We start from the raw sequence: 72,089 nt of genomic DNA on the forward strand, positions 1-72,089 counted from the left end.
TAATTAGATTGAAACTTAATAGCTCATATTTGTAGTTTTATATTCAATATATAGAGTAGCAATATTAGAAGAAAATACTTAAGGATTTTTATGAGATTTAAGAAGAATAATACCGTCATGTATGAGAAATATATGCTAATAATCCAATTATATATATATATATATATATTATTAGCACTAATATATTGAAAATTTGGGGTGAATATTGTAGCATGAGCTGCAGCCAGAGAAAACCCTGGGCTAGATCCGCCAGTGGTAGTTTTATGTGGGGAAATGAGCATCATTGAAATTTTAGACCATGGGATTGAATAGTTTTATAGTAAAATGATGGAAGTAATCAACTGTCGAAAGAAATTGCGTTGATCATTGAATTTGGGATATTATTGTGACTTATGAGTAACGAGCAATTTAAGTTTTTATGTCTGCTAGTTTGGTTACATGGATAGACTGTCTCTGATTTGAACTCATACTTAGTTTGAGTATATGTTGATGCAGGACGGTCATAAGGCCAGTGTATGCGTTTTTGTTGAGGAAGATGAAGACAGTGGTTGGAATGGTGGTTTCCAATAAAATGCAAAAGTCAGTGGTTGTGGTGGTGGATAGGCTGGGATCATTTCTGATTTTAAGTTTAATCACTTCATCACGTTCAATTGGAAACTTCATACCCTTTGAGGAAACGTAAGCATTGGATTGTTGCTAATTTCCTCACCAAAGCACACATCTATCATCCTCCTTCACCAACGACTTTAGCTGAAGCTCCAGTTCAGTTTAATTCATAAGGTTTTGCTTCCATAACTGCTTTAATATTTTATTGTTTGAACAATAAATCATCCCAATTTCTTTTTCTCCTTCGGTCACTGATGTGTTAGTGCATTTGTGTCAGAGTCCATGGACCACTTGGTGTAACTATTGATATACTCATTTTCCAATTCCAGATTATAAGCTGGATTCCCACTGATAATGTCTTTAAGATGGTTTTCTGACTGTATACCTAAGATCAGAAAGAACTTACTTCTTGTCAAAACTTTATAAAACCTAGTTATATGTAGCTATGGTGCATTATCCGAGTGCTTTTACTTGAAGAGCTAATTCAATGCTTACGTACATGACATCACCACTTCTCGGAGAGGTGGGCCACCACTAGTTTTCTGTCTTTTCTGTTTGTCTTGTTCTGCACTTCTTTAAACTATTGGCTTTTAATGTCATTTCCAAACCCAAGTTTCCTAACGTAAATAGGCAAATGACTCCAGTGTAACTCATATTATATATTATGTCTTAGTTCTTACCACAAATTGCTACAGTTGATAAAAATGTAACTGAACATGTGCAAACTTGTAACTGATCAAACTGTTCAGCTCCTTGTAAAAATTGTATCTAAAATTGTCATTCACTTTCATTCTTTTTGGTAGGTGAAGCTTTATGTGTGGTATCTAAGAGTTTCAGGTTAGGTTTAGCCAAAGCTAATTCTGTTAGTTCTTGAATAGTGTGTTTGTATGAGTGAATGCACCTTTTCTAGTCTCGGCCTAATTGAGTGAATATATATATCTCCAATTATGTACTGAACTATACCATCAGAATCTTTGGATAAATCTATAATCAAATTAATGCTTTGTTATAATATCCATGTTGAATGTTAGTTCAGTCATTGAGATATGTGTTCGTGAGAAAGTTTTTGGTTGATTTGGTTCGTATCGTTAAATGTCTAGATATAGGAAAGTTTTAATTGATTTTTTACTAATATGGAATCTAGATATATATACATAATCATAAGTTTATATATTTTCGTGGATGCTCATATTTCCTTTATAATTGAAGGGAACAAGTGCATCGTTAATTGTCTTACTAATTGCATTTTTATGCATTTTGGAACTTTTATTCATTTGGGAACTCCTTGTTTATACTAACTCACCATGTGACAGTATGTTTGCCGCCACGTGCAATTTGTAACATCACGTGCCACCATCATGTCAGTTCCACCTGCTCTTTTAAGGCTTCTCTTGCATATATATTGTGTTGGCATCAACTTTTCATCACATTTGATCTCCTAGACTCATACTGTGTTACTTTCCATATCTTATTCTTTCACTATTTGAGACTTCTCTTGACCCCCATTCCTATGGATTTTCCAACAACTTCTAAGTCTAAAAAAGTACGGCGTGAAAAACCACCCCCATGTCTCTACAGGGGCATACGATTGAGAGCTTGGGGTAAATAGGTTTCAAAAATGAGAGTTTCAAAGTTTGGAGGAAGGATATGGTTGGGATCTTATGATGCTCCTGACAAGGCAGCACCAGCCTATGATGCAGCTCTATTTTGCATTTATGGTGAATGTGGGCGATTCAATTTTCTAAGTGATAAAAGGCCAGGGTTTCTTGCAGGCTCTACAATTTCCTGGTCCAAGTTTGATTTTCATCAGATTGCCATGAATATTGGTTCATCTTATGTACCAGAGTCTACGTCGGTGTTAGCCACCATATGACATGAGCAAGTCCCAAGTATTTCATATCAAACTTGGAATTCAACATGTCTTTAGTGGACTTGATCATCATATCGTTGTTCCCAACGATAAGCATATCATCCACATAAACACATAGTATGACATATCCATTTTCAGTGTCGTTGACATATACACATTTATCACCTTTATTTATTCTGAACCCACTTGTGATCATGGCATTATCAAATTTCTCATGTCATTGTTTTGGTGCTTGTTTTAAGTCATATAATGAATTAACCAGTTTGCACACCTTCTTACTCTGAGAAGGAGTAGAGAAACCTTCCGATTGTTCCATGTAGATTTCTTCTTCTACATCTCCATTTAGGAATGCCGTCTTTACATCCATTTGGTGTACTTCAAGTTTGCGCACCGCTCCAATTGCAAGTACCATCCGCATTGAGGTTATTCTCGTCATAAGAGAATAAGTGACAAAATAATCAAAACCCTCATTTTTCCTATAGCCTTCAATGACAAGTCTAGCCTTGTATTTGTCTATTGGCCCATCAGCTTTTAATTTCTTTTTGAAAATCAACTTGGAAGTAAAAGGTTTACAACCAAGTGGCAAATCTACTAATTCCCAAGTGGGATTTTGCATGATGGAGTCAATCTCACTTTTAATTGCTTCTTTCCACAGAGGACCATCATAGAGCTTATTGCCTCTTTGAAGGTACGGGGATCACTTTCAACCATGTATGATAGGAAGTCAGGTCCATAGGATTTTGCGGTCCTTGCCATTTTATTTCGTCTAGGTTCAACCTCAACCTCAGACTCAGATTCGGACTCCGACTCAAATTCTTGATCTTGAGCATCATCAGTTTAAGCTTGGTTGTCTTTACGTGCTCGTTTAGAAGAATTAGATTCCTCTCTAGACTTCTGTGGAAATACATTTTCAAAGAAATATGCATTTCTCGATTCCATTATTGTATCCTTATAGATTTCAGGAATATTCAAATTGTGGACTAGGAATCGATAAGCCGAACTGTTATGTGCATAACCAATAAAGATGCAATCAACCGTTTTAGGCCCATTCTTCACCTTTTCAGGTTTGTGAATTTTCCCTTTTGCCAAACATCCCCATACTCTTAAGTATTTGTAGGATGACTTTCTCCATTTCCATAACTCGTATGAAGTTTTCTCTTCTTTCTTTTTGGGCTCCTTATTTAAAAGGTAATTTTCCGTGAGAATCACGTCTCCCCACATGTTGGGTGTCATCCCAGAACTGAGTAGCATAGCATTCATCATATCTTTTAAAGTATGATTTTTGTGTTCTGCTACACCATTGAATTGTAGTGAGTATGAAGCAGTTTTCTGATGTATAATCTCATTCTGAGCACAAATATCAGCAAATGGCAATTCATACTCACTTTCTCGGTCACTTCTTAGTGCCTTTATTTTCATGTTGAGTTGGTTTTCAACCTCAATTTTATAGAGAACGAATTTCTCTATAGCCTTACTTTTGTTTTTTAACTTTTGTTTTTTAGCAAATACACATAGTAATCTTTTGTGCTATCATCTATGAAGGTAATAAAGTATTTATTATTCCCTCTAGATCACGTTGATTTTAAATCACACACATCTGTATGAATCGGATTAAGGGGTTCACTGTTTCTTTCAACACTTTGGAAAAATGATATAGTCAGTTTTGTCTCTACACAAGTTCACACTTATGCATGTGAATTGACATATATTATATTCTTCACTGCCATAAATTAGGCAGACTCATCCATATAGGTGAAAAAGCTAGCTTTATTTCTTTGACAATTGTCATTTTAAACAATCCACCACCCATGGCTATATATCAATTTCAAACAAAACACATTTGTCAACACTGAGTTTTATACTCATAAAGACTTTATGAACATACATCAATTTATTCGATAATTTTAGTTCTATTCTACATATCAATCCAAAAACTTGGCTTAGTCATACCATAGCTCTAAGTCCTTTAGTCCCCAGTCATAATCATTGACTTCTTCCATGCTACCCTTTGATATCATGCAACAAAGGTTCATGTTAGTAACCTCCTGAGTGACGGCTTCAATCAGGTTTGCCTCATTTCTCTTGTTTCTCTTTGGTTTGTTGCAGTTAACAAACTTGTGACCAGTCTTGTCACAGTTTTAGCACTTGCCTTCATACCTTGGCTTTTTGGAGATGCCTCCTTTTGGCCCTAGCGTGGCCCCTTGATACTTGTTTTTTTTTTGTTCTTGGAACTTTAACCTGTTCCACCAGATTTTTCATGGAAAATGCGCCATTGATCCATGCATCCTTCTCAGATCCTCGGTTGTCTTCCTCAATGCAAAGCCTAACCTCTAAATCCTCCATGGTCATTTTCTTTCGCTTGTGCTTCAAATAATTCTTTGAATTCCTTCCAAGCAAGTGGTAACTTTTCAATAGCACATGCCACTTGAAAGCTTTCACCTAGCTACATTCCTTCAGCGTGAATCTCATGCAGGATTAGTTGAATCTCAAAGAATTGACTCATCACGGTCTTGGTATCCACCATCTTATAATCAAGGAAGCGGCCCATGATAAACTTCTTAGCACCGGCATCCTCGGTCTTATATTTTTTCTCCAAGGATTCACATAGCTCCTTTGTCGTTCCCATGCTAATGTACACATTGTACAATGAGTCGGCCAGACCATTCATGATATAATTCCTACATAAGTAGTCAGAATTATTCCATGCATTCACAACAACAATTTGTGCTTGATTGCCTTGGTCATCTTCCTTGAACTCAAGAGCATTCTCCGTCAGAAATCTTTCCAGATTCAAAGTGGTCAGATAAAACATCATTTTTTGTTGCCACCTCTTGCAATGCAAGCCGTTGAACTTCTCAGGTTTTCCCCATGGATACTGAGACAGGTACAGCGGGGGTAGCATGCACAGTCGGCACCAAAAGGTCGCTTGTCATCTCCAGAATTTTCTCCATTAGTCATTTTCGGAAACTGAAACACACACAAGGTGTAAGTTCACTTGAAAATTTGTAGATAAAATATCGAACACAAATTATATAAGTAATATCAAAATAAACGTCTTAAGATTGTTAGAAAAAAACAATGATATATTGCATATATAATTTAATAAACTTAATTATAAATAATTATAACACAACATTAAAATCTAATGACGAAAAACACGAAAGAAATTTAATATGAATTCAACCAAAATATCGAACGATTGATGATTGAAGAACTAGTTGAGACGTTTGTGATATCACATTGTCCTTAAGACGTTTACGCATCTTCTACCGATGCAAGGATGCTTAGCGTTTGTCTCCTAGGATAAAACGACTAAACAATTCTAGGAAGTTGCACTACTAACCATAACTCTCAACGAACTCGAAAATTATCTCTTTCTATCACCAGTGAAAACTAAGAACACTTTGAGAGAGGGATAGCTGATTGTGTTTGGAATGATTTTACATATGTTAGAAACTTCTCCATAACATACAATAACGTTCCAGTTATAGTTGTTATAAAAAGAAGAATTTAAACAGTCAAGAGAAGTTGAAACGTCCAAAAAGAATTTTCAGAAATGCAAAAATAATATGCGTTCCAACCCTCAATTCGATGTTGCAATCGTGTCCGCAGGTCGCACATGCATACACGAGGTTCCCTTGTGACTTGAGATTTGCACCCCATGTGCGTGCGCGAGAGGATATAATGAGACCTACACACTTTACAATCCATAAACAATGGATTCCATATAAAGATTTTCCAACACTTCTCTTTTTCAATGTGGGACAAACACTTTCCCTCATTTTAAGTAACCATCTTTAAGTGACAATTTCTTATTCACCCACTAACCAAATTACACAAACAAACTTATGATCTTGTAGTCCTCATTATGAAGAACTCAAATCTATGTTCATCTTTGATGAATTATAAGTTTAACTTAATTTAATTAATCAATTAAAATTTTGTTTTCAATATAAACCATTTTCCAACATTTGGCAATTGGTATGCCATAAATTGTGATGCCATAGAAGTGAAATTCTAGACATGGAAAAGAGAATTTTAGCTTAATTTTTCATTAGTTTTGTAGTTCGCATTTGTTTCTGTTTTTACTTTATACAAGACTAATAGTGACTTGAGAACTGTTTTAATTCAAAGTGTTGCATGCCCATTGAGAGGGTGTGTGGGCATAAGAGGAATTGGTTCCTATCAAGTGATAGATTTTATTTCTTTGTACGGAGGGTATAAGAAATTGATGTAACCTGTCTTTCTCCTGAGTTAATAATACTTAATAGTGCTAATTAAGAGAAGAAAAAGTGCCGAGGAGGTAGGATGGTTCAGTTGGGGAAGTGTAAGAGGGTGATGGTGATAATATTGGACTGTTGATGCATTTTTATCTTCAGAGAAGGAAAATAGATCATTGATTTATTGTGCCATTTTTTTTCTGTTTTATCTTTATAAGAAGCGTTGTTCTTTCAATAATAGAAAAAAAACTGTTATAGTTTATGTGATTAGTTAGTTCTTTTTTATATTTTTTTATAAGAAATATTTAGTTGATAAGAAACGTTGATTCTTTCAATATTAGTTAGTGCGGCTATTCTCAAGTCTTCATTAATGAAACAGTCGAATACATGGGGGGACGTTAAACCTAAACCTATGATTACAAGGACTTAGAATAATATCAAAGATCCTTAGAAACAAGTGTCCAACAAAACACCAACTAGTAAAAAGTATTACTTTATTGATGACTCTAATTGCTCTGGAACAACGGTAACATAATGAAGAGATCAGTAAATATGAGACCTTAACAACAATGAAGCAGTAGTTACATATCCTAATATCTAATAAAACAACTCTCCAACCATGTTGTCGTCAGAAAACGATTCCAACGACACTTAATCTTAAACTGCTACTAGGCGGCAACGACTAGCAAATATTGAGTGCACACAAGAACACACAACCTAACATGCCCTAAACATGACCTTATTACATGCAAAAAGTGCAACATAATTATTAAATAAGAACAACTATAAATATAAATAAAATTAGGGTTGGGCCTAAAAAGTGAACACAAGCCCAAACCATATTTGAGGAGAGATGGATACCCACCGGATCAAGGCTAGTCAACATAACGACAACCACCACCCAAGTCACCGCCCCTCCACCTTTGTCTGATCCTCACCATCAACATGAGGCCAACTCTGCCGTTCTCGCCACCGCCCCAAGCAACCCCACTTCTCCTTGGATCAGACCTAGAGTGAACAACCTAAATCGGATCCAATCCAACTCGTGTCGTCGCTAAATCATCGCCATAGGACCACCCTCGCATCCCCTCCCAACAATTAGGCCAGTGAAGCCCCAACCCGATCTCGACTAACTTTCTCCTCCTCTCGCTCACAACCACCACACACGATCCTGATCAATACTTGATCGAGTAGATCGGCACACACCAAATCAACATGAAGACAACAAAACCCGTCTGACGACAACAATAGGGCTTGCCGCTGGATAGGGAAAAGACTTGAATTTTTTGCTCAGAGCCGCTCTTAGGGTTTCTTCCTTTCTTAGGTTTTTTTTTTATCTTTGGATTTTGATTAGTTAGTTCTTTAGAGTTTAAAGATATGTATGGGTTACGATCAAAGTGTTGTCGTGAATACATATTGAAATGGAGCAGAAATATAAGCCGACTCTTAACATTCTTGGGTGCTATTTGGCTTGGGAATTTAAAACAAGATTTTGAGCCCTCTATTGTAATCGAGGAGGCCGTCCCAATTAGAGTTGGTGACTTAGTTTCCCGTACCCAAGTTTCATCCCCCTGCATTTGGAAATCTGAGCAATTTGTTTTAGTAGTGTAACTCTATAAGGATTGGCCAATCGCTAATTCACCGTTTGATCGATCACTTTGATGTTCACTGCACATTCTTCTCTCCTTCAAGACACAGAAGCACTTTTTATTTTTTTTGACAGTGAAATTTGCACTCCATGTATTGTAATCTACACTCCCATTTGAACTTTTTATCATTTCTATATTTTCTGGTCATGTTGCTTTACATAATGCCCTCATATAGTTACCTTTTTTTACTGTTTTGATGGCCTCACTTCTATCTCTCTTCTCTCGCCATAATTCATTTGATCATTTTTATTGTTTCATTGAATTCCAGTTTCATCATTATCATCAGCAAGCTGGATCAATAACAGAGAGATTAATATGAGTTTTGGCCTACTTCTTGATTAGCAAGTTGGATCAATATATATACATGGATTTAGACCGGATAATGTCCTAACCACATGATGTTGATGGTGAATCGGTCATGAGGAGGCGGAAGATAATTAATAGGACTGCAAGGATAATACATGTTTTACAATCACGACTGGAATACCATCGTTAATCGAGCTTCCATCTGTGCTAACCGTCAGTGGGGAAGACGAATTGAAAGATTAGCAACTTCCAAACAAGGTAAGAAAACATGTAGAAGAATTGAATGAGTTCCTCAAATTTTCAGAACCAGACCCAAATGTACAGAAGTTGCAGCTCTCAATTGCGCTATACCTAGTAAGTATTCGTTTAATCTCTATAAGGTACTTGATCGAAACACCAAGAATAAAATAAATTAGGCCCAAAGATGGTAACCGATGCTTAGATGGTTTTAATTTCATTATTGTTTATAAATAGGTAGATGGTATCATACAGAGCCTTGCGCACAGTGACAGATCTAGATGTGAATGTTAGGTTTCAAGTATTCAAAATTAGAAGTGGGCATCAATGAAAATAGAATAATATTCTGAAAATTAAAGACGGAAATTTTAATTCCCAACCACAATTTCTCAATTGATTAGATTGAAACTCTCAATAACTCATATTAACACTATTAGATGGCATAAATGCCGATTTGCACCCTAAATTTAGCTGAAATTATCAATTTGCACCCAGAATTTGCATTTGAGTCAATTTACCTCCTAAATTTGGTAAAAATTGCCGATTTACACCCCGAACTTGTATTTGAGTCAATTTATCTCTTAAACTTGGTAAAAATTGCCGATTTACACCCCATCCGTTAAATTTAACTGTTTCTATCCAATTTTGCGTCACATGTCATGCATTTAAGGGGTAGTATTGTCATTATATATTTATATTTTTCTTAAAAATAAATAAAAATATTCTTTAAAATGAGGATTATTTTGTTAATCAAATTATTTATTTACATCTTTTTTTCTACCTACTTAACCCTACTTTGAATTATATATTCAATATATCCACCCATTCAAATATAGTATGTTGTGTATAAATATATTTTTATATGTACACATTGTTGGAGGATGAACAAAACGAGAATAATAACGACGTAATAGAACAAAACGTAACCGTTTATTGATTGATAATGAGGCCAATATATAGGCATTACATAACCACAATCTCGTAGGATTCGGAGTCCTAATCTATTACAGAGATGTGAATCTATCTCTAACAGAAAACCTAATAAGGCTAAGACACACACAATGGTAGAATAATAATTCTCTCGGAACACACATTTATTTTTAATTTTCAATGTATTTATTTATTTATATTTTTCTAATATCTTTAACATACCATATCACATAAAATAATAAATATATAAATCAATAACATGTTTCGAAAAAACAAACATTGTAGTAAGTGTTCCTCTTAAGTAATTTTATTAATTTATTTCATTATTCAATATGAATAAATATATAATGACAATACTACTCCTTAAATGCATGACATGTGACGCAAAATTGGATAGAAACAGTTAAATTTAACGGATGGGGTGCAAATCGGCAATTTTTACCAAGTTTAGGAGGTAAATTGACTCAAATACAAGTTCGGGGTGTAAATAGGCAATTTTTACTAAGTTTATGAGGTAAATTGACTCAAATGCGAGTTCGGGGTGCAAATTGACAATTTCAACAAAGTTTAAGGTGCAAATTGACATTTATGCCCTATCAGATTTGATATTACAAGAGTTATACTTGAAAACTTTTGTTAATTTAAGAAGAAGAAAACCATCTTGTAGTGTAAATGCATACTAAAAACCTAATTTTTTGACATATACATATATCAAAATATATAGCACTAATATAGTAAAAAAATTTAGCTCCAAAAACATACATGGGCTCCGGCCTGGCTGTGCCAGTGCTTGAGCATCTTGCATCCATGTTGGATGAGTTGTGCGTTGTGGATCGAGGAAACACCAAAACACTATTATTCATGTATGTCCTAATGAAAAATGGTTATTCAAATCAAAATTTAGGCTCTATGTCCCTCTTTATACTATCCAATTTAATGAATAGTGATGCGGTAGCAAGGAGCACCACCCCTCCTAACCTGAAGGCTCTCTCGCCTGTTTTCAAAAAAGAAAGATGGCAAGTCTAATGAAGGTGGGCGACTCACCTGGCTCTCACCTGGGTGTACGTGGACTTGTATGCTTAGCATGACGCTACTCTGGACACTCGTGGTGACATTGACGCATTTCAAAAGTCCGAAAGCTTAATGATAGAGAGTAGGGACATAACATTACAGGTTGAGAAGAACGTGACTTTGAATCAAAATTATCAAAAATCCCGTAGCTTGAAAATGATAGAGACTAGAGACTTCAACATTAGACGCTGAGAAGAATCGACCTGATGGATCCAACATTCCAACTAGTAGCTAGTCCTCTTAGGTTATCCGTGCAAAGATAGTGCCCCCCAAACTGTAAAGTTAGAGTTGACGTGCTAGTTATAGCTATGTCCCAATAACCTCCCCAAAACTTCAAAATTTAAGAGAACAAAAAATCATGTTTTACGTTCAGTTTATCAATTTTATAATTGAAATAACTGGCAAGCCTTTTCCACGCACAGATTGCCAAATCATGATCTCAAATCCTACATATAAAGAGGATCAAGAGCGGACACGCAACGGCGACGCGAATAGTGTCGGCCGTACTTCCCCTCTTCCGACGCTCATGTCTGTGCAGGCCGAAATTTTTAATGTTATATACACTTTTGTCGGAAAACCAGAAAACAAACCAACTCAGGCAAGCATTGCAGTATGGGAAGTATTTATTTTTCATTTCTTCTAATATTGGCACTGGTGGGGAATTGAACCCTGCACTCTTAGGATGTATTAAATCATCCCAACCATTGGGATGTGTTTTGTGTTACATTTGTACATAATTATATATAAGTACTTGCTAATAATTTCAAAATATTTTAATTATCTTGATTGAAATTTTTACAAAAATCAATATTTTTTTATATTTCCTTCGAATTATCTACAATTTACCTTCTTCTGGACTTCTGCATGCTGGTGGTTCTCATTTAGTCACATTAAACTATCGATCCGTCACTAGAATTGGCTTGAGTTTCAAGAAAGTCAGTGAAAACATAACGTGCCTTGTATCCTCTTTGGTTGGAGAAGAATTGAGATCTAATTCCGTCTCGCCATCCATTCCTTTAAAATAGAAATGCCATCTTCTCGATCTGGTTGGTTCTTTATGCCTATGAAAGGCAGTCGCATCATGTGCTAGCTAGTAGGGTTTATAAACAAATGACCAATTATTAAAGCTGGACACAGAAACTTTGCAGGATTAGATCGAGTTGTTTATTGTGGTTAAAGTAATACTCCACTAATCTGGGTTTCTACAGTCTGCTAAATAGTTTTTAATGTTTTTGTTTAGATAAGGATCGGACCACATCCACTAATCCATAATCCTCTCATAGTTTAACGTTAATACTATGCTGCTGAATAGTGCTGTTGGTAGTTTAGTGTAATCCTCTAACAAATATGATATACTCTGGGGTTTAATTTCTAGTTCACTGGGTGCTTAACCTCGGCGAGAAATGGATATATTGCATATATAAATTTATGAAATATTGTGTATATTAAAGATTAACAATTCCACTAATATCTTTATAAAGCAAGTAATATGGATCATGCAATGGCTACAAAAAGTATGGCCATGCGTGTACGTATCTTATGCAATTTGACCCATAACAAACATATTGTCTGCGCGCATGCTAGGACAAGAACGACTTGAATATAGTATATATGGAACTACGCAGATTATTTTCCAATACAAAAAAGTTGATCGATCCTCAGGCTCCTCTCACCAAAGACATGACTGGCATTGCACATACCCAAAGTTTCGAACTAATTAAGACTACCTAATTTCTAAAAGAAACATTACCAAAAACAATTACTAAAAGAATGAAATTTTTTTTTCAGAATTTTCGAATTAAATCTAAGATGATATTAAACCCACATAGAAAGTATTGATTTTTGAGGAGAATAATTTTGCCATTTCAACTGAATTAGTTAGATTTTCGCATTCTTCTATCTAGCCATAATCCTGAAGGGCTAACCAGGGCTCCCCAAGGGGAGTGCAGCCAGTGCGCTTGTACTGGGCACATGACAAAATTATATATTTTAACTTATTTATCAATAATTTAATTTAATATATTTAAAAAATCATCATTTTTTGTCTTTATAATTGAATTATTCTAAGAAAATCTCACCATTTTCATTTTTAATCTTCTTATTTCATTATGAAGATGATCTATTGCAAGAATCAAAGAGTTTGGTTTCAAAAAAATTATTAAGGGGTTTTTTTTTTCCGTATTGGGCCTCAAAATCTTTAGGACCGCCCATGGGGCTAACGATGGACGAAGACTTTCAACGATGGATTGAATTCACCCTTGCAATTGAAGATCGATTTGGAATTTTGGATCTATAACTTGTTGTTTCATATATCTATTTTGTAAATCACATGCAGCGGTTTTGATATTTAGGCAGGTGATTGATTATGACATCGCTTTCAAAAGAAGAAAATAAGAAGAACGGTTGTGTCTGTCTGATTACAGCAAGCAAGTTTGTGGTTAACATTTTGCATGAGAGAAATTTTTTACCAAACTTCCTAAACTTTGATGTGTGCAGACATACCTCACCGCAGGAATGGCTTAATGATAGAGCGTTTTGTTAAAACGTCTATAATAAACCCTGTAAAACATCATTGTTAGTATAGAATAAGCAGGGATCGTTCTTTCCGGGGAATTGAAGGGAACTCTAAACTTTTAGTGTTAACGAATAATGGGGGGTTTTTGAGATTGATTATTAACTACTAAAATAAAACCTAACTTACTATTTACATGATCGACTTCTCTTTAACAAACTTAAACCAAATTTACCATTACACCACATAATCACAAGTTCGAACCTATCATGCATTCTAATTCGACCAACTACATACTTTTTAGACACCAATACAATTAGAGCCTTAGGGGAACATCTAATCGTGCAAGATTTCAATTAACATTTAGATTGACTTAGGGCCTAATCTAAATTTGCATGCAATCAAATTCAATAACACTTAGAGTGGAAATCAAATAAGATTACATTTAAGCATCAAATCTTTGTTGAAGACATGTTTCATGTATGGCGTCACCCACCATGGTTTCACATGCAAATTTCCAGAATTTTTACCACTTTTAATCAACACAAACCGAACCTACTTAGGGCATGATTCTATTTTGTGTCAATATGGTTGATGAATCTAGCACTTAAACACAATCTTAGGGACTACATCCAAGCACTAAATTCATATGCACATATCTGAAAATTATCTAAAAGTATGAGAAAGATGATTAGAACACAATAATAGAAATACAAACTCATTAATTATAGGAAACCATCAATTTGGCAAAGAACCAAAAATCCAATAAAACAATCTGAAAATTTCGATTCTTAATACAAAACAATAATCACACACAAACATCATACTACAATCTTCATAGACAAAGTATTGTACAAAAATCAAAAACGAACAAACCCGTGGAGAAGAGTTGCGAGAATCACACGTTGTAGGAACCTTGGAGGTGTGTCTTCAATGGTGATTTCGGTGGAGATGGAATTTGTATATGGGAGAGAATGATTTGCTCTTTTGGTGAAGGATGTTTGAGGTAGTATTTTGGTAGAGGTTTGGCTCTTGAATGCAAATGAGAAGTGATCATATTTGAGAGGTGAAACCATGTATATATAGAGGAAAGATGGAGGTTTTGAAATTGTTTCTTTCTTCCTATAAACATGCCATGCTTTATTCCCTAAAACATGCCATGTTTTATGCCTTTAATGATCATCTTCTATTTAATTGTTGCATGACTTGGCTCCATCTTTTTTTCTTTAATTATCTCTTCAATCCAATCTGAAAATAAGAAAATAAAATCATAAGTAAGAGATAATTAGTTTCAAAACCTAACAAGGATTCCTAGTCAAACTAGGACTCTAAACCAATTATGCGTTTTAACTCATGTAAGCACAAAAATGCATCCAATACCGCTCAAGACTCTTACTACGACTCAATGACTCAACAGTACAATAATAAGGGCTAAGAAAAGTACAAATTGAGGTAAAAACATGTTAAGAACGTCGCACAAAGTGCTCCTATCACTTAATGCTCCAATAAACCCTCTACGCAATTCTTAGTTTGGACCAATCTTATCTACATTTCTCAATAGTCAACCTCATACAAGATAGTTACCAATAATGTAGAACACTCCAGGCAACAATTATACTAAAACCCTAATCGAAAGCAAACCCCTAATTTAGAGAAAACAACAAATCCTCCCACATTGATGATAAAGCCAACACCATATCACGGCATCACGCATACCAAGTGACCAAGAACCCTATAAAAGATCACTAATCCACCCATCTCAAAAGTATACCCCAACCGTAACCAACCCTCACATGAAAACACCCTCCACAACAGGATTCCCAGGGTCAATCCCGTCAATTCCTCGGGCAGGTTTCTCAAATACAATAGCACCCTCCCGTACCCCGACGGCCCGACCAACTTGCTATCCTGTGCCGGTCGCGCACCGTGCTACTCTAACCTAGAGACCCTCGTGTCGCGACTAGTTTGGTTCATGCTGCTACGTGGCGGCAGAATAGCAAAGACGCGCCACAATGTATGAGGCGCATTTTAGCGCATATACTTGCCCTTGGTTGTAATTATATTGAAAACAAATAATAATTTCCCACCGCTTGTTCAACCAATCGACTCCTCTGATTGGCTCATTTGCTTAAATTACCCACCCTAAGTCCCCCCCACACTCACCCACTTTTTTGCTCATTCTCTTCTCTATCTCTCTCTGACAAATCGCCATTGCCACATATAAGCTTCTTTTTCTCTCTTATCCGTACGTCTTTAAGTTTTCCCAAGCTCCGCGTAAAAACAAAAGGGTGCAACACAAAACGAAGCAAAGCTAATACGTCCGGAGAGTCTTGATCAATTCCGGAAACTCAGAAGCAACAATTCTTATGCCAAGTCGATTTGCAGAAACCCTAGGGTTTAGTTGTTGTTCTTCTCTATTGCTGATTTTTTACACTACCGGGGTCGGAAGAAACGACTCCGGTGAGTGTTTCACGTGATCGTGGCCGGTTTAGAAGAAAAGATGCCTCACAGAACGACTTACTTCTTTCCGAGGCAATTTCCGGATCGCCGGTTCGAATCGTTGCCTTCTTCTTCTTCTTCTTCTTCCTCCCCGAAACCGCTGGTGTCGGAAAACGGTCACCAGCATCACCAGAAACATCAGGGCAGCATCAGCAGTAATAATGAAAACGACGTTGTCAGTGGTCTCATTGATCAGTACCACCACCAAAAGTCTAACTCTAACCACCTCAACAGCAACAGCAGCACCAAATTCACAGCTGTATCCGATCAGTATTTCACGGGCGGCCAAAAGACCACCACAACTACAACTAACACTAGCAGCGGCGGCAGCAGCACGCAATCCACCAAGAAGCAACAGCTGGCGGCTATCTCCGACTGGTTCGTCTCCGACAAGAAGCACAAACAGAGATCCAAAGCTGGTCACGTGAGGAGCACGAGACCGTTGCTGTCGTCGTTCTCCTGCCACGTGCCCGACGAGGATCGCGAGCTCCTGCTCCCGCCCGAGGCAGTTGTCGATGTGTCAGCAGTTCCAAACACCACGTCCTTCAAGGTCGACCGGAGCGTTGACCGGAACTTTGACCGGCAGGTGTCGCTGCCGAGGCTGTCGAGCGGGAGCAGCTACGCTGGGAGCCTGTTCTCCGGGACAACGACGCTGGATGGAAACTTCTCCGGCGACGTCAAGGACTCGACGACGGTGACGACGAGGCCGGGTGAATTAGAGGAGGTGGAGGACGAGGTGGTGGGAGCGGAGGTTTGTAGGGATGGCTTGGCGCAGAGGTGTAAAGAGAGTTACTATTTGCAGCTTCGATTGGCCAAGAGGCTTGGCTCTCAAGCCACTCTTGCTAGCGAGGTCTTGCTCTTGAACAACTCTGGCCTTGAGGTTACGGATGTTGAGACGGTGTCGTATCGCCTCTGGGTACACTCTACTCCTATTTCACTATGTCTCTTTGTATTTGTTATCTTCTTTATCTTTGGTTTATCTTTGCTTTCACAACTCAAATTTCTCTAGCTCCTAATGGCGCCATTACTAGCTGTCTTGTGTTTTTGCATGTATTTTAGCTTCTACAAATGCATGTCACGTATTCAGTTGTCTTGTGCTACCCTGTTTATGCATATGTCGTCCAGTAAATGAACCATCAAAACCAAAGTTCGAAAGCAACATAAAAATGTGTAGCACATTTACTTGGCAAAATTGTAGGCTGTTGTTGAAGGAGAGGCTGATACATCCCCCAATCCCAGACACTACTGAGTTTTTGAATTCTAACCTGTCATAAACTGTGTTAGAAGATCTGCATATATCGTGCAGCAACTCGGTCCTGCTTTAAAGCGGTTCCTTCATATAGATTAAGCTCTAAACATATAGATCCAGATATAGGTGCAGTTTCTGCTGTGTTGATCTAGATATAATTAATGATAGTTTCAATCTATGGTTTGAGTATCTCTATTGGGGGAGGCTGAGAGTTAAGACACATAAAGATGCCATGTGACAATGTCATTAGACGAACGTCTAAACACTATAAGTTATTGATCTTTAAATAATCACTATGTAAGATTAATTCTTTGTACAAATATGTAAGGTCGATGTTTTGTGGCCAATGACTATGACGGTTGACAAATTTGAATCCTCTTAATTGAACGTATTGTACATTGTTTTCAAGGTCGTGACATATTGTTAATGAATATGAATGACTGTTCTCAGGTTAGTGGCTGCTTGTCTTACAATGAAAAAATATCAGATGGCTTCTACAGTATTTTGGGAATGAATCCATATCTGTGGGTGATGTGCAATGATGAGGAAGAAGGTACACGTCTACCGTCGTTGATGTCACTTAGAGATATCAAACCGGGGGATACATCAATGGAGGTGGTTCTTGTTGACAAAAATGGGGACTCACGCCTGAAGGAACTTCAAGACAAGGCACATGAACTGTATTGTGCTTCAGAGAATCCTTTAGTGTTGGTGGAGAAACTTGGGAAGCTAGTTGCCATCTACATGGGGTGGGTTTCAATTTTGCCCCCTTTTAAGTTGAAGCATGTTTGGTTATATCGATAATTATGAGTTTTCTGAGTCGCTTAAATTTGAAGGGGTACTTATCCTGTGGAACAAGGAGATCTCCACATGCGCTGGAAAGTGGTTAGCAGGAGATTGAGAGAATTCCAAAAGTGTATTGTGCTCCCCGTGGGCAGCCTATCAATGGGTCTCTGCAGGCATCGTGCTATTCTCTTCAAGGTGACAAAGCACGGTTTTGCTATTTATGTTTAACATTCATTTTATTCATCTCCTTAGCTATGATGCTGCAAATTATACATTGTTCATCGAGATCAATTTGTAGTCACCAAGCGGTATTCATCCATATGTTGTATATTGCTGATTTGTCTTCATACGGTCTCAAAAGTTCATATCTTTGTACACAGAACTGATTATTTTGCTCGGTGTGCTGTTTTTGGTAATATATAGGGCATCATTTGTCCTAATTGTTTAAGAACTGTTTGAATATATACAATCCGTGAACAGGGTGCATGCGTTTCACATGTGAATTCAACTGATTTAGGAGCATGAACAGTTCATTAGGTGTACTTTCATCATCTGATCATTCAGTGAGGTATTTGTGGCTTTCTGAGGTCAATTATGATCCTTGACCTTCTTTCTTAGGCTAATAAGGGCAACATAATTAAACATATTGTAGTATTGTGACCAATCATATATGTTCTGACCTATGGTGTACGATACCAGTTGATGGCTGAAGTGCAAATGATATCTTTATTTTTATTTTTTTCCTTTTCTGTTGGTCTTGCGCTAGCGTCACAAGCATCAGTTCTGGCCTGATTATACATCACAATTATAAGTGGGATAGTCATTATTCGGGTGCAAGCAATTTTTTTTTCAAAATGATTACCTACAAAATTTATGTTTTGTATGCAGAAATTGGCAGACTACATAGGTTTACCTTGTCGGATAGCTCGTGGTTGCAAGTATTGCGTGGCAGATCATCAGTCCTCTTGTCTTGTTAAAATTGAAGTCAAGCAATTCATGAGGTTTGATACTTTCTTCATGGCTTTCTTCCTTAGAAGCTTGTGGCTTTGTCATAGATTGATCTGCTTATATGTTTGCTGTGCATTTCATTTCATTCTGACCATCGACTTTGCAGTGTAATTTATTGTTAGAGATTATCTACAGTATGCTATTTAAATGACTTAACCCATATGTTGATTCACCACTCTAAATATAGTAAACGAAAAATAGTTTCACACCAGTATGTCTTCGTAGACGTTCCTTGTTATTTTGCTGCATATGGGTGAAAATAACAAGTAATGGATAACATAATGAAATGAAATTACTATTCCTATTTATTTTCCCAGATTGTAGAAATGAAACAATGTTTTCACTGTGTGAAACTGGTGATTGTAATCTTTGTGAGGTTACTGTTACAAGCTTGTGATCAAATGGATATAGTTTGTGGTGTGTATATTGTACTGCATGTAATTAAAGTTTGGGAATTTTCCTTTCCTATGCTTTGTGATTATCGAATAGGGATGCAAAATCTAATCTTGATGGAAAATCTAATCTTGATGGTGATTTCAAGAGGAAAATGTTGATGCAAGGAGACTTTGATCCAAATTCACTCGTTATCTATTGTAGTTCAATGGTGATTTCACAAATGATTCCTATTTATCCTATTTCATAAAAATATAAATAACTCATCATTTATCTTGATACCAGGTTGTTATAATGGCAGAGTCTGATTCACATTTGATCCAACCCTAGTCTCTAGTGTAGAATCAGTGTTGTTCATTACTTGAATATATTTTTCAAACTTTTGATGTGTTTTCTAACACACTCTTGTCAGCAGGGAATATGTGGTTGATCTAGTTCGGGAACCAGGAAATGTCCATGACCCAGATTCCTCAATCAATGGATCACTGTCTTCAATACCTTCACCATTCCAAATTTCTCATCAGAAAGAATTTCAACATATTTATAGGGATAGTGGATTATGTTCCCAACTTATAAACTCAAAGCACACCCGTCCACCTCCTGAAGATCCTCTCTATCCAGGTTTGGCCTGGTTTATCTAGTTCTTTCTATCTGTTTTTCCATTGTTTAGTTAATTGAACTATTAATTTGTATAAACTGTGAATGATAATTACTTGCAGGCTACGGAGCAGAAAGCCAGGTCTTGAAAGAAAACAGTTTTCTTCCAGTTGATCAAATAAGACTTGGAATGGGAGCTTCTGTAATGCCTTTGGACGTGAAAGAGAATTCAGAGCAGGGCCTTCTCCAGACACCAATGCCATCTTGTGCACATGGTAATATTTCTGAAGCTGTTGATGTGGGAGCTGGTATGGCATCATTGAAGGGATCTGCTAGACTTGGTGAAGAAAATCTTGTTATACAGCAAGCTTACCGGAAAGAGATTGTTGTGTCCAGAAGTCAAGTTATAAGTAGCAGTGACAAGTCCAGTCAATCAGATATGGAGGAGGTTGATAGCAAGCTTGAGATCCAAAGTCGATTTTCTGCTGTCACTGTTCCTAGGTACTTGAATCTCGAACCATCTCTTGCCATGGACTGGCTTGAGATAGCATGGGATGAGTTATATATCAAAGAGCGTGTTGGTGCTGGTATTTCTCCTTCTTTGCTGGACTAGAATTTTTTCCCCACGAGTACTATTCCTCATGAAATCTCATAATCTTCTCTTTTTTAGGCTCATTTGGGACAGTGCATCGGGCAGAATGGAATGGATCGGTTAGTGACTTGACCCTTGACTGTCATGTTAAGTGTTTGCTACATATCACATTTTCTAGATGTCAACCTTTGTGGTTCTTCTACTTCTATTCATCTTTGAATAGATTTCTAATTTCCTATAATGGAATTAATTTGGTCAAAAGGACTTTACTTTTCTGCATCATTTATTATTTTGTTGAGTTCTTTCCTAGTCGACTCAAGCAAGACTATTAATGTCTCCGGATTATATATTAAAATTTTTAAATGCAGGATGTAGCTGTCAAGGTTTTAACTGTACAAGATTTCCATGATGATCAGTTGAGGGAATTTTTACGTGAGGTATTGTGAATTTGCATTCTGAAGTTTTTTATTTTTGTATTTTTTATCACTATGCAACTCCTGCTTTTGAAAATGCTAGTTTGTTTTGATTCTAATGTGGGTTTTGGAGCCATATCCTTTGCATCAGCAGCGTGCATCATCATGTTGATCTCAGTTTTTTTGGTTGTTCTTTTTTAAAGTTTTAAATATAACGTTCATAGCTGGAGTTGAGTTTCACAATGTATTCAGGTTTCAATTATGAAACGTGTCCGCCATCCCAATGTAGTTCTGTTCATGGGTGCAGTTACAAAGCGTCCGCATCTCTCAATTGTGACAGAGTACTTACCTAGGTATCCATTCAATTCTTGTTTCACAATTGATTTTTCTTTGTCATTCAGGGTATAACTTGATAGATTCGCTGATCCATCTTTCTATCCTGGTGTTGTTGGAGCAGGGGTAGTCTATATCGACTCATACATAGGCCAGCGTCTGGAGAACTTCTGAATCATAGGCGGCGGCTGCGCATGGCATTAGATGTGGTTTGTGGAATTCATTATCATTAATGTCTTGTTAGTTGTTACATGCTTGATTGTTTTCCTGGTGCTGAAAGTTGTTTGCTGTTCTGGTGCAGGCCAAGGGGATTAATTACCTCCATTGTCTTAGCCCTCCAATTGTCCACTGGGACCTTAAATCTCCAAATTTGTTGGTAGATAAAAATTGGACAGCAAAGGTATACTATTAAAAATCTACAGGTTAATTTAACATTATAATCTGAGTTGTTTAGGACCTTAACTTCTTGCATTCGTAAGCAGGTATGTGATTTTGGGTTGTCCAGATTCAAAGCAAACACTTTCATATCATCGAAGTCTGTTGCTGGAACAGTACGTCTCTATCTCTCTCTCTGGCAGACACACCGACACGCCCCTTGATGTTTATTTCATGGTTAATTAGAATTTTTAGATACTGCATGCATTGTGCCCTTATGAACTTCTGTATCTAATACATTTATTCTGGCTTGGTTCTGCCATCTGGAATTCAAAATTTCAAAAGTGATTTTTCTTCATAAGTAAAGAAGAAACTGCCAAACCTTTTGATTTTTTGGCAAACCTTGTCTCATTAGAAAACAATTTGAGTGATTTCTACAAATGAATCACTCTCGGTTTCTGCTATCCATTAGAACACTGGATATTTCCATCAATTTGCAAGTTGAAATTTACTTGGCAGTGCATCAAACTACATCTAACTCTCGGCTTCCATTTTCAGCCTGAGTGGATGGCTCCAGAGTTCCTTCGCGGAGAGCCATCAAATGAAAAGTCTGATGTTTACAGCTTTGGAGTGATACTTTGGGAACTTGTGTCCATGCAACAACCTTGGAGTGGGCTTAGTCCTGCGCAGGTAGGAGAAACTGCAGAATCCTAAACATTGGTCCTCCTTCCTTTTCCATTTCTTTTAAACTTAGTTGTTTAATCTCTCAGGTAGTTGGTGCTGTTGCTTTCCAAAACAGAAGGCTTACTATCCCAGCAAATACTCCCCCAATGTTGGCTTCTCTTATGGAGTCCTGCTGGGCTGAGTAAGTCAGACCCACAAGTTTAAAGTTTTAAATGACATTTTGGACTATGATCTGAGCCGCTACTAACCTTCTTTGTAGCGCCATTTTCTAATCTTTTTTCAACTATAATATCAACCTCGGGCAGATGCAGCACTGAGTTTCCCTCAATTATTATGATATGAAATGAATTGATATCATGGGGTGATATCATGGGGTGTCCAGATATTTGTGATATATGATAGTCATTTAGTTTCTAATGTGTGTACTTCTCTTTGCAGTGAGCCTGCGCAGCGCCCAACATTCAATAGTATAGTGGAGTCGCTGAAGAAGTTGCTAAAATCTCCTCTGCCGTGGCCACCGGTGAGTAAAACATAGGGAAAACAGGTACCTCTGCCCCAGAGCTCGATCGGATAGCTATTGCACTAACTCCAACGAACTGAGTGAGGTTCTTTGGTTCATGGCAATTATACCTTCTGTCTAACCCATATTTTAGAGCAGTTGGAAAGCAATTGGGCATCAATTAGTATATGGTGTTCCTTGCGAATTATTACCGAGTTTCTGGTTGGGGCAGTGTCTCCCTGATAATGGCCTTTTTCATGAGATTCTTTTTGAAAATCTGTTGTAAATGTGAAGTTAAAATTTTCTTATGTTTGATTGTATTTTGGGCCTGACTTAATACATAAGATGAAAGACCTTTGTAGTTTAACCAAAATAAAATGAAATGAAAGGCCTACACATAGGCGTGTTTCTTGCTAGCCACGTACATTTATACGAAACATAATACCGTTGCACTAAAATGCTACAGGTTGTGTCTTTGGAAGAGTGCTTGATTTTAGAGTTTTAGGAATGACGAGTTACACTTATAAGCTACGGTCAAGTCATACTATTGTGATCGAATAGTGATATACCTGGGTATTTGATGCGCTCTAATGTGTTGAACTAGTGTTGAGGCCGCGCTCTGCTGCGGGCTAGTTGCCTTTTATGTTGCAGTATACCATGTGACCGCATTCGCCAGTGTCAATTACATGTTGCAATACAAAATTTAGAAGTTTATGACAATGAAATAGCGTACAAATGAAAGGAAAAATTAGTTTGCATTTTTTCTTTGCCGTATGACAGTAAATGATATTTTGCCGTATGACAGTAATGATATTGTAACTGAGATTTTATTTATTTATTTTTGGTCAAGGCATTTAAATACATACCATGTGTGACAACTACTAATATAACAAAACCACAGTATAAACTAACATGCAGCCATAGAAGACTCAAACCCCACTCTTTTGCTCTCTTTTAGTCCCAAACCTCCTCTACACTACAGTAAAAATAACTTTTTATTCCAAATAAAACCATGAAAATTGAAATAATGAAGATTCCAGCCTCAATATAGCATGATAGTAACATCATGTTTTGCAAGACACACAGAACTTAAATTACTTTTTTTTCTAAATTATGATAAAATCAGATTGTATTGTTCTACCAATAACGATACTTTTCAGTCCATCATAAAAAACATTACATGAACCTTCACTTATCTACTTCCTTACCACCTCACCCCTCACACTCAATTTTCACGCTCAGATTATCTAACTCCTTCAATAAGCAGTAATTTTTATCAATTACATTTACAATATTATAACAAATTCTCTAAAGTAAGCTACAATATCAGCTTCCTACAATCTGAAATGGATCCATATCCTAATAGTACCATATACATTCAATACACTAACTATTTATTAATAAAATAAGTCACCTATTTTGTTCAGGTTACAAATTCACTCATTGTCTTCAAGTATTCTATTTAAACAAAACATCAATAACTATCAAATTTTATAACAGCATAGTCAGATCGCTTTTACTTTGGCACCATCTTTCCTACCATTTTTTTCAAAAAACAAATTAACACTGTTCAGTCTCAGGGAAGCTTAAATACACGCTAAGACCTAAGTCCTTTTTTTTTTCTTCACTACGACTTGAAAAATCGTCACATTATAAAAATGAGTGCCACAAACACTATAAATTCAACAACTGACACTAAAACAACGACCACCACAGTACAACATGGAACAAAATTAACATGGATTGAGATAGAATAACAACAAAATAACAATCAGTGCAGAGACAAACAATTGTAGAGGTCTTCTTAGTTAACGACAAAACAACTGCATGAAATCTGCAGGCATACGAACCAAATACCCATTAGCAAATGTAAAACATCTCACACACCTAACACCTACAATTACAATATACAAATATTCAAAATAACACAAAGCCAGTACATCAATGACTACAGATAATCAAATTTTATAGCTACTAAGTCCAAAACCCCTCACTAACCATTATTAACCTAACACTATTTTTATGTCATTACCTGCATTCAATAAAATACCGATCTAAACATTAATTCATGCTTTCAATTATTTTGAATTCATGCTTCTAACCACAATAATCATGAACAATTGTATCCAACTATACATTATTGATGAACTCTTAAAGAGGTTCCTGCAGTTCAGCTGCCTTCTGATACATAGTTGAAAAATCAAAAAAAGCAATATATAATTGACACCTCAGAACTTTGCATTCAGTCAAAAATTTAAACAGATCCCAACTTTAAACTGAGAATCACCTTTCAGTTTAGTATCACTTTGTAACACAAAAATCAACCCCAGATGATTGAAATGTAACCTGTAAAAAGAGAAAGACAATTATCAATTTGTTACTATGAAGAATTCTCGAAACGAAAACAAAAAAGCAAGAGAAATTAATTGAAAACCCCAAATGATCATTGGTCAATACATTTCCCTTGGATCCTTCCCCCATTAGGTTTGGAGCATTAAAATTATTTCTAACATTCTCAATTTCTTCCAATGGCAAACAAAAAAGTTGTTCTATTACATTACAGAATTTCAGTTTTACCTTATCTTAATCTTTCAAAGAAAAAAAAGACATAAACTTAATGAATACTTTCATTAACATGACTTTGAACTTCATATAAATATGAGCACTTGGATTTATCAAAGTTACACCTACATGCAATTACATACCTGACAAGATTAAAATATTCAATTTAACATACCACTGCATAGGTAACCCCAGTAACTAAGAACACTAAAAACATTTGTAGAAACTGAGGCCACATTCATTAGTTCGAATAATAGACCCATCCTCAAAAAAACATAGAAGCCAATAACTCCATACTGCCAAATGTTTACTTTTTTTCCGATAACTTCTTGGTATTTCAAAATTTTCAAGCATATATTGGAACTGAACCACTGAAACATCCAAAGATATTCATGAAATTCAAGTGCAGGCAAACATACCAATTTGTAACCCTAGCATCTCTCAAAGCTTCCGCATTTTATTTATCCCTCACAAATCCTAAATTGCACAAATGCATCAGGAAAAAAGAAAGTCTTTGACTACTTCGCCCAAATATGGTAAAATCATTTCAACCTTACTATGAAAAATAGCAATAAATGAATGTCAAGTATTCAGCATTAAATTACCCAAGTCTGGTTAAATCAACTGAATCTTCATTCTAACTTTGAACATGCTCCTTTGTTTTCCTGTAAATCAAATGAAAATTTTAGAGAAATCAAACATGCAATTGCTAACTGAGTAAAAAGATAATATAATAATGAAACAAAGAACCTGAAGAAAGAAAATTTAATAAAAAAAAAATATCAGAGCAAGACCCATACTTGCACAATCAGAACACTTGCAATTAAAATCAAGAATCAATCATATCAGAGCAAGCCCATGCCTTCACAATCAGAACACATGCAATTAAAATCAAGAATCAATCATATCAGAGTAAGGCCCATGCCTTCACAATCGATTAGATAATCCAAATATTTTGTTCCTAAACTGAAATTCCAACTGATAGTGGAATAGAAAAACAACACGGATAAAGAAACAAACAACTAAACAACACTTTTAGTGAGAAAGCCTAACAACAAAATACATGAGAGAAACCTCGAATTACCACAGCCAGGCAAAGCCAATTTGAACAATAATATACCAAAATAGAAAATGGAAAAACAAACCTATATGAAAGGAGAACAGAAATACCAAAATGAAGAACAACATCAAATATATCAAAAGTTCTGATTTCCATCATCCTTTCATATCCTAACCAGAATACGAAAAAAGCCAAATCCCCAATCAAATTGTGTTCTAATCTTTTGCAGAGGGGGAATGCTTTCAGAGCAGACACATGGCAACTCTTATTGTTCTCATCTCCATTCTATTTTTCATAGAATCATTCTAAAAAAGGGGGAGGAAGAAAAGAAAACACGGTAAGAGACCGCATCAAAGAAATTGAGGATAACCCAAATAAAGCAACTGAGGTTATAAATCCTTAGAAGAAACTGAAAAATACAAACGTATATAACATACCCATATTCGTGTTCTTTCTTGGATAGAGATTCACCTTTTCTGCCCCAGTTACGTACCCCACTCTTTTTATGCTGGAATCTTTGTGCCAAGATAAATTTTGATTTGCTCTTCTTCTAGAACGAAGAACACAAACACAGTCAATTATTGATATCGGTATTGAAATTTTCCATAAAAAATGGAATCCGTAAGAGAATCAGTCCCAGAAAACAATCAAGCTCCACCGGGATTGAAAGACGGAGAGAGATTGTGGTTGTCTTCATTACATATGTTACTCTAGGTACTTAGTCTCAAATTAAACCCAAAACACAAAAGAAAAATAAACACAAAGTAACCTTCAGATTCTCAATTCGAAGACTGTATAAAAGAAAACTCATAATAGAACAAAACCACACACAACAACATAGAAAACTCACCAAATAGGTCCACGAATTCCTAGTTCAGAGACGACTGAGAAAATAGATGAAATTTTAAAATAATTTGTGAGAACGTCTTTCCCAATCAATCTAGCATATAACCCTAAATGAGTACTTCCTATATCAAATATTTATTCTCCTGTCACCTCTACCATACTCTATGATGTCATTATTTTGGTTAGACCTGTTGAATTTGTGATTTCTTCTTCTGTACTGAACATTTTTCGATTCAACAGAAGTTACACAGTTTGTTATTTGATCTTCCATGTGGGATTCTGGAATTCATTCGTCTTATTTTCAATCTTTATCTAATACTCAACATATGGAACTCAGAACCTACCAAAGTTCATGTTGTGGGTGTATTATAACAAAGGGAATAATAGTGAACAGAAACACCATTATGAACTCGTCCAACTCATTATTCAACTTGACAAGTGACACTGAATATGAGATTATTTTTTTGGTTTTTCTTATCACTGTTTACATAAAAGCAAATTATAATCAAAACTCCTCAACAAACCCCCCAAAAAAGGAAAAAGATTTAAAAAAAATAGAGAAAAAAACGTTAAAATAGCTTGATTTTTCCTTTAGGAACATAATATAATACCCGCACAAAATAATGGCACCACCGACATGTCTAAAGAGCAAAAATCTTGTTCATGCCTTTAACTATTGATGAAGGTCATCTGTTAGCTTAACAATGTTTTTTCAAGCTTAACTGGAAGCCTTTGTGCTGCATGATACATACTATAGAAACCAAACAAATTACTTTTATCAATTAGATGACTTTTATTAATTGAATGATTTTTTATCAAGGACATACAAATCAGGGCATCTGCATATTCTAAATAGTAATAATTAGAAATCGTCTAGAGTACTTTGCACTTACCATTGCAAATGTGGGCTTCATCTTCACGACTTGCATTTCTAATGTAGCAATATTTAGACTCGATCGGTCATTTGCAACACAGATTGGCAAGCAAAGCCACGTTTTCCCAGTCTAGCTTTCTTCCACTATATTTACTGGTGATCCTCCTATTTGAACCCAGTACATATCAGTTATATAATCATTAAAACCTGAAAGATAATTTCTTTCACTTAAGTACTGGAAACTAAATTTCAATTCCAATAACCCAAAGCAATATGTACAACAATGAACTATCCATAAATAAAATAAAATACATGCTACATGCATCAACATAAGAAGCATCATTAAAGGATTAGCACATAAGGGAAAACACAATTAGAAGGCCTAACTCATATTCTCACTGGTTTGATGCTTTGGTCAACCATGGAATCATTGTGTTTTTCATTGATATAGCATCAATATAATTCAGGTAGTAGCTCAACTCATATATAGTTTTTTTATCCCTCGCTTGAGGATTACAGTGAAGTTCATACACATCAATGCTTTGGCCTCCAAAAATCATATATAACCTCCTCCACTGTCAATGCATCTAAATTATTCTTATTGTGTTCTTCTATCATTGTAATATACTTTTGTAGTCCAATGATCAAATGTAATATGCTTTTTTCTTGCTATTGTAGAGTTTAAACCTAAGCTTTATTTTCAAGGTGTAGAAAATTTGTATTACACCCATAGCTTCACCAAGTTACCGTTAGAAAAATGCATACTCACTAGCTTGATGTATATATTATTTAAATGCCTAAAAAACACTAATAGTGAAACACTAAGTCAGGTCTGTCATTGGACCATTCACACAGCTGCAACAACAGGGTATGAAACACAATTCATTCCACAACACCACAGTATTTTTAAAACAATATGATCTCTAATCACTTTAAACATAAACAACTAACCAAACTTAAGCTTAAAATGTTGGTTTATTTAATCATTAATCATCACGGACTCCCAAGCACACAAATTTTCTAGAAATAGATAAACAGAAATAATTGATAATTAAGGGCTTGTTATTTAACAGTATAGCATGACTCATATACCCATGTCAACCAATAGCAACATCCATAGATATCTATATTATTTTCTATTTAGATTTAATATAGGACCATTTATTGAACAAAACAAATAGAACTTATTTAATTTCAATGAACTTCTAAAATGGAAAATGGAAACTCTGATTAGATTAAGATTAGATGAATTCAATTTATGATTTAAATAATATAAAGTTGGTTCTATTTTATTAGTATAAAAAGGGTTGCATGATATCTAATTGATAGAAACATATATATATATATATAGAACTATATAGAATTGGGAGTCATCCAAAAAACTGGAATCAAGTGATTACTTCTTTGTTTAAATTTTCAATGGAACAGCGAGCCCGATATGTTAGTAAAAAATACATACATATGGAATATAACATAACATCAACATAAATAGAACTCACCCTAACTCCCGGCACCCCTGTCTAGGACTTCCGCTCTGCTCGCAATAGTTTCACAATTGGACGACACAGAAACTCTATTATGTCTACAACCAGTACCAATAAATAATTTAAATTAGAATAAACAATATAAAGAAGGAACAAAACAAAACGCAGAAATCAAACAACCATAGAATTGCAGACACACACATCAATCCCACGATACACTTTCTTTATACCCTCTATCCACATTTCATTACAACCCAAATTTCTCTTCACGTTTTATTATTTTGCTTTTGTTACTTTCGGGTACAAAAAGAAAAGAAAAGAAAAAACAGTCTAAAGATGTTTTAAACCACTATCATCTAAAGTTCGTAGCAAAGAAGGAAACGAATGAATGACCATGTCCGATAACATGCATTTATACATCACTCACGGACATCTCACCCCACACACTAACACGAACGATAACTAAATGTCAAATTGCATTATATTCAGAATAAAAGGGTAAGACGAACAATACCAGAAACACATATCCATTAAAATACTAAGTCAAAACAATATCAGATGCAAGTAATAGGTCCAAAACAGTCTCTCTCATATCAACACAAAAACACTTTACAAAAGTAGAACCGAGGTATAAACAAACAGCAAGAGATAAACTACCTGATCACATCACAGCCTAACAAACCTGCAGATAGGGAAAATGACTTTAATTAGTAAATCAATCAGTAAACCAAAAACAAAACAAATGAACAATCAAATAGGAATGTAAAAAATCAACAAAATCAAAAGCGACAAACCTAGCTCATAAATGAATCAAGAGTGCAAACGCCCCGCCCACTTATACCTTTAAATGGTCACAAAAATCAGCCAAACAAACATCATACAGAACCACTAATCAACCAAACAAAATCGCAAAACAACAAACCCAAAAAAAGGAGCTCAGTCTCTTAGTATTGAACTCTCATTTGTACTCTAATAGGGTATTTTAAGAGAGAGAGAGAGAGAGGACTTACTTTGTAGAAAATACTCGATCAACTTGTCCGATATCGATTGGGCTATTTAGCTCCTCATCTACCTTGTTTTATCTCCTTCTCTATCCACATCAGAATGGAGACCGGAAGAGAGATCTCTGCAATTGCTTTCTTCCCCAAGCAGAACAATGAAGGGATTGATTCCTATTGAGTTGGAGCCTTGAGACAAAGAGAACCCGAATTCGTACAAAGGAACTTCGATGGGTAGGGAGCAGCTTCAAGCCAACAATTTGATTCAGGAACAAACGAATTCGCTCGGTTCTCTCTCTCTCTCTCTCTCTCTCTCTCTCTCTCTTCGTTGTCGAGAGCTTTCGATTATTAAAACAATCGCACACGACACCCCTCGTCTTTCTACCGAGCTAAACAACTGTCACACAATTTGCTTTCTTCATAGTAAACAAACCCACTGTAATCCCAATAAAGGTTCCAACTTTAACTCAAGGATGAATACCCAGAAGCCTAAAACGACATAAAATCAATCACCCATAGCGATATAAGTAAGAGTACCTGATCTTGTTATGCCGATGACGGACGGAAATCGATTCTACGACGAAAAACTCAAAATCTTACTGTCGAGCAATCTCTGAAGATGGGAAGAACTAAATTTAGGAATTTAGAAGTGAGAGAAATGGAGAGACGTGGGCAAGAGAGAGAGAGAGAGAGAGAGAGAGAGAGAGAGAGAGCAGAAAGAGAGGGTTTGATGAGAAGAAAGGAAGAGAGAGACGTTCAGGAACCGATGAAAAACAACACAACTATCAAAAACACGCGTCAACTAAAACCCGAATAAGATGGAATGGCAAAACGGTAAATAAGCCAAAAACCCTTATGAACAGTACTGATTCACGGCGCTTAATATTTAGTAAATTTATGAATTGAGACTAGTATGACTTGCGGAATATAGATTTTTCCGTGGTCAGATCAATATAAGAAGTCAAATTGAAATCGGTAGGAACATCTCTATCAGTTCTTCTGAAAATCTATTATAGAGGATGAAAAAATCTCTAAAAAAAAATCTCAACTCCAATAGTTTTTTATATTATATTTTATAAAATTAAATACAAATGTGTATAATTAAATGAAAATTAAATTGAATCTCATAATGTCATAAATTATACTAAGACTAAATGAGTGATAAATCATTCATTTTTTTTGTTATTTTTTAAGATGGAAAGTGTTTTTTTTGTAAGAAATAAATTTTAAAAATTGTTTTCAAAATTATAGAAATTTTGAAAATTCTACAAATTTAGAGATTTTGTTCCAGTCTCTTTCCATTTTCGCTATTATAGATGACGGTTTAGAGGAGCTGTTAGAGCTAAAAATTGATATTTTTCCTTTATAATATAGATTATTTGGGTTTTAAATGAGCTATTGGAAATACTCTTACACAATACTCATAGAATTTGTTTTTGAATAATCGGAGACGTCACATTCCATTAATGAATAAAAAAGATTACATTACCAGCATGACCCACCGGGAGATCCCCGGCTACATCAGAAGTGAGCCATGATAGGCAAACTTAAGCCAAAACCTAGCTTTACCTAAAACAATACAACCTTAAGGAAAAAAGTCAAGAACACAAGAACCACTAACCAAATGACGTTGTCAAGGTCGACCCCGAAGCTATGTCAAACCCCTAACTTAACTCATTCGAAATGAAAAAAAAAACTAGACTAACCTACACATGGGAATGAACCCCAAGCACCGCCGAGACCGAGAGGTCCCCCACTCCAACTGTCGGAGTCGGCACCTCCACCACAGTACCATCCGACGGTGGCACAACCTCCACCACCGTCTTGCTACCTCCATGCTTCTTGGAGCGTTTATACATCTTTGCCTTCCTGGCCTCTAAAGCCACATCAAGATTTTTCATGCAAGGAGGGTTATTCTTCCTCCCCAGAGGACGCCCACGCTTAGCCTTTGGAAGTGATGAGATCACCAACTTACCATTCTTTGATTTGAGAGCTAGATCACCCTCAAAAGAGAATTCTGAATCAGCCACCAAGTTCTTGACTTTCCCCCGGTTACTGTATGTAATGAGAGAAGCATCATCTAATTTACACTTAATCCCAGATATCAGATCAGTCTCCACCCTCAACTCCGCCATACATGAGGCCTTGCCTACCACCGGGAGGGTCTCTTGCACCGTGGGGAAGTGGAACTTTGAAGCCATTGCCTCCATCTCCATAGCCGAGAGGCCATGGATAACAAACAATGGAGGAGGTGGGAACCCTAGCAGCCCCCATAGCCGAGGTCTCAGCTTGCATCGGCACCGGGACTTGGAACAAGATCATAGACGACACTGGGGGTACCTAAAGGCCGCACCACAGAAGACTCTACCGACGGCGGAGAGCCAACGCAGATCCCATCCCGATGGAAAAAGAAACCACATGCATGACAAAACTGATAGGAGCACAAAGTGTGACGTTCTTAATGCGTTTATGCCATATTCTTACTCTTTTTTACCTCTTATTTAGTTTGTTTTAGTTTCTTTTTCATGAATAATTGTCTAGGTAGAGCTTATATCAATTATGAGTGAATTGATGATAAAATCGTGCTAAGTGTTAAGAATTCTTGTTGAAATATGATTCCTTGTTCGAGTAGGATTCATCCTTTCGTATTTCTTTGTTTCTAACGTACTTATTCTTATTAGGAAATAAAAATCCATGTTGGAGAAGGAAATCAATCCTAGTTCCAAAAGGAAAAAAGAGAAGAAGATACACTTAAAAGCCCAATCCATGCAAGAATCAAAATGCTGTCAAGATTCGTAGTCCAACTTCGACGGGCTCCCCTGGATAGCTTCGATGAAGTTAGAAGACCTACCTTATATGGATAGAAAGCTATGTGAGTCTAGTTTATGTAGGATTTGGAATCAAATCAATATATTATTCCTACATGGAGATATAACTGAATCATTACTCGGAGGTCCAGTGAGCTCGGCGGAATTATCTCAGCCATTGATTTGCTTTTGATCCAAGGGCTATGAGGGAAACTTGGGACATTGTTTCTCCTATATATAGAGCACAAATATGTATCAGAATCTCCATAAATCCCTGCACCAAAGAATGTCAAAGAAGACATGCAGAAAATTAAATGAGAAGAGGCAAGAAAGTCAAAAAAGGCATGCAACAAATTTAATAAGGAGAGGTAAGAAAAATCAAACATGGCTGCAACAATTAAGACTTTTGCTGCCTCCCTAATTCAAATAAAGAAATTTGTGCAAAAGATATCAGCATTAAAGGAGGAAGAAGATATGCAATTAATGCAAAAGATATAAATTAGAATTCTGGCAGTGCAGATCATCCAAATTTGACGGGCTCCCCTGGACAGCTCAAAATGATTGAGAAAATTCATGATATATGGATGAAAAGCCACGGAAGTCTAGTTGAAATTTTCGGGTTGGAATCATCTCAATATTTATTTTCTTAAGAAAGTTATGGCCACAACAAGGGAAAAAAGTCAGATCTGCCGAATCTAGGAAACCTCAACCAATTTGGTTTCAACTTTGTGGACTTTGTGACCATCCTCCCTTGGGTTTCTTTCTCTATATATAGCACCTCATTTCCACATAAAATGATCATCAACCTTGCTCACAAGACTTGACAAAGCTCTGCCTTAAACACTACTCATCATCCTCAAAGCCATTCAAGGCGAAACACCATCTTCCTTTCATTCCATTCGATTCAAAGCGCTACGCCTAGGATTTCCATTCAAGCTGAAGCCGTGCTGCCTTGTTTTGATACTGCTAAGGAGATTTACAAAGTGTAACTCGTTACTTCTTCACTTATGTTTTCGGTTTGGATTCTTTGTGTGATGTTGTGTTTATGTTTTTGGCTAGTTCCGAATTTGTGGAATACTCTCATGTAGTTTACGATTTTGCAAGATGTTATAAAGTAGTTCTGATTTTGTTTTCTATGATTTCTTTGTAGATGTCGTGAGTTTATAATTCAATGATTTAATGATTTTCTTTCTTGTGCGTTAACTATATGTGATTCAAGGCACTAAATTAGTTTTGCATATAGGATTCTTAAGTGTTTTTGTTAACTTGTTAAAGTAAGTGACATGCTTGACTTGTTAGTAATCACTAGGAATTAACCATGATCCGTTGTTATCTAAGATGCGCTAAGTAATTAGATAAGAGATGAATCAATGAAGTGGTAAGATTGAGTATGACATGTTACCTTGTAATTTCTAAGCGCTAATGTAGGATTACTAGGCCATGTTTCAGGTTAGGGATGCGCTAAGTAACTTAGTTTGGCATTGGGTTCTTGTTTGTTCACTCAATACTTGTCCGCTAAGGCTCGGTGTTTGCAAAAAGATGAGATTATGATTTTGAAGCTACTTGTGACGATTTGTTTGGTGATGTTTATGTGTTGGTTGGTTGATCACATGTATATATTAGTTTAGGATTTATTTTTATGTTCTTGATCTGATCTTATATTAAATCTTTATATCTCTTATGAATTCGTTGTTAAATGTTTGTGATTCTTTACTCTGGTTGGATCCCCGGTTTGTGAACGATACCTTATTGCTTTATACTACTAACGATACTTACAGAGTTAATATTGATCTCGAGTAATCGAGCCGATCAAAAACCCTACCAACTTCTTATACTTGAAATGAACAACAACTTCAATTCCCTGAAAAACAAAGGATTGGGGAGGAAACAGTTGCTGAACTCGTTGAACCAAGGGATGAAGGATCCGTACTACCACCACATCCTACAATTTCGGTTTGTCAACAACCTTTCCCAACGTACCACCAATCATCACCACTGCCTCCACGGTGCGCAAGCGTGGAGGTAAGCCATACATCTCCACAGTCATTGGAATGACCGAGATCTCAACCTCCTTCAGAGGTTGCACTCCATCATACATCACCAATGCCAAAATTGATTTCCCATAAAACCATAGACCCCCCTCCACAATCTTCTTGTGCTCAGCCGCAACCTTGAAATCTAGAACATAAACGCCTTCCTCAAAACGCATAGAGATTCGATTCCCTAACCCCCAATGCATGCTTAGGGTTCCAATCAAACCTCTCGGCTCAACCCTAGGGGTTGAAACCGAAAACAACTTCCCCACCGCAAAGAAATTGGCAAAGACCGCGACACCACTAGCAGGGCCAAAGTAACGTTTCCCATCCTCAGAGATAGCAAGAGAGGAAGCCAGATGAGCCGACATCGCATCCATGGTAGAACGAGAAAGCAGAGAGGTTCCAAGCGGGAACAAGAGAGAGGCGAGAAAACCAAACCGGCTAGTACTCATAGAATTCGAAAAGTGGTAAAAGTATCAAAGCTAGAACTTGAAATTTAGAGTGACGTACTAGTACTGGTTCATGAGTTAGGTTGAGACCCGGTTTAAAATGTAAATTAACGGAAGTCGACATCTTTTCAACTTCTAACCAATGTAACTAGGGGTGGGCACGGGACGGGATGGGACGGGACGGGGCTCATCCCACTTCCCGTCCCACTCTTTTTAATCGGGACGGGATCAGAATGAGACGAGGGTTTTTAAGAATGCATCCCACTCGGGATTAATCCCGGTTGGGACGGGACGAGATCGGGACGGGACGGGACAAATCCCACCTTCCTATGAAGTTAAATAAAAACATATATTTTTATTTTTTCATTAACAAAATAACATTCAATAATAAAATTTTAACAAAAAAATGCATATTATGTTCAAAATATTATAATTTACAATTATTATTTGAGTTGATATAATTTTAGAATTATTAAAACAAAAATTAGTTTTATTTTGATACAAATATATAAAATTTTTTAAGTTTTTATTAAAAGTGGGACGGGACGGGACGAAGCGGGATAGTAATTATTCGTCCCACGTCCCATTCCACTATTATGAAACGGGACGGGATCGGGACGGGACGAACATTTTTAAAACTCAAATTTTCCTATAAATTTCGGGACGGGATTTCGATTTCCGTTTTTTATGCCCACCCCTAAATGTAACCATGTACATTTATTTACCGCCAATAATTGCGTACTGCGAAAAGTCGAAACTAACCAAACTTTACAAGGCGGCTCTACATTTAAATATCTCCCACAGTTTTGTCAACATAGTCGGACGCTTCTTCTTCTTCACAATTCTCAAGACTTCAATTCAATTCAACACAAAATGTTCACTCAAATGGTAGACGACATTCTCCTCCAAATCGGAGTAGTCCTCCTCGTCGTCGTCACCTTCCTATTCATCTACAATGTCCCCCAGCGCGTCCTCGCCACTCTCCGCCTCCGCCTCCACTCCAAATCCGCCATCCAATCCAAGCGCCACTTCGTCCTCGGCGCCCAGCTCCTCGACCAAGCCAGATCCTCCTCCTCCGACGCCGCCTCTCTCTTCAAACAAGCTCTCGACCACGCCGACAAGGCCATCGCTCTCGAACCCAAAGACGCCGCCGCTCACATCCTCAAGGCCCTCGCGCTCGACGCCCAGGGATTCAAGACCTCCGCCCTCGACGCCATCGACGTCGCGCTCTCTCCTCTCTGCCGCAAGAGCCTCGTCGACGCCGAGCGCGGCGACGCGCTGTTCAAGCGGGCGGAGATCAAGATGTCTATGAACCGGTCCCGCCGGGTTGACTCGGTCGTCGGGGATTTGACAGCGGCGGTGGAACTGAGCCCGGAGAACGCCAATGCGTTTTGCTTGCTGGGAGAGTGCTATGAGGAGAAGAAGATGACGGAGCAGGCCAAGAAGGCTTATGAGGAGGCTTTGAAGCTTCGTCCCCGGTTCGCCGCCGCGAAGGAGGCACTGGACCGCCTTGGCTCGTCGTAGTTGAACCGGTTCGGACCGATGTTTATTTCTTTTTTTTTATTTTCTGCATTTTATTATTTAAATTATGAAGAGTTCTAACATTTGATTAGTAATGAGAAAATGAAAATTCTTGCAATGCGTATCTGGCATTTTTGAATTCAAGCATAAACTTCATACATAGTGAATAATTTTAGAGACTAAGTTGATTTTTTCGACAAATAACTAGGTTGTGGGTAGATTCCGGCACCTAATCTACCGCTTCTGCTCAAAGCCAGTGACCATCTTTAGTAATGGAATCGGTCAGTTACTTATCTACAGCATTTATATCGTTTTCTGGAATGATGAGGTGCGTCTGTTAATACCAAACGTATTCTATCAAGTGCTGTGGTAGTGTTTTCGGCTTTAGTTTTCGGCTTTAGTTGTTAAAGGCTGTAGGGTAGTCCTTTTGTGGATTAAGGAAATTAAATATATGAGCATTTGGTGTATAACTTATGCAAGGATAGCATAAAAAAGCTTTCTCCCTATCCATGAGGAGTACCTGGGTATTAAGATTAAACGTTGATTGAGTAAAAGTCAGGATAAGAGTTGCATCATTTGCTTTATTCCCCTGGCGGAAAGTTGAATCTGGTGGGTGTTGGAAATAAAATGGACTTGACATTATCTCAAATACTTAAGATGCTTCAGAAGAGTATCTTTGGTGCAGCTGTTGTAAATGTTGAGCAATGGCTGGATTTGGAAGTTCTTCAACTGGTGAGTCTCTATACTATTAGGAACCTATTATGTTTCATTTCTTATTCAATGTGCATTGTTTGTGGAATTGATCCTTGTTTAAGATGTTAAGATTTTGTCATTTACATCATTCATATAACTGTGGGGATAGTTGATGTGCAATCAGATCCTAATTTCTATGTCACTAAAAACCAGATTAGCTTTTTTTTTTTGATGTTGTAATGCTCAGTGTATTCTGCTTTTTGTTTTTCGGTTTTGACATTGCATTCATGTGGTTCATTGAATTACATTTTGATTTTTTAAGAACAATTTACATCATACGAGTGATATGACAATGACAGGCTGAGATTTTATGGGTTTATTTTAACATGGAATTGGAACCAAGTTCACAAGCACACTCATCCACAATGACGTCTCTTCTTCTTTATACACTATCTATCAATTTATTTCAAAGGAAAGGATTGCGGATAATGTGAGGTATTCAGTACTTGTATGCAGATGCTCAAGAAGTAATGCTTTATTTATTTATTTATTTTCATTTTCGGTTTTTGTGTTTTTACATCGCCTTACTTGTGTTACATTGTATTGAAAATTGATACTTTTAGTAGAATTTTTATCATATGGTAGTCTGAGGTTTATGAGTTTAATTTAATAGGGAACTTGAAAACAATTTCTCAAGAGCACACACCAGCACATTTGTATCTATTTTAACATGTGTATCAAATTTTTGAAAGGAAAAGGTTGGCAATAATGTGACGATAAATGAACTGTAGTTTATGTTGGGTTTCCAGTCCATGTGTTTTTCCTAAGATGGTTTTTAGAGTATGGTGTTCCAATAAGGATAAGAAATCCTTATTGATGATGGTTTACCTGTAATCCTTATTGATTACAGAGAAGGAGGCTTTACAGCCTACCACTATTAGGAATAAGATTCCTATATGGTGAGGAAACATTTTTGTTCTTATGGTTATATAAGGAGGGGTTCTGCTCTAGGTTTAGGCATCACAGAGACAAATAGCAAGTGTGTTCCATTCTTGGTTAGAGGGTGAGAGAGGGCATATATGAGACAGATAGGAAGAGAAGAGTCCTTGTTTTTTTAATCTTTCTTGTGTACCAATTATCAATATAGTGGAAGAGTGTTTTTATCCGGTGGATTTAGGCAAAGTTTTTGTTGAACCACTTTAAATCTGTGTTCTTATGTTATTTTCTTTGTGTTTGTTTTTCTTGGTTTGTTGTGCTTATTTTGGTTATATGACATGCTTATTGACCGATTCACAACAGTTCATTTAGTATCAGTTGGGATAGATGCAGATGCTGAAGGGGTAGAAAGCGAAGCCTCAAGGTCAATGAAACAGCTAGCATTAATGCTCGACCAAAGTGATGCGGTTCAAGTTGCTGAAAGCACTGTCTTTGTTATTTCCTTGTGAAGAAGCTATATGAAAAGGTAATTTGGCCTCAAGAGCATCCTCTTTCTCTGCGGGTTATGACCTTTCAAGGTCAACTGAGAAGTCTTCAATCTCTTACAGTTACAGCTGCAGCAAATCACAATCGTAACTTATGTGGATTTTTATGTAATTGTTTATTTCTTGTAGTGCAACTGAGATAAAGGCGCTTGCCAGAGGAAAAGCTCAGGTCTTAACTAATGGGCATTACCATTGTGCAAGGAACCTACGCATGAATTGGTAAAATATATTTTCTCAATAATTTGTTCAATTTCTGTGAACTTACTGTTTGCTTACGCAAGGTCCTAACAATATCTCATTGTCTCAAATTCAAAACTAGGATTAGTTCTAGAGTAACGAGAAAAAAAGAGATGCTCCGAGGTAGTCGGAAGGTCTCTACGGGGCAAAACCTAGGTTTCACAATAGTGGCGGCGGGCTCTTTGCTCCCCCGACCAAACAAGGGCAGGTCTACAACAGCTCGGGCTCTGAGAAACATTGTTTTCTAGAGCGATAGCACTGAGATCTCTCTCGAGATGTTCCACAAGCTCTAGACATGTAGGTCTATGGCCGCGAATTTGAAGAATGGTTTGGTGATTTGTGTTGGGGTAGGTCTTCGTATCTCCTCTATGACTGCTATTGAAGAGGAGCCGTTGCTAGGGCGGGTCGTATTAGCCGGGTTGACGGGGGATTTGTCAACCATGGTCGAAGTGGGACTGAACTGGTGGTGACGAAGCCAGCAATGCTCATGGATAGGTCGGCGGTGAGCGGTCTGTCTTATCGGAACTGGTCTTGGGCTCCAGTGGCATGGATGACACACGTCACCGGTTAAAGCAGCGAAAGAGACTGCGCTTCATTATTTGGGGTTGGGCTCTTGTGGCATGGATGGCGCACGTCACCGGCCAGAGGCGGCGGAAGAGACTACGCTTCATTATTTGGGGTTGGGCTCTTGTGTCTGGGCCTGGGCTTGGCCTCAAGAAAGCTCAGGTATGGGGCTGGGTTGTTGAACTTGGGGATGCTAATGGCCTCCATGCGGAGGCGAAGGGCGAGTAATTTTCATGCTTGCATTAGAAAGATCCTCCCTTTTGTTTTTTCTTTCGATTTACTAACATTGAGAGTACGCAAATTGATGTCCTGGGCTTGATGTGTTAGTATTTTTTGTCGTTAGATTAAACGCAAGGGAGTTACTATGTTTTTGCTTTGCATTAGTTTTCCGTTTTTCATTTCGGACTTTTCAAACTTTGGTTTGTATAATAGTCGTGTTTTTGCGCTTTTATTTGTTTTCTTAATTGTTAGCGTGTATGAGAGATAACATGTCATTTCTTGTATTTAATCCTTGTAGTCGTGAAAGGGCAATGCCCAATGAAGTAACATTCATTCCCCTAAAAAAAAACTAGGATTAGTGCTAGAAATGTTTGGTAGGGATACATGCATCAACTATAATAGTTTTGCATTTTTGAGTTTCTTACCTACTAAATAATTTTGTTTTTTGAAATGACTGTTCATTTTGTTTTGGAGTTCCAAATAGTTTAATCTCGAAGTAGGGGATAACCCAGTATTCTTTCACGCAAATGGTATTTTTGATAAACATCAGACCTCTAAAGGAGAACTGCCACGTTTTTACCTTTGTGCGCTAATTCGGCAAGTCTAATAGAGTCGCATGGCTGTGCGTAGTATTAAGTTACAAGATCAAAAGAAGGTATATTTATCAACTAATCATGTAAGCAAGATGTCAGTGAAATGATGGTTTTTGCAAATTTGTTGACCTTCCTGATAAAAACATCAAGGTTGTCTCAGCTGCTCAATTTCAACTTGTACTGTCGTATATCTTCCGGATGATGCAGACATGTTCCGATAAATATTTCATACTTGAAATATCTGTGCATTCTGCAATTTCTTGATGCTTTGAATGTCGTCTTGAACATTAGTAGTTGGTTGGATTGGTTTGGAAAAGCTTATGGTGAACTTCCAGTTTATATGCAATTTCCCTTTACAAGCATTCTGCTTGCTAGAGCTCAACTCAATTGCTTGGTTTTTTTTTAATGTCAGTTAGTATCCTTTGGGAAATTTTTCGTTGGTTTTTCTGGATCAGTCTTTAATTGGTGAATTTCCAAGTCAGTCTTTACTTGGAGTTGGAAGTGAACTTGGTCTCCGAGATAAGTTGGCTATGATCCCAAACACTTGCAAACATATTTTGTGCTTGGCACGAGATGGTGGCAGGCAGACGCGGGCCGGCGGAATTCGGTGGCATTGGATGACTGTGATTCATGCGAGTAACAAATTATCATGTTGGCAGGGTTACGATATGCGGCAAACAATCGGGGAAACATCTAGGCGTGCCAGTGTTGAAAGATGTTGCAGCTAGAGGTTCGGATTTAGGCTGGGCCTTTTTAGTTCTTGCTTGGTTCAACTGATCTCGGCATAGCAGCTGCATTTATCAAAGTGATGACAAGTATATCAGGAGGCGCAGTTCCCTCGAACACAAAAAGAAAAAGAAAAATAAAACTTAATTGAATACACTCTACTCTAAAATCATGAGATATTACAGAGCGCATCTATGCACTACAGAGGAATGAGCACATAAATTGTGGATTGGGAATTGTCCGTCGATTTGGCACTACAATAAAACCAGTCAAAGATAAAACAGAAACTAAATTGAAAGCAATGAGAGGAGCAATGCAGGGAAGATTCGACAATCATTTGGCAAATAGATGAACTTGTTCTACCTAATTTTTTGTGTTAATACATGAATGATTGGGTTGACTCATACATCTGGACACTATTTTTGTACGTTGTATGATTGGTCAGAGACATTAATAATAATGTAGAGGTTTTCTTACCACTAGATTTAGCAAGTAGAAGTCATTACGCTTTCAAAGTATGTAAGACATTACTAAACGCCACAAGTACTATTGTTGTCTTGCTTGACCTAGGGACCAATTTATTTGCTAGTCCTTACCCGACAAGTACTTGCTCAATTAACCTAGGGACCCATTTACATGCTAGAACATAGAAGAATGCGTGACGAATTGATCTTATCAAAGAGAAGCATACATATGCTCTAGAATCTTACTCATATTTTACAACCACACACAAGAGAAGACAGAGACTCATCAAAGCATGGATTTAGAGTACAAAATTCTCATCAAGCTAGTAATAAAAATAATTTAACTGAAAATTCAAAACAATATGCCAATTATGTTAGATCTTTTACAGAAGCATGAACCTAACTGTAGCTAACTAATGAAAATTCGGTTAGGAAATTAAAACAAAGAAAATTCTCAACGGGAATTGGAATAGTGCATCTTTTCGATCACTTCTCTTACGCGTAAGGTCTGGCTGCATGGTTAGTTTTCACACCCAGGGTTCTATTATACTCATATAATCGTTACTCATCCTTGTTTCATTTTAGTCATCCCTGTGGAGAAAGCTGTCTACAAATTATTGATTTGTTCCATCCTGTAATGACCTCATTCTGTGTAATGTTCCGGTAATGTTTTAGTTTTGTTAATGATACGTACTGTCTTTCGCAATTGTCCTTGTTCATTCTGGCGGAGAATTAAAAGCCAGCAGGTCTTGTCGTTGTTGGGTGATAGGTGGATGATGAGTCAATCGTGAAATACTAATGTACTGCATCGAAGACGACGGTGCGCCATGGTTGTTGTAAAGTAGGGTAAACAAATTCGATTATGAAATGTTGAGATAATTACAGTACTTGAGGGTTTGGTTCAAGTGATAAAGCTAGGGCAACATGCAGACACAATTTCTAGTTTGATGATTTATTCAAAGGATTTTGTTGAAGAGAAGAGATTTCACGTCTAAGAAGTGACAAATAAAATAGAGATTTTAAATGAGTGGATAATAACCAATTGGACCGAGACCTTTTGTGATTAAAACCAAACACTTATGAGGTGGCTAAATTGAGACAATATCGGTACAATTGGTTCATGTGCCACACTTGTCGCTGTTTAACATGGTATCAGAGCGGGTCATTCTCTAGTCGCGCATCCAATTTGTTATGGGCCCGAGTTGGGTGCCATTTTGTCATGAGCCCAAAATGGATGTCATTATCATGCCATCAGAGAGTTTCCGATTGGATGGTCACCAAGTATCGTTGGTTACTGGACCTTGGTTTATTTTGTTAATCTGTAGGATGTTAATCTGTTACGTGCAATTATTGGAGAGGAGAGATCTCACATCTAAGAAGTGACAAATAAAAAAGAGATTATAAGTGGGTGGATAATAACCAATTAGACCGATGTCTTTTGTGATTAAAACCGAACACCTGTGAGGTGGCTAAATTGGGACAATATTAGTACAGTTGGTCCACGAGCCATGCTTGTCGCTGTTTAACAGATTTAAGATGCATTTGGAGGCTAGCTAGGGTTTTGAGTTAGGGAGGGTAATAATTAAGTACGTCTAACGCAATGGGAAAACCAGGTCTTTGAATTAGTGCTCATCTCTCCATTAATTTGTCGTGAAAATGACAAGTGGAGTGGAAATGCAAAGGTTGAGAAGTTGGGACCTTAATCTTGTTTTGCTTAAGAGAGTAGAGAATACGTTGTTGTTAGAAACGTACTACTGCTACTGCATGTGGGAGCTATGTATATTGAAAATTGACACTAATTTCTGGGCTTTTTCTGATCAAACATTCTAATATGCATATTCAAATTAATGCATACTTGATTGCAGTGGCGGAGCCGGTGACAATATATAAGGGGTGCCACTATATGATTGCTTCTTTCTTTAAACTCATTTAAAGTAGGTTATATAGAAGATTTACAAATATATGAGGGATTGAGGGGTGCCATTATATGATTACTTCTTTCCTTAAACTCATTTAAAGTAGGTTGTATAGAAGATTTACATTGAGAACAATGATTTGGGGGGTGTCATGGCCACTCTTGGCCCTAGTATAGCTTCGCTGCTGCTTGATTAATTGTTAAAAACAATATATGTTTTTGTGTTAGAAATTATATTTGATAGATTCAAAAGAGAATTTCATGTCCGTACCAAATTAAGCAAAAAAAGAGAGAGGCTGCCTATGCCCTATAGGTTGTAGGGTTGTAGCTATAGCTAGCTAGTATTTCGTTATAAACTAATTAATTTCAACCATTATCTGATTATCTTTTCGATCTATCAATTAAACTGAACTGTGAGATTTTATCCCATTCCTATGATTATATATAAAGAAATGTTTTTGCCATGTACTGTAAGAACATATATGCGCGTTCGTACATTAAATTACAAGGATAAATTAACTTACCGAACCTTAAGAAAAAAACTTACCTACATTTTTTAGTGATGGCTAATGACATATGCATGTTTTCTTTCCGTCTAAGATATTATTTCGTGTCCAAAAGATATTTTATTTAGGTGAAAGTGTGAAACCAGGTTCTCAGCACTCCTGAGCATGTACGGGTTAGCTAAAATTTTATTATTATTATTATTATTATTATTATTATTATTATTATTATATATGGCTGGTTAGCTGGCTAACCCATGCTTAAAGCTACTGACAGTCCTTAGTGGGTGTTCGAGCTTCAGTGATCGAATTTACAATTAAGCTCTTAAAACTTGAGCAACTGCAAGCTAGATTCCGGATAAGTACCTAAGTTTCGAAAAATGGAAGACGTCCAGTTGGGTTTGAGAAAAGGTACATGGACCAATGAAGAAGATGATCTTCTAAGGCAGTGCATTGCAAAGCATGGAGAAGGAAGATGGCACCGGGTTCCTCTAGCTGCAGGTAATTGATAAATAATTAGATATACAGAAAAGGAGATGGTAACCAAGTTGATTTGCTTCATTTTGCATTACGTGCATATGCAGGTTTGAATAGATGCAAGAAAAGCTGTAGGCTGAGATGGCTAAATTATCTGAAACCGGAAATAAAGAGAGGAGAGTTTGAGGAGGATGAAGTAGATCTTATCGTCAGGCTTCACAAGCTTTTAGGCAACAGGCAAGCAAAGAATTAGGATCGTTATACTTTCAGTAATCAAGTCAACTTAAAGCATCGGCTTAGAAATCTCGAACGCACCTTGATAATTAACTCCCTAAACAGCATTTCCACACATCACAAGGAATCCTATATTACTATTGCGACATCAAAAGTTCAAAACTTACTTATATATATATATATATAAATATATATATATTGAGCACTGATGTTCATCAGCTATGTTATACTATGTAATTAATTAGGTGGTCATTGATCGCTGGAAGACTTCAGGGAAGAACAGCAAATGATGTGAAGAACTTTTGGAACAAGAAGCAGCGGCGGAAAAAATCACAAGGATTATCAAACAAAAACCTTAAGCCCCAGGAGACGGTGAAGCCCATCATACTGAGACCTAAACCACGCAGATTGCTGTTGACCCCCAGTTCACTTTGTTCGACAGGTGAAGATTTAACCGAAGACCAAACTCAGTTGAACAAGAACAGTGGCATCGCATTACCAACATCACCAGGACCAGCAGTACGTCAGGAAATTGATTGGTTTGAATCCTATTTTGAGAAGGTGGAAGAGGAGAGCATTCAAGCCATAACATGTTCTAGTTTGCCTATGGAAACAGGACTATTTATTGAAGATCATATTCAGTTTGAAAACAGCATTATGAGCTGCAGGGCTTTACCAACATCAGCAGCAATAGAAGATCAACTTGATTGGTGGAACAGCTTCTTAGACCCATAACGAGGAAGTTAACGTACACAACAGATTCCGGTCACGTAAATGATCGAGGATGCATGCCCTGTGGAGTAAGCTCTGTCAGCTGAAGTTGAACAATTACATGATTATATTTGGTACAACAACTACTGTTACAACAGAGAAAGTAATTAGAGATATTGAGCATTTCATAGTCCCTATTGAATGCATTGACTTGTGTGAATATAGTCAGTGGCAGAACTATGAAGAGGCCAAAAGGGGTTGTGGCCCATGCGGCAAGTTAAAAAATCCTTTTAATTATGATATAATTATGTGTGATTATGGTCAAATTATTATAATTATAGTATAATTGTATATAATTAAGGTATAATTATGTATAATAATGATAAAATTATATTCTATATATAGTCTAATTGTGCATTAACGAACATTATTTCAAAATTTAGTATATATTGGTCCCTTCGGAAATTTTAGCCCCTCTGAATACTCGTTTTAAGATCCGCCACTGAATATAGTGGGAAGATCTAAACAAGATAACTGAAACATATCATAGTGATTGTAGCTATTATGAGATATGAATACCTTTTATGAGAGGGTTTGTATTATGATACTTGGTCCCTATACACTCTTTGATATAAGCAAATCAATTCGTGCCCTATAGAAAGATTGCATAAGGAAGAGATGTATATAAGATTAGTGTTTTGATCGATATGACTGCTGCTATTCCAGGTATATACATAGATATACATCTAGTTCTATTTATTTATTATATAGTTGTTTTATATGATTGTATGTTCTTGTTTGCATGTGTATTGTAAATGTGTTTATGTTAATATGCAATTGAGTTGGTGTTTCAGATCTACACTTTCAATTGGTATTAGAGCCAATTACATATTTCATAAATCAATTCAGTTTGAAGCACATACGTTCACTTCAGCATATATAAGAACTCATATGATATGTTTCTAAGATGTTGATTATATTTATTATGGCCTAAGGCTATTTTTCCACTGACCCCTATTCCAGGTCAGTTTTCAGGCCCAAGGTTCCCACAATGCAGCGCACATGTGCGAGTTAATTGAAACAAAATTGTCTTTGTCGTTCTCTTTTTGCTATACTTTTCTCTTCTTCAGCAAAACCCATATTTGAGAATAGGGTTTTTAGAGAAAATTTAGTTGATCCTGTGTTTTTTCCGCATTATTGAAACAAATTGTTGTGAGATACAAGTTTAGAATTGCTATACATATTTATTTGCTTTCAATTAACTATGGCAGCGCAACAAGAACACCGGGTTAGTTCCCAAATTTTTTCTTTTCACTTATGCATATATGATTCTTAATTGAGCATTGAACACTAGAGGCACTCCTGGTGTGCATCTAAGTTAGAGTAGATGGTGACCAGATGAAACTTACTTTTTGTGTGACTGTTCCTTGAATTTTGATGTAAATTTTTGGATGATCAATTGTTTGCTCTTGAGTTGTTGATGAATTATATACATGTGTTAAAAATTTCTGAATGATCAATTATATTCATTTTTCTTGAATTGATGGCAAGGAAATAGATAGTCTCCCAAAATTTACATAATCTTGCTCATTGAAATTCACTAATAAACATGTTATTCTTATTTGGTTTTAACAAACTTTCTGTATTAAAAATTAAGGATTAATAACCACTAGTTCTAAATTCCAAGGTAGTATATTGATACATGTTGTACGCATCAATCTGTCAATATATTATTTTGAAATCGTTTGGATATAGAACTAGGAAAATTGTGTCTTTATTTTTGGAACATAACTATATCTTCTACAGAAGAATTGACTCTTGTGTTCTTAAAACTAAAACAGTGCATCATGAAATATTAAAAGCCAAATTCAGTGAACTGGACTTTTCTTCTTGCTATACATGTGTTGACTGTTCTAGGGAAATATTGATTTTTTTAGTGTTTTGGTTTTGCAAATTAAGAAACTTAAGCAATAACCTATTCTTTTGCCCACATGTAAGATCTGTTATTGGAAACTAATATACATTTTATGGAGATTCAGATTCCATATTTTCTGTTTTGTTTTCGAGTTATCTTAGTGACTTGATATTTTTATATTGATGGTTTTTCTGGAATTGTTTTGACTAAACTAAGACAAAAAACTAAAAACTATATTTTCTTTTAATCCTAGGTTTGAACACTTCAGGATTATCCCTTGCGACTATTGAACCTCTCAATAACTGTAACTTTAAGAAGTGGAAGCAGTCCATAGAGCTTTACCTTGGCCTCCAAAACATTGATTGGTGCTTGACTGAAGCCGAACCAGTTGTAGATGACACTACCACACTCGGAGGACTTGAGAAACACAGAGAATGGGTTAGAGCCAATCAGATGACTAAGCTTATTCTTAAGCAAACCATGACTGATGTGGCTAGGGGAAGCATTGCTAACAAGGATACAACCACTGAGTATATGGCTGCCATTCCTTCGAAGTTTCGTGAGAATGAGAAGGCTGAGATTTCTCTCTTGCTGAACATGTTGATTGGAACCAAATATGATTCCTCTAAAAGTGTGCGTGAGCATATCATGAGGATTATTGACATCACTACCATACTTAATGATCTGGAAGTACCCCTGCCTTATGAGTTTGTAGTACATCAGTCACTTAGCCATGCCTGCCTCTTTTGGTCAGCTGAAGACCACCTATTTTACCCAGAAGGATAAGTGGGATTTGAATGAGCTTATAACGATATGTGTGCAAGATGAAGATATGATCAAGAGGGATGAGTCACTTGTTGTGAATTTGGTCTCAAAGCCAAAATGGAAGGAAAAATGCAAAGTGGTTGCCTCTAAGGGAACTGGTTCTGGAGAAGGTACCAGTGAGACCAAGCCTTACAAACTTGTCCCCAAGAAAAATGTGAACAATAAGAGTAAGAAACCGGGTGTCTTCAAATGTTTCTTTTGCAAAAAGGAGGGACATATGAAGAAGACTTGCCAGGGATTCAAGGATTGGATGACAAAGAAGGGTAAGTCATAGTTAGATATTTTCTCCATTGAGGTTAATTTAGTTGATTTCTCTTCTAATTCTTGGTGGATTGATACTGGATCTCCTATTCACATTACGAATTCACTGCAGGGTTTTCTAAGCAAGAGAGCTCCAAGGACAAATGAGGTGCAAGTAGCAGTTGGGAATGGCATGGGAGTGAGTGTGAAGGCCATAGGCACAGTCAATTTAGTGTTAGGGTCTGGCACTCATGTTGATTTGAATAATGTCTACTATATTCTTTCTATGAAAAGGAATTTAATTTCAGTTTCTCAGTTAGTTAACAAGGATGTACCTTTTCTATCGACTCTTATGGAATAAAAATCTCTCGTGATTCTCGTCATATTGGCTCAGTTTGTTTGTTGAATGATTATTGGTCTCTTGAATGCTCTTATCCTAAAGAAATTTTGCTGATTGAGAATGCACAAAAAAGATACAAGTAAGAAGAGAAAATATAGTGAGAATTCAGCTTATCTTTGGCATAGAAGATTTGCACACATATCGAAAGATAGATTGCAGAAAATGGTGAAAGAAAACTTGTTGCCAGAGCTAGATTTTTCCGATTTTGACACTTACATTGAATGTGTGAAGGGGAAAATGACTAAGTCCAGAAATAAGTACTCTAATAGGAGTACATAACCATTGCAACTTATCCACACATACATTTGTGGACCATTTGCACACCAAACCATATGTGGTAGTAATTATTTTATTACATTCATAGATGACTACACACGGTACCGTACCCTGTTTCTCATCTCATAAAAATTTCAAAGCCTAGAAAATTCAAGATTTTTAAAACTGAAACTGAAAAGGAGTTGGGGAAAGAGATTAAGGTAGTGAGGTCTGATAAAGGGGGAGAATATTATGGTATGTATACTGAGGGTGGACAAAAGAAAGGGCATTTTGCTTTGTACTTGCAAGAGCATGAGATACAAGCTCAGTACACAACTCCAGGTTCTCCTGAATCAAATGGTGTATCGGAGAGGAGAAACATGATTCTTCTTAATATGGTGAGGAGCATGATGTGCACCTTAGGTTTGCCGAGATATCTATGGGGAGAGGCTATTAAAACAGAAAATTACATCACAAATAGGACTCCCAACAAAGCAATAGCTAAAACTCCTTTTGAGTTATGGAAAAATAGAAAACCAAGTGTGCATCATGTGCATGCTTGGGGCTGCAAGGTAGAAGCTCGGCCATATAACCCTCAAGAAAGAAAACTAGACCCAAGAACAGTCTCAGCCCATTTTGTTGAATATCCAGAGAACTCCAGGGCATATAGATTTTACTGCCCTTCTCATACCATGAGAATTTTTGAGACAAACAAGGTTGTTTTCCTTGATGAAATCAATTATTCCCACACATATGATAGCTTGAGCTTGAGTTTCAAGTGTTACATGAAGATGATTCTGATAACATTGCCATCCCAGTCACTTTGGAGGCTGGAGCTGAAGTTATTGTACAACCACAAACTCAAGTTGTCGGAGCATATCGAAATGATGATTTTGGGAATGCAGTAGCTTATCAGAATGAAGTAGAACTTATACCAGAGCCTCAAAATTTGCAGGTTGCTGAAGTTAATGCCGGAGCACCTCCTCAACCACTTAGAAGGTCTGAAAGGATTAGAAGACCTAACATTAACCTACAAGGATATGAAGTGTACTTGCAAGAAGCTGAATTTGATTGGGGAGAAGAAAGTGATACTGAAAACTTCAATCAAGCCATTCATAGTGATCAAAACTCAAAATGGACAGAAGCCATGAAAGATGAACTCAAGTCGATGTATGATAACAATGTATGGGAGTTGGTTGAGCCTATCGGGAGCCATAAGCCGATATGTTGTAAGTGAGTTTTCAAAACTAAAAGGTGTGTTGATGGATCAGTGGAGAGATTCAAGGCTAGACTAGTGGCTAAGGGGTTCACACAACAAGAGGGAGTTGATTTTAATGAGATCTTTTCTCCGGTGTCTACTAAAGATGCATTCCAAATTATAATGGTTTTAGTAGATCATTATTGATATGGAATTCCACCAAACGATGTTAAGACATCATTCCTCAATGGCGATTTGGAGGAGGAAATTTATATAAAACAATAAGAAGGTTTCATAGAGATTGGAAATGAACACTTGGTATGTAAACTGAACAAGTCCATTTATGGACTGAAGCAAGCATCACAACAATGATAAAGGGTTGTTGCAGCAAACAAAGCATTTTCATTATGAAAATTTTGATATGAAGGATTCGGGGGAGGCTTCATATGTTCTTGGGATAGAAAGTAACAGGGATAGATCTAGGCATCTTCTAGGTTTGTCCCAACATGCCTACATTTCAAAAGTGCTGAAGAGGTTTGAAATGCACACTTGTTCACCTGGTTCTGCACCTATGTCCAAAGGTGACAAATTGAACAAAGATCAATGTCCTAAGAATGAGTTGGAGAAGGAACACATGAAAACCAAACCATATTCCAGATTGGTGGGAAGCCTAATGTATGCTCAAGTGTGCACTGGGCCGGATCTAGCTTATGCAGTTGGAATGTTGACAAGGTTTCAATCAAATCCAGGACATCAACATTGAGTTGCTGGAAAGAAGGTGCTATTATATCTTCAGAAAACCAAGGGTTATAGTTTGGTGTATAGAAGAGTCAAAGATTTGAAAGTAGAAGGTTATACTGATGCAGATTTTGCTGGACAGTTTCCATACTCTGGAAAATCAACATCAGGGTATGTGTTTATGTTGGTTAGAGGTGCAATAGCTTGGAAGAGTGTAAAGCAAAAGCAAGTAGCAACCTCTACCATGATGGCAGAGTACATTGCTATTTATGAGGCAACATGTGAAGGACTATGGCTGAAGAATTTCCTTGCTCAAACCAAGCTTGTTGATAGTATTAATTTAAGACCATTGAAGATTCATTGTGATAATTCTGCTGCAGTTTATTTCACAAAGAATAACAAGAGATCTTCTAACTCCAAGCACATTGATTTGAAGTATTATAGTGTCCGGGAAAGGGTGAAGCATAAAGAGTTGGTATTGTCAAAACCCACACTTTGAACCAATTAGCAGATCATTTCACTAAGCCATTGACCATAATTGATTTTGAGAAGCATAGTAAGAATATAGGCATTCTGCCTAGTTTTGATGGCTGAGTTTTGTGGAAGTTTGATTACTAGGTTCAGTGGGAGTTAGTGTTCATACAGTAAAACTGAAACTTTTATCTTATTGTCCTTCAGATTCTCTTTTAGTTGTGTTTTGAGATCTTATTGAGTTATGAACTTTATGAATTTATTTACAAATGAAATTCATGTTTTGCTGGATCCAATTATATATTTTGTTACTGCAGTACTTGTTGTTTGCTATGATTCTTCAAATAACTGTTTCATAATTGTATACAATTTTAGGTTATGAGTTATTTTCGAATCATTTGATTTTCATTCTAGATTTGAGCTAGGTAACACATTTGGGATATTTGTTGAGTGCAATTATGTGTTGAGGTTCAAGCATATGGAACTATTAACATGACCATATACAAATACTTTTGGAAGATTCATTAAATCAACATTGTATATATATTAAGATATATTTTTGTGTCTCATGTGATTCATGGTTATGATGTTTTGTGATTGTAGAGTAGCCGTGTTTTTTAAGTGCAACATTTTCTACAGTTCTTCATTATCATTATGGATTGACAGATATCTGATTAGATACATAAATGTTTTTGTCTCAGGTGCACACTTTGGATTAATTACTATGTCTGGAACTACAATACTCTTGTTGCATAATCTTGTAAGTGTTCAAGTGGGAGATTGTCAGCTGAAGTTGAACAATTACATGATTATATTTGGTACAACAACTACTGTTACAATATAGAAAGTAATTAGAGATATTGAGTATTTCATATTCCCTATTGAATGCATTTACTTGTGTGAATATAGTGGGAAGATCTAAACAAGATAACTGAAACATATCATAGTGATTGTAGCTATTATGAGATATGAATACCTTTTATGGGAGGGTTTTGTATTATGATACTTTCACTATAAATACTTGGTCCCTATACACTCTTTGATATAATTAAATCAATTCTTTCCCCATAGAAAGATTGCATAAGGAAGAGACGTATAGAAGATCAGTGTTTTGATCGATATGGTTGCTGCTATTCCAGTTATATACATCTAGTTCTATTTATTTATATATAGTTTTTTTTATATGATTGTATGTTCTTGTTTGCATGCGTATTGTAATCTGTTTATGTTAATTTGCAATTGAGTTGGTGTTTCAGATTTACACTTTCAAGTTCTAATCACTGTGGTCGATTTCCTGTCAACCAAAATAAAAGGAAGACTAATGCTACATGAACCACTTCTTAATTTAATCCGGAGGTTCATCTAGCACGCACATATTACTCTTTTATCTAGTGTTGGACTACGTAGTCCTTTCAGCTTTCCCTTCAAATATGAATCCTTTCTTTGAGTGTGTCTTAACCTGGGGAAACTGGTTTAGGACTACATTGAACGTAGTTTTTTTTATTTTTTTAGGATTTAGTATATATCTAATGTCTCTTATCAATAACAGGTCTAACAAATTGCATACGGGCTCAAAAGTCGGCAAAGTTAGTAAGGTTCTGAGCGTGACACCTCCTATCACTCGATCATCAAAATGTCACCGTTTGAATCACTTTATGGCACTACCCCTCCTACATTCTCTATGTATTAGTCGGGTTCAACAACAGTCAATGCAGTCGACAAAACTCTAAGAGACAGATGAATTGCTCCAAACACTCAAGTCTCATATGCATATATCCCAGAATAGAATGAGGCAGCATGCATATAAGCACCGTCGTGAGCAGTCTTTCAAATTAGGGAATTGGGTATACCTCAAACTGTAACCTTATCAATAAAAGTCTCTTATCCACCGCCCCAATCACAAGCTCTCCCCTCGCTAGTCGCTACTATGGACCATCATTTCTAAGATTGGACCAATGGCCTAAAAACTCGAGCTACCTCCATCTTCTAAGCTTCACTCAGTGTTTCATGTATCACTGCTCAAGAAGCACATTCGAGAGATCATCATAGTCTCTGCGTCTCTTCCACAATATGTGGCCACATGACTGATTGATTGGAAACCAAAGAGGATCCTGGACTTGCACGTGATCCGCATGCGCAAGAAACCGGTCACTCAGTGGCTTGTGCAATTGGATGGAATGCCTAACTCTGATTCTACTTGGCATGATGCAGAGTTCATTGTGAAAACTTTGCCACAGTTTGCAGCATATGATCAAGCTGCTACTTAAGGGGGTGGGAGTTGTTGAGACCCAAATGGAATACCTAGCCATTCTCATTAGCCCAATCTACTAATGTTGGTTGTCGTTTTCTAGTTGTTTCCTAGTATTAGTAATCTCTTTTGTGGCATGAATGAAAAATATCAGAAAACTTTCCTCTTTGAGCAATTTACAATTTCTGCAATTTATTTATGTTCTTCCAGTTTCTGTTGTCAATTCAGCAGTTTTACTTTCCCAATTTAGCTCGCATCCTAAGTAGCGACGTACAACAAAAACCATGAAGACTCTCGTACACAAAACCGAAAACGCAGGAAATTGTGAAGCCCATCATACTAAGACCTAAAGCACAAAGATTTCTCTTGACCAGTTCACATTGTTTTGCAGGTGGAGTTTTAATCAGTGACCCAATATCCTCAGCATCACCAGTACAGCAGGAATTTGATTGGTTGAAAACTTGAAATTAAACCTTTTTAGAGGAGGAGCCGGAGGAGAGTACTCTTCAAACCACAACATGTTATAGTTTGCCTAAGAGCATCTCAAATAACTCATCTTAAAATTCTCTATTATAGAGGATGAAAACACCAAATCTCTAAACAAAAAAAATCTCAACTCCACCAGCTCCTCTATTATACAATATAAAATGTAAATGTGTATAATTAAGTGAAAATCAAATTGAATTTCATAATGTCATAATTTATACCAAGACAAATGAATGAATGATAAATCATTTATTTCTTTTTTTGGTTATTTTAGGATAAAAAAGTGAATTTATTTTGGTAAGAAATAAAGTTTAAAGATTGTTTTTGAAAATTATACAGATTTTGAAAATTCTACAAATCTATAGATTTTTGTTTATCTCTTCTCACTTTTTCTATTATAGAGGACGATTTAGATGAGCTATTAAAGTTAAAAATTGATTTTTTTTCCTCTATAATAGAGATTATTTGAGTTTTAGAGAAGTTGTTGCAAATGCTCTAATAAGAGCATCTTCAACAACTCATGCAAAACTTTTCTATTATAAAGGATGAAATCACAAAATCTCTATAAAAAAAGTAACAAACTCCAATAGTTCTTCTATATTATTTGCCTACATTAAATGCATTCATGCATAATATAATGAATATATAAAAATGTTATATATTTGTTCCAATTAAAGAATATTAATATATGACTTTATTCACGTTTTTCCTTTTTAGGAAGAACAAGAGAGAATTGTAAAGACAAGTAATAAAGTTGAGATTTTTCAATAAATTTTTACATGTCTTGAGAATTCTATAAATATAGAGATTTTCATTATCTCATCTCACTTTCTGTATAATAGAAGATGATTTACATAAACTATTGGTTTTACAAGAGCTGTTGGAGATGCTCTAATAGATCATCGAAGAAGCTTCTTACCAGATAGCGGCTAATACTGTTAGCTCTGCATATATATCTAGCTTAATAAGTTTGTCCCATTGGTGATTTCAAGTTTACCAACCCAATGGTTAAGTTGGGTGGCAACACATTCTGACCCTGTGGAACCATAGGAGCTGAATTTTTTAACTGCATTCTCTACTCCAAGAAACTCGTATACATCCTTTTCAAACACTGGATTCATACTTCTCAGCTCATCGAGACTCAACTCCTGAAGCTGGCAACTTTTCGAGACGCAAACAGCTACTGCCCTTCCAACTATGTCATGAGAAGTTCTGAAAGGTACTCCCTGTATGAGGGAAGGAGGCAGACAAACTTCTTCAATAAGAACCATTATAGATAGGGCATTCAAGATCGATGATCAAAAGACTTGGAATAGCCGCAAAGATATCTGTAATGAATATCCTCTACTATAGACTGATAAATGAAATTAAAGCAATTTTAAGCTTCTCTAGCAGGTAAAAAATAAGTTATTCAATAGAACTTGCCTTCTTCACAAGATAATCAGCAAGTGTGGTGGCATCGAGATGACCAGCAGGTAAAGCCTTTTGTATTCTCTCCTTATTAAAGGAAATGTTCTGTGCAAACTCTGCAGACACTTCAAGCATCCCCAAAATTGTCTTCACACTATCAAAAACAGGCTCTTTGTCTTCCTGAGATCACAGGGAAAAAAAATGTAAATTTTGTACTCGTGCTCTTGATGCTGTGTGGCGAAATATAAATTTCATTTATTACATTATACATGCAAGCATAAGATTCAGAATGTAAGAACATGAAGGGTGGGAGAGCCCAAAATTAAGCCTGATTACTATCATTGAGAATGGATGAACTTGTTATCTTTTATACCCTGAATAGACTCACTAAATTTTCCTTCATGGAATTACTAAAGAACAAACTATACCTGCAAATCACGATTATAAGCTAGAGGGAGTCCTTTGCACAACATAAGAAGTGTAACCAGGTCTCCTACTACCCTAGCAGACTTTCCCCGAACAAGTTCCATTGGATCTGGGTTTTTCTTCTGAGGCATGATGCTACTTCCAGTTGAAACTGCATCACTCGGTGTTATAAATCCAAACTCTTCTGAAGCCCACAATACCCATTCTTCACCAAGACGGGAGAGATGAATGGCTGTGATTGAATTTGCAGAAAGAAATTCCAAGACAAAATCTCGGTCTGAAACTGCATCGATACTATTATACAGAGAAAAAGTAATAATTAAGCACAATATAGAAGATACAAACCCAATACCAAATGACAAAATTTGACTCAAAACCAGGGATGTACCTGTTCCTCATATGAGCAGTGAAGCCTAGAGCATCAGATGTCATAAACCGATCAATTGGAAGTCCAGTGCCAGCCAATGCACAGGCACCTAAAGGGCAAAAATTTAACCTCTCCTTGCAATCAAGTAATCGACCAGCATCACGTTCAAGCTACATATCAAAAACAGGCCCACAGGCCACAATTATTTTCTCCACATAACCAAGCATATGACAAGAACAACCAAAATTCACAAATTCACATGGTAACATGAAATCAAAAGTTCAAAACTACTCACACCAATAAATTAACAAATTTTCTAATGAGCACAATCAAATTTAAGCTTAGCTATGTCTGTTCTCACACGAATAAATAAGTAAAGGACATGCATTGTGCATAGCTGTTCAGAGAGAGATAGAGGGCAAACCTGCTCGACAAACGCCAAGAGCAAATGCTGAAGCAAAACAGGCTGAGCCCTCTGCAAATGCGTGTACCCCGGAAAAATCAGCCCCTCATTCCCCACCGCCAACCGGACCAACGAAACCTGCAAATGCTTAATCTGCACCAAAATCGCCTCAATTGCATCCCTACACCACAGCCGGAAATCAGTCAAGACCTGATCGTTCCGGCTCCTCGCCGTGTGCAGCTTCTTGGCCGCCTCGCCGATCATATCGGTCAGCGCCGCCTCAATGTTCATATGCACATCCTCCCTATCAGTCCTCCACTCAAACTCGCCCTTCTCAATTCGCCGCTGAATCTCACTAAGCCCCTCGTGGATGCTGTCCCTATCCTCCTCAGTCATCAATCCCTAATTTCACAACCAAATTCAAAACCCTAGAAATTTAATTGGGAAAATCGGAAAGTGAGAAGAGTGAGGTAAAGTTGAAGGACCTGTTTGGCGAGCATGGAGGCGTGGGCCTTGGAGCCGAGGATGTCATGCTTGTAGAGGGCTTTGTCGAAGGAGATGGACTCGGTGAAGCGCTCGACGGCGTCGGTGACGCCTTCCTCGAAGCGGCCGCCCCAGAGCTTGGCCTCCTTGGGCTTGGCGGCGGCAGAGCAGTGGATGGCGTCGAGCTTCGGCATGGGTCTGGAAGAGGAGGAGGAGAGGTAGGGTTTGGGGTGGTCGAGAGAGGAAGAGAAGAAGGGGAGTGAGGCGGTGGCGTTGAAGAGTGAAAGAGAGTCCATTATATTATAGAGAGAACACGGCTGAGGATTGGCGGCGGTCTTTGTTTTGGTTGGGACGAGAAGTAAGAATCTCTCTGAGAGCGTTTGGGAAAATTATTTGGGCCAATACTCGGCCCAAATAGATGCAACGGTCGAATCTGGAATATTTTTGCTCGAATATATCTTTGAAATAAAGGAAGCATATATATGGATACTTCTCAATAAAGAAAAAGGAAGCATATTGATTAATAAGCCTCTATGAATCTTTCGAATTAGAGAAATTACTGATACTAATGCTCTGAATCCTTCAAATCTCATGCGTGGAAAATTGAATCTTAATTGACTAATAAAGGAAAATATATAATCTACCGGTACTAGATGCTCTAGTAGTCTGATATCTGGTGAATATCTTTCAAATTAGGGAAATTATGTTCCTTCGGGGACATCCGATAAAACAATTTAGGGAAATTATGCATTGAAAATATTATATTAGATGTTCTTTTCTAAAGTGAGATATCGACTCTCCAAGCCTATAATAACTTAATAATATAACAACCAAGGCAGAGAGCTAGATATTGATCGAATCATAAACAAATGCGTTCTTTTATATAGCAATTTTATAGATGCATGTGATATAAAATTATAAATCGATCTCTGCTGCTGCCTCAAAATACTTTTTGTGCCAAGGATAGTCAGTTCTTTTTCTTCGACCATGAAACCAATAAGTCACATCCGAAACATCAACTCAGCATTAAGGATTGAAAGGAAAACGATTGAAATCCTAAAATTAAACCATACGTTCCATACCTAATTCACTTTATCCAAATATATCATCAAACTAAATTAAACATACATTGGCTAGCTAGTCACCTAACGAAGTTACGAGAATCAAAATCAAACAATGTAGAAAACTTTAACTAGTCACTCCATAGCTTGGCGTGGACAAGAGTAACGAAGATATACAACTGTAGATTTATATAGATTCCATATCAATATATGTTGATCTTAGTAAAGGAATGACCACAAAGTACTGTAGCTATGAGTGAATAATTGATCGAACATTTAAAAAAAACCAAAGCTAGGTGGTCAAGATCTTCGTACTCATCTGCACTACGTGCATCATTCTCTTTGGTTGCTTAAGGTCATACCTCAAGGCGAAAAAAAATAGGAGGCTCCTAAGTTGCAGTCCTCTTATTTGCTTTTTTTTTTAGCCCCATACTTGAACTCTTTGATTCTCTTTGGAGTCATGATAATACTGTATTTTCCAAAAATTTAGACATCAATACAAGATCAGAGAGATTGTTATCACAATCTGAGTATCATTCTTCTTATTTCCTAATATATCATATATAAACAATTATGATCAAAGAGGAGGTTGATAGGAGCACTTTGTGCACCGTTCTTAACATATTTTTACCTCCATTTGTACTTTGATTAGCCTTTATTATTGTACTATTAAGTCATTGAGTTGTAGTAAGAGTCTTGGGCGGTATTGGATGCATTTTATGCTTATATGAGTTAAAAACGCAGAATTGGTCTAGAGTCCTAGTTTAAGTAGGAAACATTGTAGGACTAGGAAACCTATTTGGATTAGGAATCTTCATCTTTCTACGTTTTGGTCGCATTGGCGATATTTTGAGAATCATTCTTGCATTAGGAATCCTTGTTAGACTAGGAAACGTACATTTGGAAAAGCCCTATTTGAACTGAAATTATTATTCCGTAACTTTCCTAATTGAACTTTCTTATTCTACTAATTTACTTGTTATAATTGGACTTAAGAGATAATTAAGGAGAACATGGAGGATGAGCCGTGAGAAAAAAAGATGGAGCCAAGTCATGCAACAATTAAATAAAAGAGATAATTAAAGAAAAATAGATGGAGTCAAGTTATGCAACAATTAAATAAAAGATTATCATTAAGAAAATAAAGTATGACATGAATTAAGAGATTAAAGCATGAATGATGAGAGTGCCCAAAGTGGAGAGAATTAAGAAATGGAGGATGAGCCGTGAGAAAAGAAGATGGAGCCAAGTCATGCAACAATTAAATATAAAAGATAATTAAAAAAAGAGATGGAGCCAAGTCATGCAACAATTAAATAGAAGATGATCATTAAGGAAATAAATCATAACATGATTTAATGGAATAAAACATGACATTATAATAGGAAGGAAGAAACAACATCAAAGAGAAAACCAAACGGTGCATCCCTTTTTCCTCTATATATGCATGGCTTCACCTCTTAAATAAAATCACTTCTCATTTGCATTCAAGAGCCAAACCTTTACCAAAATACTACCTCAAACATCCTTCACCAAAACATCAAGTCATTCTCCCCCATATACAAATTTCATCTCCACCGAAAATCACCATTGAAGACACACATCCAAGGTTCCTACAACGTGTGATTCTCGCAACTCTTCTTCATGGGTTTGTTTGTTTTGATTTTCTACAATACTATGTCTATGAAGATTGTAGTATGATGTTTGTGTGGGATTATTGTTTTGTATTAAGAATCAAAAATTTTAGATTGTTTTATTGGATTTTTTGTTCTTTGCCAAATTGATGGTTTCCTATAATTAATGAGTTTGTATTTCTATTGTTGTGTTCTAATCATCTTTCTCATACTTTTAGATAATTTTTAGATATGTGCATATAAATTTAGTGCTTCGATGCAGTCCCTAAAATTGTGTTTGAGTGCTAGATTCATCAATCATATTGACACAAATCGAATCATGCCCTAAGTAGGTTCGGTTTGTGTTGATTAAAAATGATAAAAATTCTGGAAATTTACATGTGAAATCATGGTGGGTGACGTCATACATGGAATATGTCTCCAACAAAAAATTGGTGCTTAAATGTAATCTTGTTTGATTTCTACTCTAAGTGTTATTGAATTTGATTGCATGCAAATTTAGATTAGGTCATAAGTCAATCTAAATGTTAATTGAAATCTTGTATGATTAGATGATCCCCTAAAGCTCTAATTGTATTGGTGTCTAAAAAGTATGTAATTGGTCAAATTAGAATGCATGATATGTTCGAACTTGTAATTATGTGGTGTAGTGGTAAATTTGGTTTAAATTTGTTAAAGAGAAATCGATAATGTAAATAGTAATTTAGGATTTATTTTCATTAGTAGTTAATAATCAATTTCAAACCCCCATTATTTGTTAACACTAAAAGTTTAGAGTTTCCTTCAATTCCCCGGACTGAACGATCTCTGCTTATTCTATACTAATGATGAGTTTATTCTAGACGTTTTAATTAACGACCTATCAGAGGTGATTATATGAAGCTTCAAATTATGATTAAACTATAAAAGAAATAGCTTTAGAGATGAAATTGACATAGAAGAATAAGAAGATCATACCTGGATTGATTCCAAATTCCCACTAACCCTAATTCCAAATAGCTTCTCTTTCTCTGAATTTTTTTTGACTCTCTCTCTCTCTCTCTCTCTCTCTCTCTCTCTCTCTCTCTCTCTCTCTCTCTCTCTCTCTCTCTCTCTCTCTCTTACTTTCCCTAATCATCGGGCTCACTAACCCTTCTCCTTCTCTGAATTCTCTCAGACTCTCTTCGTCTCTTTTTCTCTGACTTTCCCTAATCCCCGTGCAAGCCTCACTAACCCCTCATGACTAGCGCTGTCAATTTCGACACGACCCGATAACACGACTCGAAACCCGCACGAAATAAAGCAGGTTGAACCCGCACGATTAAAAAGTGGGTTAGCGGCGAGTCAACCCATCATGACCCATTTAATAAACGGGTCAACGACGGGTTAACCCGCTAACACAAAATGAACCCGCATGACACGTTTAATAAAATATTCGAACTAAATTTTATATAAAATATGCGTACACAAGTTATTTAAAACGGTAATATTATATGTATATAAAAGTTTAGTAAGTTTTTCTCATTTTGAACTAGAATTTTGGGTAATACAATGAATGTTTTTATTTGATTATTGTTTTAGTTAGTTATCTTATCTAAAACGACAGATATATTTATTAAATGGGTTAAACGGGTTGGAAACGGGTAACCCGTTTAATAAATAGGTTGAATTTAGGTTTAAATTTTTGACACGATTATTAAATAGGTTGGGTTTAGGTTTACATTTTATAACACGCGAGACACCTTGATCCGACACGAACCCAACCCGACACGACCCATTAATAACCCTAATCATGGCTTCATTTTTTTTATCATCTATTTTTTAATTAACAAATATGATAAAAAGATATTTTGAAGGCCCAGGCGTAGGCCTGCTTCGCCTTGCCTCAGGGCGGCCCTGGATTTCACTATCAATGAATTGATTGAAAAGAATTGAGTGGAGGAAGATTTGTGTTCTTCTTCGATCTTTTCTTCGTTTCGGTGACACCTATCAGATTGTTTCGACCAAATTAAGACATATATAATTGAAGTTTCTAGGCTGAGAGACTGAGAGGTCACCGAACTAAAGCCATTGTCCTTATCGATATAGCTGCTACGGAAGTGCATAGATGTGGACGATGAAAGCAAATTGAAACTTCGCCTTAAGTTTTTGAATGGGAATGAGAGTGATTGGCCATGCATGTATAGGAGCAAAAACAATAGTATATTGTCGATCACATTATACATAATTGACTTCTTAACTTTTATTTGTTTTTGTCAAAAAAAAAAACTTTTATTTGTCAAATCCGTTGTTAATAATGAACCAATAGTTCATGGACACCTATCCAGATCAGAAGAAGCTGTGGTCATTGGGGCATATGATGGATCGGTTGTGAACTTGTGATCATGCACATATAGGTGTGGATCAGTACACATGCAACTATAGATCGATGATATGTGTGAGTTGTCACAATTATCCAGTACGACCAATAGCAGTAACGTTTAATTCAGACATCAGTTGCAGGAGTACTATAGTTTTGGGAACTTCAGAGAATACATAGCTAAGAATTTGGAAAAGACTTAGATGATCAGCGACAAAGGCAGAGTATATTACTGTCTGATCTGTGGTGAGATTCGAATAATCCAGAAGGTGCAGCCTTGTTTTTGCATGTAATAAGCTAATGGGTTTCATGACTTTAGTCTTCTATGGACTTGCGCGCAGTTTTAATCATTTTCAGTTCAGTAAGTTTTTAAATTAGTTATTCGTAAGATACACGTATTATTTGTGAATTATATATATAAATTACACCGGTTATTTATCAATACTTAATAGAATAAGATTGTCAAAGTCATTTGTAATATTTTTATGTAATTTTTTAGAAGAATTCTTTTATATAATTATATTTAATACAAAGAAAAATTATAAAATAGTATAATTTCTCATAATAAATTATAAAAAGGTCACAATTTATTTATCAATTATAAAAATGTCATCACAATTGACTAGAAATTAAAATATAATCAACAAGTTTGGAATAAAATTTAAAAATAGTCACTTTTAAAAAACATTCGGACAATTTTACCCTTTATTCATTATCATCAACTTATTTTTCATTCTTTTTTCTAATTTCAGCTATAACTTTGCAGTCCGGCGATGAATTTGAGAGTGGTTGGTATAGTTGGAAAGATCTCTCTCCCCTATTTCATTTAATAGCATATTCACTCCGAACTGACTAACGTACAAGGTGCGCGCAACAATCCTTGCAAGGAGTTGTCGCCGTTAATGGTGGTGCTCCAAGCAATTCTGGTGAAACAAGAGCTCAATGTTCCCTAATTCTAGTTATTATTTTCATTATGAGCATACTCATACCAATCTCTTTTGATTTTTAACATAATTTCTCATATTTAGATATTTCCTCTTAACATATCATACCAAGGACTGAAAAATCGAAATTATCGGCGATAATTTTGTTTTTTTGGCCTAAGGATATATCTTTCATATACAAGTTTATTTTTGTCTGATATTTTCGAAATTTCCCGATATATCGCGATATGTTCGAAATTATTGGAAAATATCGCGATATAAACACGTTCAGCGCGCGCCATGACTACACTCCGCCACGTGTCGCTACCACAAATTAAAATTCAAACATGCTTTTGAGGGGAATCGACACCCAATGACTTTACCATCTCAACCAAGTTGTGTTATTGTTCTTCTATGCAATTATTATGATATATACCATTTTACAAATAAAATTTGATAAATTGTCTAATCCGAACTAATTTTACTAGTTTCTTTTTTCCTTCTTTATTATTCAACTACAAGTCAGTTGTTAGCTAATTTTTAATTTCTTTTCTTTGTTAACTTTATTATACTATAAATATATAAAAAGATGTAATGCATTGTTGCACCACTACTATTTCATTTGTTCTTCTTAAGATTTTTCTTCCACTTACCTACTGTCATATAAATTGATAATGAATTTATGAGAGAAGCTCAACAATGCATTATTCACTATATTCTTTTCAAGTCAATTATATGTTTATACTTTAAAATCAATTTTTATGAATTCTCGATGGTTGTTTCATCTCAAATCACTACAATTCCTTATAGACTAAAAATTATACAATATTTTCTTATGAAATATAGTAGACAATTGATTAAAGAAACATCTCTCAAAATTACATCCAAAATTTCCATGTTTTTATTTAAATTTCCATCAATGTTCTCAATTATTTTTCAAGATCGATATTTTCCCGACATATCCGTTGAAATTTCTATTTTTTGAACCCTCGATATTTCCGTAATTACCGATATTTTAGTCCTTCTGTCATACTCGCTGTCACACCCACTGTTACAGTAATTTTCACACCCCTTGTCACACCACCTGTCACACACTCACACCCCATGTCACACTACCTATCAAACTATATATCACACCCGATGTCGCACTCCATGTCACACTACTTATCACATTCGCTGTCACACCCCGTGTCACACTACCTATCACACCTCATGTCACACTACATATCACACTGCTCTCTATGACTATGTTGTGACAAGAAGAAATAAAAAGAAGAAGAAGTAGTAAAATGACTAGAAATAACGAATTTTTGTTTATTGTTATGTGATCTTAAACTTTTCAAATCAACTAATATTATCCACATATCGACACTTGTATTGTCGTACATCACACCACCAGTCATACTACCTATCACACTACATATCACATTAGCTATCACATTACCTATTACACTATATGTCACAACACAAAGTTAATGTGACTAGTAATGTGATGGGTAGTGTAACAGGTAATGTGACTCATAGATCAGAGACATAGTACCAAATCAGAAGCACAAGAGATACATCGTTGAATAGTCACAATTTGCCAAAAAAACAGAAGAACTTCCTATGGGACACCCAGAAAACTACTTTGGTCACCCGACCATTGGTCACCATCGTCTTCAATCATCCCTCTCCATGATCTTGGGTGAAGCAGCCACACCACGATGGCGTCATAGGCCAAATCCAAGCATCATCACCGAAATCAACAAGCATCCTTCTGCAACCTAGCTCTACTCTGAAATCAACAAACCTCAGCAAATCCAATCAACCTATCCTTTGGTCGAAATCAACAACCTCAGCCACATCCATCACCGCTCCTCGACGACGGTCTTTCAGAGCTTCGGTCGCGGTGGGTTTGGCCTGGATGCGGCCGCGAAGGACGATGAGCTTGGCGGCACGATACTGATACTAGTACTCTTTCATCGACAAATTCAATCGCAACTACACCTTGTCCACCAAACAAGTACGCATTCCATCGTTGCTCAGATTTACCTGCAGATCGCTGGCAACCTCTACTCGATCATCTAACTTGACACGTTCCGGCAAGGACGAACTCGACATTAGGAATCAAAAAGTCGACAAGGACTTGGGGAGGAAAAGAAGGCGACTGCGTGGTGCTCTGTGGCGGCGAGATCAGAATCTGACAAGGTCTTCAAGTCCATGACAACGAAATCTGAGTCCAGAACTGTAGAAGATCAAAGAAGGAAGTCGAGGACGGAGTCTCCTGAGGTAGCAGATCGGGGAAGGGATGATAATAACAGTGGCAAGTTTAGTAAATTTAATGAAATTGATGGGCAACGGTTTAAAAAATTTAAGAGAATGACTTTTTTTTTGTAATTTTCAAATTTTGCTTGACTTTTTTATAAATACATGTATCAAATGTGATTTTTTTAAGAAGCCCTTAATACAAATGATATTTGTGGGATACTAGTTTTATAAAAGATGTGTCTTTCACAGTTTTAATCCTCCTTGATATGTTTTATTTTGGTAAATCACATTTTTACATGGTCAATATAGAGAGTTCAATTTTTTGGTGAAGCTATTGACACCAAAGTCAGACTTCCAGTTATAGGTAGTGGAGACACTAGTCTTTACCCGTGAATATTTTCACAGAAGTTAATTTTGATTATAACTTCCCACTACCCACGTACTATCCACTACTCAGGTTTATTTTTTATTTATTTATTTTGTTTTTTATCTTATAGCTCATATGTTTATTTATGAGAAACTAATGACATAAAAGTACATATGTCAGTTCGTAATTTGATGGTACTCTTGTGCTTGCTTTATAGTAATAGATCGAGATGCCATATCACAACAAAATAAATAATGTCTAGTAAGGTATGAAATATCCTAACTAGTACCAACCATGATTTAAAACATAATAAATCTTCATTCGCGTCTCACTCAAATTACACTGTTGTTTGTTTATATATGTGCTACAGGCCTATAGGAGCTCCGACTTTGAATATATGCGCACAAAAAAGTTGGAGAAGAGATGAACAAGAATAACAGTGTGGTGGAGAATTTTCTCTTGATTAATTTCTTGTTATGATCGATGTCACAACTACAGTGTCGAGTTTCTGGGATGCTCAATCATAATCTTTTGTCTCTTCAAATTAGTGTCGGATGTCTCAGGATCATCCAAACCACCTTCATCACAAAATTTTCGACAATGTCCTGGATTCTCCGAATTATTTTTAGATATTTCAGAATCCGAACCATCAAGGTGTTCCAATGTCTAATGTAGAGAAACTTCTGCAGCAGCTTCCTCAACAACAGGGCCTGAATTCTCAATTAGTGTAGCACATTTCTCAACAACATGCCCTGAATTCTCTGGGTCTTCCCCTCTTCCGTCAGAACATATCCGCCCGGCATTTGGTACAATTGAGGAAAAAGGTTATTATTGGATCTCCCTGAGAAGTCTGCAAACTAGAAACATAAACTTAGGTCAATTAACCCTAGAAATTGAAAAAAAAAAAAAAAAAGTAAACCCAAACACGATGAAATAACCTTGGAACGGGCGTGTTGTAGGACATAGTTGAAAGTGGTGCCTTGAGGCATGTCATTGAAGCAAGTGGTTCATCGGGTGCTCACCGGGAATGACACGGTTTTCAGCAGTGGAAACCCCTTCTGAACTTGGTAAATTTTACAGCGCGGTAGGCATAAACCACTTGAGTAGCGAGGCAGGCCGATATGCATACGCCCATCAAATTGCTTTCCTCTCTTCCCTTCCCTTCTCTTCTCTTCTCTTTTCAATTTGGGGATTTTTGATCGTCTTTACCTTCTGAACCGAGATATGACTTGGTGTAAAGATTATATGTAACTTTATCACCCAAAAAAAAAAAAACAAAAGACCATATGTAACTTGGTACAGTCTTGCAATTGGTGAAGAGAACAAGATGGCATAGTATCAAGATGGGTAGGGCCGACTCTGACGGAAGTAAATTTGTCGACTACTATTTATTTGCTCACCTTGTACTCACCCTTCTAAACTCATGTCATTTGTCTTTTCTCAACTTATAGTTAGATAATAATTGAGCAATTAGACACATGACATGAGTTTAGAAGGGTAGACACAAAGTGGACAAATAGAGGATGGTCGGCAAATTTGTTTCCGACTATAAGCATGTGCAAGAGGAGTACCGTCACATGGCCGTACCCAAATTTTGGGGTCATATATATACACCTAACATGTAATTAATTATGTGAAAGAGTCCCTTTAAACAAAATTTTGAGTGGTTCAATTGGCAAACCGGTGAAATTGACTAAATTTTCACTTTTTACTAGTGCATGAGTTCGACTCACATTATTACATTGTTACTTCATACTATATTTATTTATTTCTTTTCCCCTTTTAGGCCTATTTCCTTCATCATTTTTGTTTTTTTAGTTTGTAGATACCTTTGTCAATTTGTCCAATTATGCATTTTCATAATTTTTTTTGTATTTCTTTCATCCTTTCCTTTTTCTTGATTCGTTGGGTAGACATATTACTTAATACTTATCCTTGATTTTTTTTCATATTTTTTTCATCTATTTTTAATTGATATTTTATTAAAAATAAAAGGCCGTTGTTGTTAAACTCTAAAAATATATGGTTAGGCTCAAATTAAATAAAAATAACAAAAAAAGTTGTATCCATTTGTTTGTATGCAACTGAAATTTGCAATGATATTTGCAACTAATTTTTTTAAATAATATATTCATGTATATATTATGTAAGACCTTCTAAAAATTAGGGCCACGGTTTCAATCTCGCAAATAACCTCCTAATACAAGCTTCTAGGGCAAATGCCTCAACATAAACTAATACATGATATATTGTGCCATGCATATCTGCAACCACCTCCACCGCCGCCTAAGTGCCTAACTGATATCGCCGGCAAGGGAACACTTGAAAGACAAATCAATGTATATGGAACTACACAGTAGAATATAAATTTGTACTCTGGATTCTGCAAGACCATGGATTTCTCCCAACATGTGCACTACTCGAACAACTTGTACACGCAAGTTCCCTCGAAAGATCAAGATCAAAATCTAGTCAAGTCTGGTGACTTCACCACATATTCTCTAATTTGCTTTCCGAAGTTTCACCTCACTTCACTATTAGGTTCAGCAAGTTAGTGTTGGACCAACAATAAGAACCCAAGTAAGACTTTTCCGATCCAAAAATATTGACCCGGGTGTGACTCTTAGTTTATGGAATGACCGAATGAGTCTCTTGTTACTCAATAACAAATTAAACCTGATGATCTAACCAGAAATTCTAAATTCCATTTTAGAATTGGAACCAAAGAGATCATATCTCAAGGACTCGATTATAAGATCTAGTTGGGAGCGAGTAAGACTATGGTACACAAAAATAGCTTCATAAACACAATAGATAGCTCCATCTTTTTTAACACGTGAACCCTCTACGGCTCATGCATCACGTTTACAACAATTTTGGTGATTCCAAGCCTCTCCCATCGGACACGTGTAATCTTGCTTGACACATGCTTCACACTATGCCCTCACCCGCAGGTGATCACAGCCCCTTTATCCTTAAAGCTGGAACAATCAATCCCTTTTCCTTCTGACTGAAACACAGAGAGATCAAAAACTGGGGTTGCTTTCTGAAAGGAAAAACCCTAAATTATAATCTAACTTGTGGCTTCAAGGCACCCCAAATTAAACTCATTGACTTTATCCCTCTCTCGGTTTCAATTCTCCCCAAGGCAAGAATCTCAATCCCTCTCTGTTCCTCTGAAACTACTTGGTTTACAAACCTTTGGCTTTAAATTTTAGCACCCATGATCGAAATGCTGCAACTTTTCTTCTGCCAATTTCGTTACTTTTTTTAGTTGGGTTTATTGGAATTCCTGATTCCCGAATTGGCAAGTCTGTTTGTTATTCTGGGGTGTCTTGTATTTGATCGCATTCGTGGCTATGTTTGGTAAATCCGTGTTTTTTCGTTCTTCTTTGGGAAAGTTCTGTTTTTGGCGATGAGGTGTTGAATCTTGTACGTGTCTGGATTCTTTGAATCTTGACAGCTGTTGGGACTTGTTTATATACATGTATCATTGTTTTGATTCCTTCCCAGAAAAACTGAATACTGTAAAGGTAGAGCTTGAGTTGTCTTGCTACTTGACTCGGCGTAAAGAATTGAACTTTGCTAATGTCGTGTCCTGGTTGATTGCTAGGAACAAAGAGTTATTGTCATAGATGCAGAGTAATTTCTATTTTCTCTTATTGTCCTCTCATAAGTTCGGAAATTAGACTTGGATTATGTTCATAAAGCTAAAGCAATTTCTTGGCGTTTGTTAGCTTCTGGTTAGTTCTGCATTATGGTTATGAATTTGTGAAACTCTTTGCAGTAGTTATTAAAGTTTATATGCCTGTTAGATTATGATTTTCGTTGACTAATTCTATTCTTAAGAACAATTTGACAGGCACAAACTACCCATCATATCATCTGATTCCGCTTGAGCTCTTTGGGCAGACTGGTTGTAATCATATTTCCGGCTGAAAACTTAGGAAGAAACGAGCAAAATATCTTTGACTGAAAATGGCTTTGGCTTTTACCAATCTCTCATGGTGGTTGTGGAGTGGAAAGCAGAAGGAGCCTAGAATCTCTAATGGCAGCTGTTTAAATTCCTGCCCTGAATCGGGTGTGCGGGAATCTGATGTGTTAAAGTTTCCTACAGTGAAAGGAGGTGTTGCCTCATCATCCAGAAAGGTGAAGAGGAAATGGCATAGTCGGGAAGAAAGGAAAATTGATAAGCAGTATGATTGTGTTCTTCTTCCATCTGATGGTGAGTGTGTTTCTGGTTCTGAATCTGATGACTCTGATTGGTCGATTGGATGGCTGGAGCCTCTTGGACCTGGGTTCCAGAGTGATGATGATGCAGACGATAGTTTTGCTGTGCTGGTTCCATGTTATGGACATGCTATTCATGATATGGTGGGGAAATCAAAGAACAGAGATCAAAATAATATCGGGAGCATTTCAGATGGTAAGTGATCTTTTCATACTTGGTTATTCTCTATTCGTAGTTTTGGATTTTTTTTCTCTTTCCCTTCAATGCTATCCTGCTCCTTGCAATACATATTATAGTTATATAAAATGTTGGCATCAAATCTTAATGTTAAATGGTTAATAACTTTAAATTTCACGGTCTTTTGAATATTGGCTTGTGGTACTGTTAATTTGATCATAGAATACCTCTGCCGTCAATTGAGGCAACACCTTCAGGGCTCTTTTCTACTATGTCAGACATAATGTCAATTCAACTATAGATGGTTTTGGTTATTTATGTCATTGCTTCTGACCAATTTGATGGTAATCTAAGTGAGGGTCACTGGTTTAATTTGATGAACCATTAGCCGTAAACATAATATTCTTTCCTTCTTTTGTCCTGTTCCCTCTCATCTCTGGCTAAGAGTATGAAGGAGCTTTTTAAAGTAAAAAAGTAGTCTGTACAAATTTTTATCATGGCTGTGGAGGTGTGGCATGCAGGCAATGCAAAATCCACTGGAAAAGGTTGTGGTACCAGTTTCAGGAAAATTTCATTGACAAGAGTCCCTTGATTGCCATCAACACTTCTTCAACACTAGGCAATAAATGGTCGAGTTTTAAGAAAATGTCCTTTCCCTTAACTTTTTGCGAATACTGAAAGTGCTAGGCAATATATAATGTGGATCTTATTGTCAGCTTAGAATTGGTGCATGGCATCACGGGATGATATTTCTCTGAACTTGGTGAATCTCAACCTACCCTTTTTCTTTCCTATAGTTCCTGTACCCTTTTTGCATCTATGGTAAAGTTTCCTATGCCGCAGTTCAAGTAAAACAACACTTTCCCAAGTGAAATGTGCAGTCATAAGAGGAAGTAAAAAAATGTCAACTACTGGCTAACTTTAAAGAACTGGATGCTCCAAATTTGGTTAGAGCTGTCA

The 72,089-nt window shown here is 36.6% G+C and overlaps 5 protein-coding genes and 3 long non-coding RNA genes across 9 annotated transcripts in view; 5 read left to right on the forward strand and 3 right to left on the reverse strand.

Moving 5' to 3' along the window:
* The first annotated feature begins 15,629 nt into the window (after positions 1–15,629).
* On the forward strand, positions 15,630–22,891 carry LOC126796392 (serine/threonine-protein kinase CTR1). The gene is made up of 15 exons (XM_050523219.1): positions 15,630–16,816; positions 17,600–17,898; positions 17,986–18,130; positions 18,824–18,936; positions 19,752–19,957; positions 20,056–20,520; positions 20,604–20,644; positions 20,894–20,962; positions 21,191–21,291; positions 21,396–21,480; positions 21,573–21,671; positions 21,754–21,822; positions 22,205–22,336; positions 22,417–22,511; positions 22,769–22,891. The coding sequence occupies exons 1-15, from the start codon at positions 15,902–15,904 to the stop codon at positions 22,863–22,865; spliced, it is 2,931 nt and encodes a 976-aa protein (XP_050379176.1). The 5' UTR covers positions 15,630–15,901; the 3' UTR covers positions 22,866–22,891.
* A 1,803-nt stretch (positions 22,892–24,694) lies between these two features.
* LOC126796416 (uncharacterized) lies at positions 24,695–26,058 on the reverse strand. The gene is made up of 3 exons (XR_007672352.1): positions 25,997–26,058; positions 25,811–25,868; positions 24,695–25,175 (listed from the first exon to the last, which is right to left on the reverse strand). It is a non-coding gene; the product is annotated as an uncharacterized LOC126796416 (long non-coding RNA).
* Positions 26,059–26,638: 580 nt separating this feature from the next.
* LOC126796414 (uncharacterized) lies at positions 26,639–30,958 on the reverse strand. Of its 2 annotated transcripts, XR_007672349.1 has the most exons (7): positions 30,666–30,958; positions 30,450–30,496; positions 30,313–30,337; positions 29,671–29,753; positions 28,191–28,336; positions 26,889–27,001; positions 26,639–26,756 (listed from the first exon to the last, which is right to left on the reverse strand). It is a non-coding gene; the product is annotated as an uncharacterized LOC126796414 (long non-coding RNA). The 2 variants fall into 2 exon arrangements; XR_007672350.1 differs by lacking the exon at positions 30,450–30,496.
* A 5,820-nt stretch (positions 30,959–36,778) lies between these two features.
* LOC126796409 (uncharacterized) lies at positions 36,779–38,123 on the forward strand. Its single transcript, XM_050523238.1, has 2 exons — positions 36,779–37,477; positions 37,675–38,123. The coding sequence occupies exon 1, from the start codon at positions 36,819–36,821 to the stop codon at positions 37,467–37,469; it is 651 nt and encodes a 216-aa protein (XP_050379195.1). The 5' UTR covers positions 36,779–36,818; the 3' UTR covers positions 37,470–37,477; positions 37,675–38,123.
* Positions 38,124–38,168: 45 nt separating this feature from the next.
* On the forward strand, positions 38,169–40,957 carry LOC126796415 (uncharacterized). Its single transcript, XR_007672351.1, has 4 exons — positions 38,169–38,654; positions 39,489–39,673; positions 39,770–39,859; positions 39,960–40,957. It is a non-coding gene; the product is annotated as an uncharacterized LOC126796415 (long non-coding RNA).
* A 4,284-nt stretch (positions 40,958–45,241) lies between these two features.
* On the forward strand, positions 45,242–46,307 carry LOC126795819 (transcription factor MYB1-like). Its single transcript, XM_050522567.1, has 3 exons — positions 45,242–45,362; positions 45,446–45,575; positions 45,818–46,307. Exons 1-3 carry the CDS (start codon positions 45,242–45,244, stop codon positions 46,305–46,307), a joined length of 741 nt encoding a protein of 246 aa, XP_050378524.1.
* A 9,643-nt stretch (positions 46,308–55,950) lies between these two features.
* On the reverse strand, positions 55,951–58,444 carry LOC126796399 (argininosuccinate lyase, chloroplastic). Its single transcript, XM_050523226.1, has 6 exons — positions 58,151–58,444; positions 57,687–58,067; positions 57,284–57,432; positions 56,898–57,189; positions 56,485–56,649; positions 55,951–56,285 (listed from the first exon to the last, which is right to left on the reverse strand). Exons 1-6 carry the CDS (start codon positions 58,442–58,444, stop codon positions 56,016–56,018), a joined length of 1,551 nt encoding a protein of 516 aa, XP_050379183.1. The 3' UTR covers positions 55,951–56,015.
* An 11,440-nt stretch (positions 58,445–69,884) lies between these two features.
* The window catches only part of LOC126796413 (uncharacterized), a 3,277-nt gene continuing 1,072 nt past the window's right edge, over positions 69,885–72,089 (forward strand). The window contains exons 1-2 of the mRNA XM_050523243.1: positions 69,885–70,464; positions 70,584–71,147. Coding sequence (XP_050379200.1) covers positions 70,700–71,147 — 448 coding nt within the window. The 5' untranslated portion in view covers positions 69,885–70,464; positions 70,584–70,699. The remainder of the gene's footprint in view (positions 70,465–70,583; positions 71,148–72,089) is intronic.

This window comes from Argentina anserina, chromosome 5 (genome assembly GCF_933775445.1).
Source record: "Argentina anserina chromosome 5, drPotAnse1.1, whole genome shotgun sequence".
NCBI classification, from domain to species: domain Eukaryota; kingdom Viridiplantae; phylum Streptophyta; class Magnoliopsida; order Rosales; family Rosaceae; genus Argentina; species Argentina anserina.

Excerpts from the sequence above, each read along its gene's own strand:
- LOC126796392 (XM_050523219.1), top strand. The coding sequence starts at position 15,902 with ATGCCTCACAGAACGACTTACTTCTTTCCGAGGCAATTTCCGGATCGC. Across the intron at positions 16,817-17,599 it reads CGGTGTCGTATCGCCTCTGG|GTTAGTGGCTGCTTGTCTTA; the intron begins GTACACTCTACT and ends GACTGTTCTCAG. Across the intron at positions 22,512-22,768 it reads ATGGAGTCCTGCTGGGCTGA|TGAGCCTGCGCAGCGCCCAA; the intron begins GTAAGTCAGACC and ends TTCTCTTTGCAG.
- LOC126796409 (XM_050523238.1), top strand. The coding sequence starts at position 36,819 with ATGTTCACTCAAATGGTAGACGACATTCTCCTCCAAATCGGAGTAGTC.
- LOC126795819 (XM_050522567.1), top strand. The coding sequence starts at position 45,242 with ATGGAAGACGTCCAGTTGGGTTTGAGAAAAGGTACATGGACCAATGAA. Across the intron at positions 45,363-45,445 it reads CCGGGTTCCTCTAGCTGCAG|GTTTGAATAGATGCAAGAAA; the intron begins GTAATTGATAAA and ends GTGCATATGCAG. Across the intron at positions 45,576-45,817 it reads CACAAGCTTTTAGGCAACAG|GTGGTCATTGATCGCTGGAA; the intron begins GCAAGCAAAGAA and ends GTAATTAATTAG.
- LOC126796399 (XM_050523226.1), bottom strand. The coding sequence starts at position 58,444 with ATGGACTCTCTTTCACTCTTCAACGCCACCGCCTCACTCCCCTTCTTC. Across the intron at positions 58,068-58,150 it reads CCTCCATGCTCGCCAAACAG|GGATTGATGACTGAGGAGGA; the intron begins GTCCTTCAACTT and ends TTGTGAAATTAG. Across the intron at positions 57,190-57,283 it reads ACTGCTCATATGAGGAACAG|TATCGATGCAGTTTCAGACC; the intron begins GTACATCCCTGG and ends TCTGTATAATAG.